A 71212-nucleotide genomic window follows, 5' to 3' on the forward strand; every position below is an offset into this window, starting at 1 on the left:
TTGAATGGCAGGGAAGGAGATAATGTGCGTTGCTTCCTTAGACAACACAGGCGTAACGTTAACCAGGATGCGGAGGGCAGCAAGGGGCCTGGAACTCCGCGTGCCTCAGCTCAGTGTTTACCTTATAATAATGTCAAATCAGCATCACTCATATTAGACACCATGCGACTGCACACTCCTTTCTCCAAGGCTGAAGGGCGTAAGCAAACTAACTTTCACATGAAAAATCTAAAAACCCAGCACTACCTGGCCTTTCAGAGAAATAAAGCAAGAAATTGGGCTCAATACATTTTCCCAAAGGAAGCTGACAAGATGATGCCTGGATAGTTTCCTGGCATCTTTTGCTCAGTGTTTGTTGTTTGAATGATGCTGTTACACTGACCAATGAAAGCTGGGTAATTTGTATAATGAGTATAAAAGAAACTTGTACAAGGAAGCTTGAGGGCTCCAGGAAGATCTGTCCTTCTCCTTCAATCGTTTATTCAATCTTTGAACCAACACTGGAGAAAACAGCTTTTTTGTGGATCCCCTGCAGGCTCCTGAAAACTTCCCAGAGCTGCCTCTGCCTGCCCCACGCGCCATCCCCACCTCCCGCTCCACGTGGCCTCAGACACACTTGACGACCCAGCAGCGCGCCTATGAGAAGAGAAATATTCTCAATGGCAAAAAAGACCAATTGCTGCCGGGGAGGGAAAGAAGTTTTGCATGTACAAAGGAAAGCCTTCAAAAGAACGCCAGCCAGAGCTCTGCAAGCCAACGCACCCGTGAGCTGCGTGACCTTCCCAAGGATGCTGCTGAAGTTCACCCCCCAAGAAGCTCACGACTGGGGAAGCTGTGCCCCTAAAACGTGCGCATGGACTGAGTCAGACCACAAGCAGCAACCGGGCACCCACCACACGGAAGGTGATGGGAAGTTCTTTGCAAAAAGTGAGGTGACTATCCTGAGTCCCCAGAAGGAACCCATAAGAGAAGCATTTCAGCACGACCCCAGAGGAGCTGTTGCGGGGAGGGCTTGCCTGGGAGTCCTGCAGGCACATCAGGGAGCAGGCGAGGGGCGGTTCTCTAGAGAAGGGGAGACCACGACACAGGAAGAGAGGCAGCAAGAAAGAACAGAAGCCCCCACCGACGCAGTACAAGGTGATTTTCTAGAATATTCTGCCCCCTCCCAAAACACTCTCCCATGAGTGTCACACTTGAGCCCAGTGACCTTCCGGGCAAGGAGAAAGGGGGACATCCCTGTTGCGCAAGGCACAGGCAGAAGGGAGGACAGGTGCATAATATCCTTTTCCCCAATCTGAGAATGGCGGATCCCTAGGGTGCGGGGTCCTGGGAGAGGGAAGGCAGGGGGCATGCACCCGGGTCATGTGGTTTCCAGGACGATGTCTTGCAGACACGGACACCCGAATCCATCAGCCACAGGGAGCAGAGGGGCCCCGGCACGGGCCCGGGGACGGGGGCAAAAGAGCAGTCTTCCAGCAGCGGTCGGCGAGTTCCAGCTCATTGCGAACTCCTGCGTACTGCTGAGTCCTCGCCGCTCTGTCCAAAGCTCTGACTTACTCTTGAGAAGATAAAAGGCATCAAAAGCCAGGGACTTAAAACATATTTGAAGAGTCACCTTTACCATGTGGCCTTGGGGGTGTTTTGAAACCCTCAGTCGGCTCACTGGTTTCAGAGAAGAGGCCCGGCACCGATACTGAGCTTCCCTTGTTAAGTGGAGCCAGGGCCCGAGGACCCGAGCCACGTGCGTCCTCACCCACGACTCGGGAAGGAGAGGGAACGCTGTGGGCTCAAGTAAAGAGGCGGTCTATCAGCTAGGACAGGGCCCTCCTGGGGACGCCCGTGGCTTCATCCCACGCAGCATGTTCTAATCTCAGGGGTGCAGCACCGACCAGGATGCAGCCACAATTAAGAAGGCTGCCGTTATGAAAGTATCACACATGTGTCATTTTCCCCAAAGTCAATCCAATGCAACTCTTTTTCTTTAATTAAAAAAATTTTTATTGAAGTCTAGTCAGTTTACAGTGTTGTGTCAATTTCTGGTGCACAGTCATACACATACACACATATATTTGTTTTCATGTTCTTTTTCATTATAGGGTTACTACAAGATATTGAATATAGTCCCCTGTGCTGTACAGAAGAAACTTTCTATTTATTTTATATATAGTAGTTAATATTCGCATTTCTTATAAAAGGGGTTTTCTTGGTGCAACTCAGGAAGCTGATTCTGGTGAAGAACTAGGAGAGGAGGCATTGCGGGGTGACTTGCGTTTCCCTCAGAATTCACACGCTGGAGCGCAGCCCCTTGGCCTCCGGACTGTGGCCCTACTGGGAGACAGGGTCTTTGCAGGGCTGGCTAAGTTAGACTGAAGTCATCAGGGTGGCCCTAATCCAGCAGGTCTGGTGTCCTTATAAGAGGAGGAAATTTGGGCACAGACATGAACAGAGAGCAGAGGGTGAGAAGAGACCGGGGGAAGGTGTCCGTCCACAGGCCGCGGAGAGATGCCTGGAACGGACCCTCCCGATACGGCCCTGCGAGGAAGCCAGCCCGGCCGACCACTGGACCTCAGGCTTCCACCCTCCAAAACTGTGAGACAATGCATTTCTGCTGCTTAAGCCGCCACACACTGTGGTCTTTTACACTGGCAGCCCAAAACGTCTAATACAGGGGCTCTTGTCCAACAGCTATGAAAGTGTATTATAAAGCTGTGTGATGTAAACAGTCTCATATCAGGACAAAGACAGGCACACAGACCAGCGCAGCAGAACAGAACATCCAATTCACGAGCAAAGCGAAGACTGAAATCTCACACCACCAGTGCCGACAAGCAGCTCTTCCGGCGGTTTGGGGGCATCTTGGCAAAACGGGCAAAACTGAAGATGTGCTTACCTACGACCCCAAATTCACCTTTAGGGGCAAAGTCTAGAAAATTATCACGTGGATAAAAAGTAACGTGCGTGCTCATGCCAGCCTTGCACGACATGCGAAGAAAAGAAAGTCCCCGAGCTGTCCAACGGTAGAGAAATGGATGCGCAAATTATAATATATTCACTTGATGGAACCGCTGCTGTGTTCTGAAAAAGCCCTTATTTCACCTTCATTTTTGAAACATGTTTCCAGTGGGTAATGAATACAGGGTTGGTCATTTTCTTTCCAAACATTAAGGACGTTGCTCCAGCGTCTTCCCACTTGCGTTGTTTCCCATGAGAAATGTACCACCATCCACATCTCTCCTCTTTATTTCGTCTGGTTGTCCTCTTGTCGCTTTTGTCTGGCTGCTTTTTAAACGTGTCTTTATCACTGGTTCTGATACCTTGACTATTGTGTATCTTGGCGTATTTTTCCTCATGTTTCTTGGTGTGGTTGATTTCCTACCTCACAGCATCACTGTTCTTCATTGCCTGAAGTCCAGTGCGCTGAAATTCATCATTCCATGTATTTTGTCTGCTTTTTGATTGTTTCAGATGGGCAGCAGGGAAGGTAACTTGGAAATGAGTCACACTGTCTGCCCCACCTGAGCGCATGGTGAACCTCCTAGTTGTGAAACAGTGGAAGCACCCTAATTCCTGGGCATGCCCCCACCACTACTATCCGAAGTCTAGGAGTAAAGATGGCCTCAGACACACTTAAAACACTTACTGAGGGTGGCTTCTTGGGGGCAGCAACTAGGACTAGACTGTGATGAGAAAACCATCCATCAATAGTCTGCTGCCTCGTGAAGGGGATACTGCTTAACATTTCATCCAAGTGGTCTCCAGTCACACAAATGAAGAAGATCTTTGTCGAAGGCTCGGACATGGCGAACCACCCAAGAGGGTAGTCTGGTCTGGCAGAAAGCTTTCTGGCCCGTCCCAATTTTTGCATGAACATTGAGATTGTGCAAGAACTTTAACGACCAGGCAGCAATGTCAGGTTTATGTGGCTTACCCACAGGAGCATCCTGGCCTCAGAATCAAAGGCTAAAAATGACTTCTGCCCTCAGCGGTCTTCCTCGAACTGAAGTGGGATAGGTCTTCAATAAAGTAAGTTATAGGTTAGAAGGAATTCTAGGTAGAAGAGACACATGCTGAGAATGGGGTAGGGTCTGTGCAGCTTGAGGTAGCAGTTCTGAGACAAAGAGCATAAGGAATTGGGCCTCCCAGTTTTTGATAGTTTTCCTAACTCCAACCTCTCTCAGCAAAGTGATCCCTTGGGCCAGCATTTCTATACAGCTTCCTCTTGAGGCTCCCTATTTGCACTTATCATATGCACATGCTACTGCTCTCATTATGCAATCTTAAGGCACAAAATGCCCATATACTCTAAATTCACATGTCCGACAAGGTAGCTACCAGCTATCTATAATACATTGTTGAGTACTGGAAATGTGGCTAATTGTTAAATTACATTTTACTTTAATTACTTTTAAATTAAAACTGATATTTCATTCAGTTATTGGAAAACTGAAGTATCTTTGGAACCACTTGGGTAGGTGACTACCTCTTCAATTCTCAATTTTGTGAAATTTAAATGTAGATCAAGTCTTGCACGTGAAAATTTAGCATCTGCCCTGAGATGTACTGTAAGGATAAAACACATATGAGATTTCAAAGACTTCATATAAAAAAATATAAAAGTTCTCATGAATAACTTTAGATCGATTACATGGTAAATGACAACATTTTAGATATACCAAGTTAAATAAGATACAGTGTTTAAATTACTTTCCTTTGTTTCATATTTTCTCACTTGTTTAATATGGCTACTAGAAAATGTGAAATTCCACGTGTGGCGGGCACTGTATCTCTACCGGACAGCAGTGCTCTAAGTTTCTATCTCTCCACGTCTTCTGTATTGCTCTACACTTAAATGCACACACCTGAGCCCTCTTTCCCTGTGCTTAACTAGAGCGGTCAGGTGCACGTGGGCAGAGGGACAGGCTGCACGGCAGGATGGCATGCAATCTCAGTGGGAATACTGAGTGGGACAATTTCACTTTTTTCCCCACACACTCTTTCGTTTCTTTCACTCCCAAGATCTTCAGTAACACAGAACAAAGAGGTAGAGACTTTGGGAGCATAATGAAAATTATAATTAGGAAAGAAGGCCACTGTCCTTGGTGAAGATCCTGTTTGACTTCTACATCCCTTAGCTTGAAGATTCCCAGAAGCCAATCACCCCTCCTTTGTGCTCTGAGAAAAGCATGCTGGAGCCTGGGGGTGACCAGTGGGTGGAAAACTCAGAAGGGAACATGGGGACAAGAGAGCAGAGGAAGGAGAGCAGGACAGAGGGACACCCAGATGGTGCTGTGGTCCAGGCTGTACCTGAATGGGCAACACACCTCAGGGCTGTGATTCATCCTCCAGACCCTGTGTGTTTGAGAGCCTGGGTGTCTGTGAATTAAATTATTTTCTTTCTGGTAATGGGTAGAGTAAATACAGATGAGAGATTTTCCTAATAATCTATAACTCTGGCCCCTAAAATAGAAGTTCAATTGAAGTTTAACCCCAATCTTAGCCAGAAGACAGCTGCCCAACAGTATTAAGTAATGTTTAAGAGTAAATCCGGCTGGCTCGATTCCCATAGTTGTTTGTGCAGGTGATCTAATCACCAATCCTGACTTCCACTTTTTCAGAAATAATGATAGCGGCTGGAATATGTAAACTTCATGGACTGTGTAGAGTTCAAAAGATTGTCTAAATGAGGCCAGGCTCGACGTAAGCCATACTATGTACATCTCATTGAGCAGCAAAATCATAAGGGGAGAATCGGATTTTTATTATGTGAGCCTGCCGCATGACGCTGGCTGCAGAGGCATGGGATGAAATGAAGGTGACCTGCTAAGGCTTGCTTCTTGCCAAGTCTTTCCCTCTATGGTCTGAAAAGACAGGAGCCCCCAACCTTAGAGATGAAATAATCACTTTTCTAACAATGCAGATAACTGGCAAGGAGATCATATTATAACCCCAAAGAGTAGTTAATGGATCAGGGTCTTTGTTTATAGAATCTCACCATGTCACGTGACAGAAGAGGAACTTAGTCACCAGAGTTGCATGCCAGTGGGTCTGCTTCATGTCTGGGTGTTGCGGGTCCATGGACACTGCTTAATTAACCACACCGGAGGGGAGGCTGAACGCATCTGTGTTGAACAAGAGACTGGAACCAGGGAGAACCCGTGAGCCTTCTGGACTGGGTATATAATTAGGGAAGAACAAATCTGACTCCATGTTAGATCTGCTCCTTTAGCTCTAACCCCGTGCTCTGTTCCCTGGGCTCAGTCCTGCTGGTTCTGCACCTTTTCTCAAAGAATGTTGCCTAGAGCCTGAAATACACGGGAGAGTCCATTCTCAAGGCTCTGACCTGTAACACTTTCCCATTCATAGAGAGAGAAAAAGTTGCAGAATAGAAGATAACACTTGTCTTGTTGGAGGTTTACAGGGACACCATGACCCCCGTGGACAGCTGCAAGAACAAAGGATTCCAACACCAAGAAGTTTGCAACAACCAACCACACCCCCTCCCCTTACAGCATAAAAGGAGCCTGAATTCTGACTTGGGGAAGATGGTTCTCCAGGACATTAGTCTGCCATCTTCTCAGTGTGCTGTCTTTCCAAAAGAAGTCGTTATTCCTTCCCCAACACCTCATCTTCCGATTTACCAGCCTTTCACGTGGCAAGAAGAATGAGTTTGGACTCAGTAACAGGTAACCTGCGGAAGGAGACTGGGCAAACAGACGGGGACACCACTGGCCGTGGCCGGAGGTACCTCCCAGTAGACTCTGAGGGGAGGTCACGGGAAGCCCCGGCCAGCCCGTGCCGTGCCGAGAGGAGCCTGGGGCGGGCGGGCGGCTCAGGTGAGCGGGCCCGCCTCCGGGTTCTCACCGGTTTCACTTCCACCTCTGGAATATGTCAAATCTGCGAGCGCTCACAGCTCTACCCGAGCCAGTGGCCTAGGAGGGGGCAGACCACAGTCCCCGGTCAGGGTGGGAGGGGTTGGACGGAGCACCCTCGTCAACCTGGTCCCAGGGGAGGCTGCAGCAGGAAGGAGGGAGCACAGAGCCACTGCTGCCCGGGTATGGCTCACTCTGCTGCGTCACTGATGAGAAGCGAGCATCTTGACAGTTATGAGGGTCTTATTCTTCAGCTGGTATTTTTTTAAAATATTTTTAAAGTAGCAAATAAAACATGTTAAAAAATAAATAAAAACTAAAAATCATCTGTAATCCCATTGAGCAGAGACAACCACTAGCAGTACTTCCATAAAGCACGTTGCTAGAGCTTGAATTTAGTTTTCAGCCTGCTGTTTTCACTGCAGAACATTAGTCCGTGCCACTGAGTCTAACAGGCGCACAATGCTCGTTTTCTGAGGCGTACAAATTCATCTCTCCATCGTTTGGGGATGAAGTCGACCTCACTTTAAATTACAGAGATATATTCCCATCAAGATACATATATCTTGATTTCAGCAGATTTCACTGCTAGGGGCATCCCTTTTCCAGAAGTTCCCATGTTTCTCCTCTCAGCGTCGCAGGTGACCTTCACGGCAGTTGCATAATCGTGTGATTCTTTAGCCTTGTTTATTGTCCACAAATGTTGGCATCGGTGGCCCTAGCCAGTGACCGCGAGGTGGGCCTGTCCTGGGAAGATGGTCAGTGCTGAGTCCTCCAACTGACCACACGTTCTGGTTGCGATCGTGGTATCCAGATTGGACAGTCAGGGGAACAAAGCTCGCAGAAGGCACGCTGGGCCCTACAAATGACGCCACCAAGAGCATTCCCCTTGGCTGAGACAGGCAGAATTCAGTGGGGGTATTTTAGACAACACTTGAAATTCGTATTTTATTTACACACACACACACACGCACACACACACACACATATACTACACACCGAGAGACTAATAAGAGGAAAAAATGTTGCAACAATTGGCTTTTCTGGGGGCTTTCCACAAGGATACTAAACACATTTGTTTCCAAAGTTCCAAAGGTCCAAGTTCCCTCCACAGAGCGTCTGGTCTGTGAGGGTCCTGCCACTCCCTGGCCCCACCTCCCATCCCGTGCACAGCACCCAGCTCCGGAGGCTGGAGGAGGCTGCCGGGTCCCCCAAGATAGTGAGAGTGAATGGCATCTCACGTGCATGGGGAACGTGAGAAGCAAAGGAGAATGGAGTGGTGTGGAAAAGCAAAAATACATTAAGTGTGTAGAAACAGAATAATTTTTGCATAAAACCGAACTCCTCCTTAGCCCTGAAATTTCTGGGTTAGGACAAAATCCTAAGTTCACATCCCGGAGGCCGCCCTGCCCGGCTCTGTCAGTGCTCCGGGGGAGTGTTCACCCGGGGCGTCCCTGCGGCTGCATCAGTGTGCTCGGGCCCCTTTGAAGGTGGCGCTTTCCTTTCCCAGCCAAGTTCAGGAGTGGGCTCCCCTGCTCTGAACTAGACCTTGGGACAACGCAGGATTAGGTTGTCCAAATCAAGCTGGAAATACTGGAAAAAAAAGAAAAGAAGGAAAGAATGCCCAGGAAAGCCTCAAATTTCTTTCGGTGGCATCGCTGTGCTTGTCAATTGAGAGTTAATGAAAGATCACGTTTGGGGGCGAAGCTGCGCCTGCACTAGACCCCTTTGTGGCGAGCGCCACCTTGTGGTCTGTCTCGAATCTTCTCGGGAACACAGGCGGGGGACCCAGGCTTGGGGACCAGGGCCCTGCCTCCCACACCAGGACAAGGATGGAGGCTCAGGCCCACCCCAGACCCACCCCAGCAGGCTCATCCCACCCTCTGGAATTAAGACTGTACATCAAATTTTTGGCCCAGGACCTGGACCCAGGTGTCCTGTCACGACCACTGTGCCCCCAGGTCACTCTGCTTCCTCAGGTCCCACCACACCTGAGGTCACTGCCTGACCCCGGGACCACCCATCCTGCCCCACCTCATGCCTCTTTTGACTCAAACCCACCACCCGTGAGGATGTGCCCAGTCCTTCCCTCCACATTCAGACCCACCCTGGGGCCGTAGAGGGGTGCTCAGCAAAGGTGACTTGGCAAAGGTGACCTGTGACGGGGGTCCAGGAGGCTGGCTGGGCTCCGCATCAGACACGTGGCTCCTTGTGTGACTCAGCCCCACAGCAGCTCTTTGGCATAGCGATTATTTCCCCCATTTTACAGATGAGGAAATGGAGGCTCAGGAGGTTAGGAATGTACTTACTTGAATTTCCTGAGACACTGTCAACCTGTTGAGTGAGTTCACTTTGTCACAGATTCTCAGATCCTGCTGGCTTGTGACGCCCCTCCATGGAGTCATCCCTTAGCATCCCCTCCAGGACCCTCAGTGACAAGCCCAGCGGCCCTGGTCTCTGTATAGACAACATAGCAGATAAAAGGCTTCGTTTCATTTCCCAGCCCCCTCTGGCTTGTTCGAATGGAGAAGTCCCGATGCTAAGCTTCCAGGGACAGTTTCCGGCACTGAACTTGAGCTGGATATGCTATCACCTCCTGTGCTGTGTGTTCACATGTGTGAATCATCTCCACCCCATTCATCTTGAGCTGCCCTCCTGCCTCCACATGGGAGCAGCCGCTCGTGACCCTCTCCACTCAGAGCAATACGATCGCAGGCCTGGGGCTCCCAGGCCGGGGCTGGGCCGCAGAACAGAGAAAGACGTGATAAATAACGTTGAAGCACTGCAGGGTTTGGTTTTCATGTCTCATATCTGCCTCTGGAGATTCTGCTAAATGTCTTTTATTCCTCTGACCATAAATTCTTATGATAACAGCTTTATTTGGGAATTAATCCAGATTCCCATTACTCATGGAACTGCACATTCTGGGTGTGTAAGTCCTTCCTTGTTGTAGGTGACAAAGCTTTGGAAGCTGCACTCTTTCTGGCTGCTAGAGTGATAGGGAGGCATTGCTAATTCTTATGTGTTTCAAAATTATATCTTAAAAGCACTAATGTAGTCTTAAAGGGCTTCCAAAAATTAAAACCAGGGTGAAACTTGGCTCCTAAGAGAATCTGATTTATACTATTATGGGATGTTTAAATATGGTACCACCTACCATACTGCCACGGCCTCTCGGCCCCCATGTAAGGAGCAAGCATCCGTCTTGAACCCTCTACGAGCACGCAAGCTCTAGAGAGGGACTTCCAGGGCCCCAGGGTTCAAATCTCAGCTCCATCTCTCACTAGCTGTGTGACCTCAGCCACGCCGCACAACCTCTCTGAGGCTTGGCGTCCTTGCTTTTAAAATGGAGAAAATAAGACCCACTTCCTGAGTCTGTTGCAAGGATTAAACGATAGGGTGCAAGTTAGGAGCTAAGAATGGCGCTTGGCAAACAGCAATACTAGCAAACACCTCCCAAGAACATGCCGTGTGCCAGGCAAGCCCGTCTTCCTAAGCGCCTCTCATGAATTGACTCACTGAGCCACTAAACCTCGGTGCAGTCAGCCACTTCATTTTCCATTGTTTCTGACACCTGGCATCCGCTCATCCTGCCGCTGGTGGCTCTTCCAGATTCGGGCTGGGAAACCACCCTCACCGGGCCTCGAGGCCCACGTCTCTGGGCGAGGTTGATCCCGTGGCCCGGGCCGGAGCCGGTCAGGGCCCCGCAGCACCTCCTGCGTGGCCTGCAGGGCGGCCCTGGTGGGACCGTCTCCTGCTGCCGCTGAACCTGAGGACGCGCGGCGGGCGGAGTCGCTGAGCTCAGGGCAGGGCAGTGCCTCCGGCCTCTCTCTCCCTATAATGAAGTGGATTAGCGGTTGCTGGGGGCGGGGAGAGGGCGTGGGGAGTTACTGTTTAACGGGTATAGAGTTTCTATTTGGGGTGACGGAAAAGGTGTGGAAATAGATGGTGATTCTGGTTACACAGCATTGTGAATATGCTCAAGGCCACTGATTTATACGCTTTAGCAAGTGGTATATTATTTATAGAAAATTTTATTTTGTATGTTTTACCATCATAAAAGAAACACAATAAAACAGCCGCTCTGCTGGGGACAGGCTGTGTGACTCTGGAAGTCTTATGACCCATCTGGGCCCCAACAGCCCTGGGCCGCCCGGCCCGCCCTCCTCGCCAGCGCGGACTCGCGAGGTCACCGGGAGCCGCCGCGAGGCCGCCCCCCCCCCCCCCCCGCCCCGGAGCAAGGCCCCTGCGCCCAGCGCGGGCCCCTCCCCGCCCGCGGCCCCGCCGCGCGCTCCGCCGCTCAAAGGGAGAGTCGGGGCCGGCCCGGTTCTCAGCGGGCCAGCGGCAGGTTCGCGCCGCACACGGCGGGCGCCCGTGGGGCCACCTTGGGAGCCTGCGCCCCGCCGCTCGGCGGGGCAGGCGCCGCCCCTTTCTGGAGCCGTGTCCCTCGGGCAAGCGCCCCACGGAGAGAGCGCGCCGGCCCCCCGCAGCCGGCCCCCCGCGCCCGCGCCCCGGGGCTGCTGTCAGCTGCAGGCGGCGCTCCCAGGGGAGGCGCGGTGCTCCCCGCCTGGGGACACACAGCTCGTGCCGGCGCCCGTGCGGCCTGGCACCGCGGCGTCTGAGGTTCCGCAGGGCGCTGCCCTGCGCTCCCACCGTCCCGGGGCCCAGCGCTGCCCCGGGGGCTGCGGTGGCGGCAGGGCCGCGCCCGCGAGGGGGTCTCTGGGCGAAAGCCCTTCACTCCCTCTTCCAGCCTCTGGTGCTGCTGCCAACCCCTGCAGGCCCATCACTCCGGTCTCCGCCTTGTCCTCACGGGAACTTCTTCCTCTGTCTGTGTCTCTGCTTCTAAGGACACCAGTCACATTGGGTTCAAGACCCGTCCTACTCCGGTATGACCTGGTCTTAGCTTGATTCCATCTGCAAAGACCCTGTTTCCGAACGAGGCCACCTTCACAGGTTCGGTGGGGCGTGAATTTGGAGGGATGCTCGCCAACCCAGCGCTGTACGTGTGCACGCAGCTTGGTCACATCGTCCCCTCCGTGGGGGGTGCCTTGCTGCTCTCTGCCCAGCAGTATCTGTGACCACCAGTCCCTCCACAACCAGAAACAGGGTGTGAGGTCAAGCCTTTGAAATTCTGCCAGCCTCACGTGTGGAGGACAGTGTCTCGGTGTTCTAGTTTCCATTATGAATAAAGTGAGCATTTTTCTTGTGTTGATTGTACATTTTTTTGGACAGTTTATATCTTTGCTGATTTTTCTAAGGCGCTTTGGTCTTTGCCCTCAATTTTTCCTATACAACTTGCCCAGGATTTTCCCTTATTTCCCGTTATCCATTTCTGTGTGATGCCGTTTTCACGACCGGTTGGAAGGACTCATGGCTCACACCAGCCCCTCCCGGCCACGGAGCTCTCTCTGCTGGGACTCTTAAGAAGTGTTTCTGAAATATGACAGCTTGGCTTCTGAAATTTCCTGGCTATGTGTCCCTTCTTCAGTTGTATGTGGACCTTCTCTGTCCTCTTTTTCAGTTGTCCCTTTCCTGAAAAATGTTAATTCCACTCCCAGTAGGTGCTCCGGGGCGGAAGAGGTCCCGGAAGAAAGCGCTGGTGGGTCATTTTGAGAGTCGGCAGGGTCCAGGCAGCTCCGCCCAATCCAGGCTCCCCAGGGCCACGGAAATCATCCGCGGTGAGGCTGGCGATGCCCCCACTCTGCGCCCAGACCATGTTCTGTGCTTCACCACGAAAACCTGTAATTACTCTGGGCTTTCCTCGTCCTGGGTCCGTCTGGTGCCCTGTTATGCCCGCTGCTTTTTCTCCCTCAGACAGGAACACACACAAGTCTTCGCGCGGATAACGGTCTGCTCTCATCAGAATGTATTTTGAAGTTCTTAAGACTATCTTGCGACCCAGTTTTATTATAAACGTTATTCGTGTCTTTCTGCTCTCTGTCTAGTTGCTCTGGCTATTCTTACTGGGAATTTAGATGAAATGAAAAATTAGACTCCTGCCAACATGGCCACCCTCACCTGTCTTTGCTCAATCTTTAATAATTCTTTATATGTTACTGAAATTGGCCCTGCGTCTCTGGTGTATACAGTAGATATACTCTAGCAGATTCTGCGTGTGTTTTATTAGCAACACATGTGGCGCATTTGGGCATGCGCGGGTCTTGTGTAATTTGTGTGTGTTCGATCGCGTTCACCCTGTCTTTCATGACATCTGAATTTTCATTCACAAAGGAAAAGCTCTTCCCTGTAGAGAATTCGCTCACATTGCCTCCTAGAATGTGTACGATTTCATTTTTTGCATTTATATTTCTAATTTATTTGGAGTTCAGTGTTGTGTACAGGGTGAGGTTGGGTTATTTAATTTTCTCTGCATCATTTATTAAAAAGCCAATCACTTTTCAGCATTTGAAGTGTCCTCTTTATCATGTACTAAATTTCCCTACTTACGTGGGTTGTTTCCAGACTTCTGTTGAGTTAATCTACCTTTTTATTCATGCACCAACACTATGAGTTTTCTTTTTTAAAAAAAAATTATTTTTACAGCATTTATTATGAAATAGTGAAGGTACACCAAAAGGTTTAAAGAGTGATCCAGTCATGACCGATGCAACTCTCAACCAAATTAAGAAAGAAATAATCACATAACAGCTAAACCACTCTGTGTGGGTCCTTCCCCCACCGTACCAGCAGAAAAGCTGCTGGCTTGGGCTGAAGGGACAGAGATGACACTAAAGAAAGAGGCCATTAGACCAGCAGGAAATAGACTGAGGAAACCATTTAGTTGCAAACACTTTTTACCTTTCATGGTTAAAGAGAGGAGGACTCGGATTCAGGAGCCCAGAGGACGAAGCCAAGAGACGTGGACAACGATTCCAGCAGGGGTCGCCATTTACCTGGCAGGATTCCAGAAGTGCTGTGGACCAGGGCCTCCTTTATGCCCCAATGTTCTCCCTTTCTTGAGCAGAAATGTCTACAGTGGTTGTCCTATGCCCACCTACAGTGCACAGGGAACAGGAAATGTGTCTCTTCAGTTTTACAGCTCTGCAGATCGAGGGGAGCTGTACCTGAACCGCGTGAGGGCGCGTGGAAGGGCTTCTTCCCCAGGGACTTGGTGATGAGCCCACGGCCTCGGTCAGCACCTTAACGATAGCCTGTGAGAGACCCCGAGAGGGAATCCAGCTGAGCTGCACCAAGAGCCCGAACCACAAAAAGTGTGAGATGACAAAAGTCTACCTTATAGTCTCCTATACGTTCTGGAGTCATTTATTCCATATGTAAGTAATACAGAAATGGAGCAGAGAATTCTGGAAATTCTAGAAAGCACAGACCCAAGAGAACTAGAGAAATGCGTCACAGGAACACTGGGGGCTTGAGGACAGAGACGGATCTGTTTTCCACCGTATCCCAGCATCCAGAGCAGTGCCTGGCACAGGTGGGTGCTCAGTAAAGAATGGCTCCAGGAAGAGCTGACCCGGGAGGGTGTGAGTAGGCCTTGGAAGGGTGGCAGGCAGAGTGGAATTGAACGGGCCAGGGAGGACACGGATTCATAATGTGGCCTCAAAAACTCAGCTGGGACCTGGACATAAAGTTGTTTCCAGGTTGCCTCTGGCACCAGTCCCCAGGAGTCACAGAGGAGTTTGAACACAGCTGGAGAGAGTTCCCAGTGGTATTGTGGGGACCCCCCCCCATCACAATCTCTGTGCAATGCTGCTGAGAATGGGAGCTTTGGAATGAGATATACCTCTCACACAAGCTGTGTGATCTTGGGACAGTTACCTAACCTCTCTGAGCCTTGGTTCTTCATTTGGGCTTTGTGAAGATTGCAGATGATGCATATAAGATAGCTTTTAAAAATCATCCTCAGCTCTGTCGAACTCTGTCGTCGACCTCCCAGGCATGCAACAGTGACGTTTCCATAGCCTCCTGCTGGCCCACACTGGCCCTCTTTAAGCCCGTCAGCCTCCCCAGTTGGGAACCACCCCCTTCCCAGCACGGTGGGCTTCCCCTCGACTCTCCCAGAGCGAGCCTTCATCCAGGTTGCACCCGATGCCCCAGGCCGGTAGTGACGTGGACCCTGAGCCCCGCACACACGCCCTGTCCGCTCTCCTGGACCATCAGTGAAGCCAAAAGGGGACCACAGGTCTAAGCAAGATGGGACAATTTAGAGAATGGACCTCCTCAAAGCACAGAGCCCCAGGATTACACTTGAAACAGTCGTTTGGAGGAGGAGGAATAAATTGCTCTGAAGTGAAAAACAGGTAAGACGCAGGGTCTAACCGCTCAACGGGCCTGAATGCGTTCCTCCCGGCAGGAGGGAAGTTCAAGATCCTCGCGGTGCGGCAGCGCCCCCTGGTGGAGAAGGCTGAGGTGACACCCAGAGGGTCCGCGGGGTGCTCCTGTCTCTCCGCCTGCCTTCTTCCCTCTACCTTGGAGGAGAGAACACTGGAAATTACTTCCCCGAGGCCGTGTTCCCTCCAGAAAACTAAGTATAATGTTTTCTTTCCACTATCAAAGGTTCAAAAGGCTGTGTCTTAAAACCCTGTGTGCATTAGGTTACAGAACATCTGGCTGCTGCCAAACACCTGACAATCATCACCACATGTTAGCTCGGGCACTGCACTGAGGCCGGCCTCGTTCAGCCCTCAGGACAGCCCTGCAGGGCAGCCCAGGTGTTACCCGGGTTTCACAGGGAAGAAGCAGACTCGGAGAGGGGCCAGGGGCTCGCCCAAGGTCCGGGCGAGGACTCTAGGCTGGGCTCCCAAACACTCTGCTGTAGTTGTGTGGGAAACGTGGCAGTTGTGGCTGGGGTCCCCCAAACCCACGGGGAGTTCTGTTCAGTTTCCAAAATGCCTCCATTTCTTTCCCCACTGAAGGCTGACTTTCTGTTAATCAACTCCAGGTCCCAGTCTGTTTCTAGGAAGGTACAAGCCATCCCTCTGGAGGGTTTATTGATCACAGGCAATTTGCAGGGGAGCTGGGCTGGGCGCTGTGGGAAAGTGAGCTGGTGGGAGGTCCGTGTCCTGGGCCGGCAGTTGGCACAGTCTGGTGGGCACAGGATGCCTTGAGGTGACGCTGGTGACTCTGACTCAAGGCCACACTGAGACACTCTGAGCTTAGAAATCACATGAAGCTCAGGGTTCATTTCCAAGCGATGCTGCATCTGTGAAGCCTGGGTTGGGCTTGGGGGTCCCCGTGACTCACACAGGCACAAAGTCTGCTGGGACGTGGGGAGCCCTGAGGAAGCAGAAGGTGGGAGAGAAGGAGGAACAGCGGGAGAAGCGCCTAGGGAAGAACACTGGCTTGATTCCACCTCCAGAAACCCCTGATCAAGTCCCTGTGCTGGAGTGAAGGCGCCGCCAACCTCTGTGCTCTGATTTCCCAGAGCTGCTCACCGGCTCTGAGCCTCGGGCAGGAGCTGACCGAAGTTCTGTGCTGCGGGGGCTTCTGAACCTGTGTCCAGGCCCCGCTGGGAGGAAGGCTGGGACTGATAAGTAAAGTGCACAGCAGGCTCCACGCGGGAATTTGCCTTTTCTGGTTCCCAGAGAGCTGTCTGTACTCAGGCTGGAAACGGAGGAGGTGACCACGGGGAGGAGCGTGGAGTACAGATCCCAACCCAGTGGGAATGGACCGGGTCCTGGGAGGTCCCACAGCCCAGGAAGAGTGAGGAGGGCAGAAGTAATCGGCACAAACCACGAGGAAGTGTTGCAGGACAGAAGTCAGATGTCCAGGCAGGGGTGCTGGGTCCTCCTGGAGACACAGGTGAGGAGGGCAGAGGGGAGTCCTGGGAGGTGACCAGCAGGGTAGATGTCCTGTCCTAGGCTCTCTGAAGACCAGCGAAGTTCCAGCCACCTCCCTTGTACTGAGGTCTAGGAGCACGCAGCGGGCCAAATTCCCATGGCGGGGAGGGGAGAGCAGCACCCAGTCACCCTTTTGTCTCAAGAAAGGTCTTCTCTGTCAAATTGCCACCGGGGCGGAACCCCCTGCTTGCAAGGAGACGTAGACGCAGAGGAAAGGAAGCAAGGACTGATGGACAGAGAGGAAGAGCCAGCCGGCAGTTCTCAGGGAATAAATGAAGGAAAAGCAAAAACATTCATTCAACATTTACTGAGCACCTACTCTGTTATGTGCTCACAATACGAGAGTATGACACTGCCCCACAGAGCTGACAGAATTCACATAAAACCAGCAATGAAAAGCATAATGCACCGGTCGATACTCCCTCATGTCGTTAACCGAAGCACATCTTTACCGAGGAACACATACTGGGTGTGAGGAGGGGCTCCCGATGACGTCACCTCCTTGTAAGCCCACGCCGTTCCCTGCCCATCACGGCTCTCCCTGGCCTCATACACCTGCTCGCCTTCCCTGCTTTATTCATAACGCCTTTGCTTCCACCGCTGCCATCATTTTTTTTTTTTTTTACCATTTTTCTTTGTTCCTCCAACTTTCCCTAACATTCATCTGCCCTTAGCTCCAGGGCCTTTCAGAAGTTTTACAAAAATGTTCTCTTTTAGTATTCACCAGTGAACATAAGTGTGAGTCAAGAGGGGGAGAAAATGAAAGAGATGTGTCCTATTTTTTAAATTTGGGTTGTTAAAGTTAAGACTTGGGACAAAAAAAAAAAGTCATCATGAAAATAATTTTACAATATTTTTTTAAGTCTTAAGGTACTTTTTTTCACCCATAATTTATCCCCCTAATCTTACAATAGTTTTCAATTCTATGTTCCCTTCCAACGTGTATCCGTAAATCTAGTCTGGAACATACTAATAGCCAAGAGGTATATAGCATATTATTTTCATGTTTTTCTTAACATTTTCTCAGAAAGGCTACTTTTACCAAGACTTTATGTCTGTGAATTTCATAGCAGCAAAACATCCCCCCGGGATGACTGACTACGACCTGCTTAACCATTCACCTGTTAGACGTTTAGGTCACGTGAGGGGCTTCAGCTATTGCATTTTATGTTGCTGTGCTATTCTTAGCTACATTTACTTCCTCTTTGGCAATGACCATCTCAGGGGCGCTTCCTGGGCAGAACTCTACCTGAAGGCTAAGCCTGCCGAGTGGCTCTCCCTGCGTCCTGCTACTTCGCTTTCCAAAATGGCAGCATCTACTGGCAACTGTCCACAGGGGATATTTTCGCCAAGAGCTCCATTTGAGACTTTATGACTCAGAGACGCAAACGTCCCTCTAAGTCAATGGTACATCAGAACCTACCTTCCTGTTTTTGGCCACATCAGCAACTCCCAAATCCCGATTCCTCCAGCAGACCACCCATCGAAATTAATACGCTCCTCTACTCTGCTGAGAGTTCTCCAGGGCTCAGGAGTTTAAAATGCATCCCTTCCCCCCGCCGCCGGTTCTCACCCCGATGACAGAGGCAGCTGCCCGCGCTCTGAGTTTATTTCCCACCCTGAGTGTGAAGCCCCGGTCCTCGACACTGAGCAGGGCTGGTTCAAGACTGGCCCATTTCTGCAGCTGCTTCCCTGCCACTCTGAAGCAGACCTATGCTGTCAACAAAGTCCACCCATGGCTCTGGTCCTCTGTGGCCCATCCTCTTGCCCCAGGTCCTGCTGCCTCCTGCCAATCACTTTCTGTCTCTATGGATTTGCCTGTTCTGAATATTTCACATAAGTGGAATCATGCAATATTTGGTCATTTGCAATTGGCTTATTTCACTTAACACAATATTTCTGAGATTCATCCAGGTTGTAGCACATGTCAGCACTTCAATTGTTGTTATTGCTCAATAACATTCCACTGTGTAGATGTATCACATTTTATCCTCTATTCATCAATTGATAGACATTCGGATTATTTCTACTTTTTGGCTATTATGAGTAATGTTGCCATAAATAACTACGTTGAAGTTTTTGTGTGGACATATTTTCATTTCTCTTGCACATATACCTAGGAATAGGATTTCTGGGTCATATAATATGTCTATGTTTAAACGTTTGAGTAAGTGCCAGACTGTTTTCCAAAGAAATTACACCACATTGCAGTCCCACCAGCAGTGTATAAGTGTTTCAATTTCTCCATATCCTCACCAACACTTATTTTCTGTCTTTTTTATTATAACCACCCTAGTGGGTGGGAAGTAGGACTTCATTTGGGGTTTGATTTGCATTTTCATAATGAGGAATGATGTTGAGCATGTTTTCATGTGCTTACTGGCCATCTGTATATCTTCTTTGAAGAAATGACTAAGTAAATCCTTTGCCCATTTTAAAATTTGATTATTGGCCATTCTATTTTTGAGTTATTCTAAATCCAAGCCTCTTGTCCAGCATATGATTTGCAAAATTTTCTTCCATTCTGTGGTTGTCTTTTCAGTTTCTTGATGTGTCCTGTGAAACACGAAAGGTTTTAATTTTGGTAACGTCGAATTTATCTATTTTTCTTTTGATGCCTATGTTTTGGTGTCATAGCTGAGAAACCAGTACGTAATCCCAGGTCATGAAGACTTACCCATGTTTTCTTCTAGTAGTTTTATAGTTTTAGCTCTTACATTGAGGCCCTTGATCTAGTTTGAGTTTGTTATTATATCTCATATGAGATAGGAGTCCAACTTTATCCTTTTACTTGTGGATATTGAGTTGTTTCAGCACCATTTGTTGAGAAGACTATCCTTTCCCCCACAAAAATGGTGTTGGCAGTTTATTGACTGTAATTGCAAGGGTTTCCTTCTGGACTCTGAATCTATCCCACTGATCTATGTATCTACACTTATTATCCATTGGTCTACCCTGTATCGATTACTGTAGCTTTGTAGTTATGTTTTTACATTAGAAAGTGTAAGTATTACTGTTCTCAATTTTCAAGATTGTTTTATCTATTCCTCACCCCTTGAATATGAACAGGAATTTCATAATCCTTTTGTCAATAGCTGCAAAGAAGCCAGCTGTGATTCTGATAAGGATCGCACTGAATCTGATTGTAAGTAGCATAGCTATTGAAATATAAAGTCTTCCATTCCATCAACAAAGGACGCATTTCCATTTACTTAGGCCTTCTTTAATTTCTTTGAACAATGCTTTATAGTTTTCAGAGTGTAAATTTTGCATTTCTTGTGTTAACTTTATTCCTAAATATCTTATTCTTTTGATGCTGTTGTAAATGAAGATGTTTTCCTAATTTCGGTTTGTTCACGGTTACTATACAGAAATACAACTGATTTTGTATGTTGATCTCTTTTCCTGCACTCTTGTTGAACCCATTTATTAATTCTAGTATTTTTCAATGAATTCCTTAGAATAAAATATGCCTGCATGTATGAGCTATGAAATACAGATTGTGTGATTTCTGTCACTCCCTGTATGAGTTAAATGCATTTATATTTGTGTTTAAAACCGGTTTTGCACGATATAAAGATGGATGGTAAAATTCATGCTAATAATTTAAACTTTTGTCTTTCCTTAAATATTAAATAGCAAATTTAAAAGTGCCATGAAAAGTCGAGAGAGACACTGCGAATAAAGGGAAAGCTTTATATGATACAGCCTTTAATGGCACTTTCCCTTGTTTTTTGAACAAGGGACCAGCGTTTTCAATTTGCTCTGGGCCCACAACCCCGCAGCAGGGGACAAATGGAAGCCACTTCCAGGTGGTGGAGCTAAGGACAGCGGAACAAACATGTAAATAAATAATGCACAATATAATTTCGCTAGCGATAAGTACTGTGCACAAAACTAAGACCGAGAGACCAGAGCAAGACGGAGGGGATCTGAGAATTACATCTTGAAGCCCCGCAAGCGATGCCAAAGGCTGGATTTAGGGATTTGAGCAGAAGAGTGACAAGATCTGATTTATGTTTCCAGAAGCATCATTTTGGCCGCAGCGGCCGCGTAGGGAGCAGCCCGCAGCGGGTAGCCGTGGAAGCAGGAGGGCACGGACGTCGGGGCAGGGTCGGCGGGGCAGGGGCGCAGCCTCCGCGGAGGTGGGGTCTGCAGGAGGGGTCCCCGCGGGAAGGAGGGCGCCGCCTTCACTGATGGGGCTGGGGGCTGCTGAGGGGGCGAGGGGGAGCAAAAGCTAGCTTTGGAACGTTTACGTTTGCACGGCCTCAAAGTAAAGACGTCGAACAGCCCCCAAATTCGCACAAAACCCCTCCCTTCTCGGCTTTGGCGTCGCGCTCTGACAGCGGCTTCCCCGGAGACCCCGGCCAGTCCTCCAGGGCACCGAGAGCGTCGGCTAGACCGCCGTCCACCAACCCCCGCCTCAGCGACGACTGATGACGCGCCGGAACTGACGGCGCGCCTGCGCGTGGGCCCGCGGCGGCGGCGGCGGTGGCGGCGGCGGCTTTTACGTCATCGCGGGCGCGACGCCCCGAGGGACAGACAGGGGTCCGGCTCGAGGGGAAGGTACGGCGGCGGGACCGGCTGGGAAAATGCCAGTGGCAGTGATGGCGGAAAGTGCCTTTAGTTTCAAAAAGTTGCTGGATCAGTGCGAGAACCAGGAGCTCGAGGTAGCCTTTGGACTTGCGGGGTCGCGCGTGGCCTCGGGCGGCGCCGGTCTCCAGGGTAACGGGGCCGGGGGCCCGCGGGGCTCCGGGGCGGGCGCCTGGCTGGCGCGGGAGCGGAGAGTGCGGAGCCCGGGACGCCGGGGCCCTCTCTGAGGGCCAAGCATCCGGGCCCGGCCTCCCCGAACTGGCTGGGAGCTTTGTGGTGGTGTCTTCAGCGCGTGAGCCCGAAAGCGCTGTACAGCTTTGCTCCTGACACCCGCCAATGTGCTTCTCGTATTAAACTTAAACATCCTTCCTCCCCGTTTTGGGGAGTGGTGGGGGATTGTGGGTTTTATTAAAGACGTTTGTGCTGGCATACACACAGACCAAGAGGACGTGACCACTGTAACCTTTTATTAACTCAGAAGGCATTTCTTAGTCTCATGTTATCACGGAAGTTTACCGTTTTGTCTTTAGTAGGAGAGGTGAAAGTTGTATCTTGCAGCTGTTAAAGTAATTAAGGTTTTTTTTTTTTTTAAAGAAAAGTACTTAAAAGGATGTATCAGACTAATACAAAAAGTTAATTAACCAAAGGACACAGCTGCAAACAGCAGCAGCTCACTAATAGACCCTTAACAGACGTTTTCTGAATGAATTAAAGTTGAATGAGAAGAGAAAGAGATGTCTTTGTAACTCAGCCGTGATTTTTTTTTTTTTGTTACCCATTTGTTCACCATATTTAATATAATGCTTTAGGAATTTGTTGAGAAATACTTCGTATAATAGTAAGACCGTTTAAGTAAGAATTTGAGAACTAGGAAAGGGATCCCATGTAAATATTCTTGTGCACATGAAGACACAGGCCCAGAGGGAGGTAAATCACAGCCGATGACAGATCTAAACTTAGTAGTCTGGTTTTTAGTGTGATACTTCTGTAAGCTGTTTCTCCATCTGTAAATAGTAAGTACTATAAAATATGCTTACTTTTTAGATTAGTAAATAAAATACTTCTAAAGATGTAAAAGTAGAAGAATAAATTAGGTTTTTTGCTTTCTTTTTTGGCCTTACAGGCTCCAGGAGGAATTGCTACACCCCCAGTGTACGGCCAGCTTCTAGCTTTATATCTGCTCCATAATGACATGTAAGTACCTTCTACCTAAAGCCAAGAGAAGCGTCTTCCTCATGAAATTATTATGCGTTGAAGTAGCATCACTAAAACATAGGCACAAGGAGCTATTCCTTTTATTGTAATACTAAGTATATTAATATACTTAACTTTGTGGATTGAATTGTAATTTACAAAACTATGATTAAGCTGAGCTACTTTAAAATGCATTTATTTTACATATGCCTTCTCAAAAATATTCCAATTTATGAGAAACTACAATGTCAATAAGTTCCTTTAAATCTATTAACCTTTTCTTTTTTGTCTTCATAAAACTTTCTTATGACCTCTGTTTTCTTAACTTCACATGTAATCAATAGACCAAGAGAAACTGCAAGGGAAGATTGAGAAAGCCAAGAGGGACTTATTACCAACATGTATTAGATTTCTTGAATGGTTTTTGTTTTTCAATTATTCCTAATTCCTGTTCATTGGAGGAAAGTCAGAAAGTGTAACTGTGCACAAAGAGTCCCTGGCAGTTCCACAGCCCCCTGGTGATTGCTGTAAAGTTTTGTTTTAAATTCTTTTAAACCTTTTCATTTCATGCCTTTTAAACTAAAGTGAGTCTTTTATTATTCATATATCATATAAATCATTTGATGTTTTATAATCTTGACATCATATGTTTGTTGCCATTCAAGCTTCCAAACTCTTAAAAGAAAAAAAAAAACTGTCTTGACGTTTTGGTGGCTATACCCACTGGTAGGTGGAAGAGTCACGATCTGGAGAAAAGCATCGTGTACCGTGTGTGTTGTCAGGGAAAGCCAGAGCCTGGAAAGCAGATGAATGTGTTTATTTTTATAGATGAGTAAATTATTTAGGCAGTTCTGTCTGTCTTTGTACTGTTGCCTTAATTTAAGATCTGGATTATTAATAATTGACTCAAAATGGAAAAATGTTACTTTGGTAAAAATAATATTTCATGTCTTTTGATCTGGAAACCTTCTTACTTCCCCTGGACAGATCCATATAAAACTAAATTTCACTCTTTATTATATAGAGTATTTTAAAGTAACTGCTGTGTGTTTGCAGTGGAACCTAGAACTTTAATTATTTACTGAGGTGTTGTTTTTATTTTAATTGCTTTTTCTCTCTTGGGGGGAATGTAAATTAGGAATAACGCAAGATACCTTTGGAAAAGAATACCGCCTGCTGTGAAGTCTGTAAGTATTCCTGCAGCGCGCTGTGCTGCTTTACCACAGGAATGGCGTTTAAAAGGTGTTTAGTCTCTGAAAAGCTTCTGTTTTGTTTTCCGTGTGGTTCACAGAAATAGTTATTAAAGCTGGTACTAAAGTTTAAGAATAGCTCTACAAGTTCCTCTAATCAGAAATTTTAATTTCCCTTGGATGGTATAGAAATCTGCTCAACTCCTGCCGATCAGATTTCTTGAGACACTTCTTACAAGGGTCTCTTTACCCAGTGAACAGCTGAGGCAGTTTGGATAAAAGTTTGGTTTTTGTTTTGTTAGTTTTTTGTTTTTTATTTGTTTTTTAACTGAGTTGTGTGGTTTGCTACAATGGTATTTATTTTGCTACTAGTATTTACAAGAACACGTTAAAAATAATCATTCAGAGCATTACATTATTTTTGCTAATTAGGATTTTAGATTCCTTATTTTTCATAGGAGAGTAAGTGAACTCACATATAAGTTTCTTCTAAAACAGAACGAAGTAAATTTTTAATTTCAGGTGATTCACTGTGTCTGCCGTAAACGTGAAGTGAATTTTTTGTACGTTCTCAAAATGTTAACAAGAATTCACCTAAATTATTTTGTTCGTTACTGATATTCATTCAGCAGCAGGTCAGATGTTTATACTCTTTCTTTCCTCCACATTCTAGTAAGATTGGAAGTTTAAAATAAAGCTTCACTGGTTTAAAATAAAGATATAAATGATTCGCAGTTTTCTGTGCTGGCAGTGGTGAGAACTCTGTCCTCAGGCTGCAGTGTGCCACATCTTAGGTTGGGAGTCTATCATTTTTTAGCCATTTTGCTATTACTTTTGCCCTCAGGATAGGTTTATATATCTTATGTACATATTTTGTGATAATATGTGAATGTTACATGTTCTGTGTATTATATGTTTATATGAAATGTATATAAAACATCTTTAAAAAAGCAATGTTAATACAACTAATTTCAAAATTATTTCTGAAACATTTTTGGACTGCTTTCTCATGCCTTAATTTTCTATTATAATAAAAATTCACATAAAATATACAAATAAATTCTGCATTACTGTTCACAGAATTTAATTTTCCATTATAATGAAAATTCATATAAAGCATACAAATAAATTTTGCATTACTGTTCATAGCACTTTTTGATAGTGATTGGGTTGAAAAAGTAGTTATACTTTCTAAGACAAATGTTGAATTATGTTTTAAGATACAGTTGTTGGTATATCTGCAGAGTGAATAATCCTCAAAGGCAGTGATATTTATTGCAGGCTAATTCTGAACTTGGGGGAATTTGGTCAGTAGGACAGAGAATCTGGCAGAGGGATTTCCCCGGGATCTATACGACCATCAACGCGTACCAGTGGTCTGAGACGGTCCAGCCAATCATGGAGGCACTTAGAGGTAAGTGTTTCTTTGTGGTTAAGAATTAAGTTAGACCAGACCCACTCCTTAAATGTTGCAGTAAGCCAGTGATGTGTTTAAGAAATAGACATTTTCTGCTAAGTGAATGGGGGAGTTTTCAGAATTCTTTTTCGAATGTGCTACCCTCATGCTTTGCTTTCATGTTGTTTGACTTTATGTTGGCAGCTGAGGGCCTCACTGCGCTTATTTTAATTCTAGATTGAAATTTCTCTTCAGTAAGAGGGGTTTTTTTGCTACTTAAATGAAATTTTGTAACAGTCCAGTAAGTGCAGATATGAATTAGGTAGGATTCTAAACCCATGTTTTTGAAAGCCAAGGCTGTGCCTTGGCTCTGTGGCCCCGATCTTTGGTGGGGTTGTCTCCAGCTTCCGGGTCTATAACTAAATCAATTCATAGGTGCTCAAACTTTTTTAATCGGTTTGAAAGTTTACTTGAGCACCTCTGACATGTTACGTATATCTGTCTGGATCTGTAAGCACAGAAATCTTTAGGTTGATCTGGTCTTGCTTATACAGTTTGGACAAAGACAGTGATGTGATTTAATCGTCTGTTTCAAAAATGCCAGCTCCCTTGGCTCACTGTTTGCCACACCTCCGCCCCCACAATAGATGCAACCCGGAGACGCGCCTTCGCCCTGGTCTCGCAGGCCTACACCTCCATCGTCGCCGACGACTTCGCAGCCTTTGTCGGGCTTCCTGTGGAGGAGGCTGTGAAAGGTATTCCTGGCTTGCTTTTTACTTTCAAGGAAAATGGAGGTGTAAGTTACAGGCCCACAACCCCTTATGTGAACCCCTTAGGACAGGATACGTTTGGGAACTCGGGCAGTGTGTGTTCTCTAGAAACGCAATACGGACGCTGTATTGCGCAGCCCGGCCGGGCCCTGGGCTGCAGGCGCCCTGTGACCGAGCACAGGGTAGTCCTGCAGAGGGGAAAGGGATGCAGGGCGCCAAACGGTCGGTCCAAGGGGCGACTGTAAACAGACTTCCAGTGGGTCACGTTGAGTTTTGCCACCATGTAAGTTACAGAAAATTATTTGGTTTATAGAGCTTTTTGGACTTCTGAGCATGGATAAGAAATTTTGAATTTGTGTTTACAGCACTTTTTGCTGAAGATGGGCACCAATTAAAGATATCTTAGAATAGGAGCTTTGTAGAGAATACTTTGCCATTTTTAAGAAATTAAAATTTGCCTATTTCTCTGGGATGTGCCCTTGTTGAGTACGCTGCTGGTCCTTCCCTTCCTGGGGGCTCCTTAATGTTCCCGCAGCTATTTCCTGTCGCGGTTCCCGCGGTCTGACCCCTGAGTATTTTCTACTTTTATCCCTAAGACCTTTGATCAACACCTAAGCCTCCTAAATGGTGGTGAGCCCTCTAGGTTGATGCCCAGGAAGGAAAAATCAGAGCTTCTGTTGACTGGTAGTTTGGGGGTGGGGGTGGGGCTGGAGGTGGTGAGACAGTGAGTTACGGGAAGAAAAAGGCAGCGAATGGGGGGCAGAGTCGAGCACCTGTAACACCCCCACGCCTGAGCCCCACGTGGCATCATTGTTTTCACAAGTGGTGGGAAATGCAAGAAAATAAAGGATGTGCCCGTTATTTGCTTTTAAATGGGCCAGGTGGGTAACATTATATTCGTAATTCTGAGCTTGAACTGTGTCCCTCCTGTGAATCCCGGCATCCTTCCCAGTGCTGGCTATGTGACCTAAGACAAGTTACCAGAATTCTCTAAACATCCTTTTCCATAGCTGGTAAGTTATGGTAAGTCCCACTTCACAGAGCTGTTGTGCTTACACAGAAGGGCCCCTGTGCAGGCACCGAGCACGGTCCCTGCTGCTCGGCCGCCTGTATTGTGTGCGTGTCCTGTAGTCTTTATCTTCACCGTCGTCTTTGTTCTCACTGATGTAATGATCAGGTGAAGTACCGTTTAAGTCTTCTTATGTCTGCTTTTAATAACATTGATCAGGGTAACCTCGTGCTCTGGGCTTTATGGAAAACTGGTCATGTGTTAGTGATGAATGATATCAGCCCGGTAGAATAAAATGGGGCTTTGACAGATGTTTCAGAAATACTTCAAAAGTAAGTTCCCATGAGAATGCTCGCTCTAGTGTACCTTTCTGGTAAAAATACGCATTGCAGGTTACACTATGTCAGGTCTCCCGTACAAGGAATGTCACTGACGGAGTGTAGATCTTGTAAATGAAAGTTAGGGTTTTTTGGGTTTTTTAATTTCTTCATTTGTGTGTCAAATGCACATTTTTAGGTATACTAGAGCAAGGTTGGCAAGCTGACTCCACCACAAGGATGGTCATGCCCAAGAAGCCAGGTAGGTGGGGCCCTTCGCCCGTCGTGCAGCCCTGGACTCCTGCAGGACCGCCGCAGCTTTCCGGGCCCTGACTTTCACTAACCTGGTATAAGATCCTGCTGTACTAACACAACGGAAGTGAGTCGTGTTAAACCCAGGCACAGCGTGAGGGACACTGAGGGCAGCAAGGACCTTAAGGATTGCCTCGTTTCACCTTAATCTTTTTAAAGTTTTACGTGGGTGTTTTATAATCTTATCACAACTTAATTTTACTAAATGTTAATCTCCATCCTTTTATTTATGGGGCCATTTCTAACTGCTTATCCTTAATATCTAAACTATTCCTTTTACAAAAATAATTTTAAATGGTCAGATGGCCCCCTTTCTCCTTATGCTGTAGGCGTGTGGACTCTTCTAAACAGGACTCTCGGTGGCTTTCACTTGCACAGAACTAAGTGCTCGGGCATTTTAAGGCCCTGAATGATGTGGCCTGTCCTTACCACCTGACTCTGAACCCCTAGTCCCTCAGACGTCCTCTCTGGAGTGAGCCGTGTTCCCTCCTGCTCACCAGGAATGCCCTTTTCCCCTGTATCTTCAGAGCTGGGCTCAGTCCCCACATCCTAAACCCTTCCGACCCGCTCCGTCCCGGAGCTCCTTCTGTCTGCTCTGAATTCCTCTTGTGTAGACAGTGTTGACCCCGCAGTAAAGCGCTGCCCAGAGCTCAGCGTGCTGAGCCCTGCGAGGGTGCGGGAGAGCGGCGGGACGTGGTCCAGCCAGTCTAGGTGGTGAGAGGAAGGCGCCCTGATAAAAAGCCCAGTGTTACAGAGTAGCGCGTAATCGCGGTCTCTGAGAAGTAAACGACCGGAAATGCCGTTGCGTTAAAAATGACGTGCTGTGTGAAGCTGCTTCACGACACCTTGTGTAAATCGGGCTGTCGCTTTCATTCAGTTGCAGGGGCCCTGGACGTCTCCTTGAACAGGTTTACTCCCCTGTCAGGTACGTGTTTTACGTGCTCGTCTAGAAAAACCCTTCGCTGTTCGTTCTTGTTGTATCTGCCCTTCTTAGCTCTGACCTGGTGAACAAAGAGACCAAATCCTGCACGTGGCATTTGTAATGACACCTCTGGTTGCAGGAGTCAACGTGGGGGCGCTCCCTGAGGCAGCGGCAACGGGGCCTGGCCCCCGAGCCTCCCTGGTGTCATGTAGTGTCCTGACTTCGCTTCTCAGCCGCCCTGGCTCAGGCGTGTCCCCAGGCTCGCGTGCGATAACCGAAACGTCAGAACTGAACTCCCTGGTGGGGGGTTCTTTGGGGTTTTCTGTCCATTGACAATTGACTGTCCTAGAGGAGTGCCTGGCACGTGGTAAGCACGAGGTCATCGTTGAATTAAATGTCACCTGGGAGGGGGTCTTTCCAAGAAGACCTGCGGTATCTTGAAAGAGACGTCTGTTAAAAGTGTTTTTAACCTCCACACAGGACACTTCAGTAACAACAAAGCCAGACATGCCTTCACTCCCCGTTTGGGAAAACTACTCATAAAAGTTGTGGCTTCTTGGCTTTTTTTTTCAATGTTCAAAATCAGGGCAAATCTAAGAAGACATTGGAGGATGTGGGTGGCTGGACCAAAGCTTTGTCACGCTCGTGTCTGACTTGACGTGTGTTTCTCTCCCTAACACCCAGAGCCTGCCCCGGTTCCACCCATCCCCAACGAGCAGCAGTTAGCCAGACTGACCGACTACGTGGCTTTCCTCGAAAACTGATGGGTCGCTCTGAGCTCAAGATCCACCTTCGAGATCTGACAGAGAATGTCAAATGTTTATTTTCAATTTTATTGGATGGATTAAGCACCTCAGCATTCCTTAGTGTGTGATAAAATATATAATATAAAGTATATTATATATATTTTGCCCTTAAACATGCTGAATGGTTGTTGAAACGATTCTCACTTTGTGATTTTCGACAGTTTGGGTGGAGCCCGTCAGTATTACGCAGTCAGTTTGCATTTCCTAGTGACTCACAGAACACAGCTCTCCTGCTTCGTGTAGAATGGTGGCCGGCAGCTGTCTCCCCCGCCCGCCGCGCCCGCGCCCGCGCCCGCGCCGCTGGGTGACGGCTGTGGTGGCGCGTCTGCCGTTTGAGGACGACCGTCCCCGGGGCAGCGCCTGAGCTGCCGGGGGTTCTGCCTCCCCTTCTTTGGAGATTGTGCTCTCTCGTCCTCTCCCCTCCTGAGCGTCACAAACGTAAAATGCTGAGGTGTAGCTGAGGCTCAGAGGCCCGTTTCCTCAGTAGGCCGGGGTGCTGCCTCCGGGTTCTCCCCCGAGGGCGTGAGCGCGTCCACTGCTGGCAGCGGAGGGCTTGCCGTGAAAGCGCGACTTGCGTAAGACACCCGGGAGGAGCGTTAAGTGGCGACGTCTCCCTCCGGAAGCGAGGTGTCCGCGCGGAACGCGTTGTGCCGGGAGAGCAGCCGTAAGACGCGCGGTGCGCTTCGCGCCGCCGGCCTGCAGCCTGTTCGTTCTTACGTTTAGCCCGCGTCGAGTTCTGACTTTTGGAGAAATGCTAAACAGGTTGTTCGTTTTCTGTGTGGCAGCCCTCTGAATATTTGAAGTTTATTGTATATTCAGGTTAAAACCACCCCCTAGTTCATTTATTCTGCATTTGTTCAATAAATATTTAATTGAATTCTTCAATTGTTTTATTGAAGGTAGTTTCTAGAAATGTCACTGTCCTGGTCTTTCTGTGGATGCGTTCTGGTCTGCCATTGTCGCTTCTAGAATATGAACTTGTTAATTAAATAGAAGTGTCCTTTGTGGTGGTAATTACATGATTTGTGTTTCCACTCGTTTTAAGTAATTTTACTGGCTGTTTCAGTTTTGTTAACATTTATGGAAATACCTTTTAAATTCACATTTTGTTCAGCCTTGAAAGGTGAGTCATGTTGTTAAAGCTTGTTTTACAACTGAGAATATGGAAATTCAAGAAATCAGAGAATCAATAGCGAGAAAGTAATGATGCCAGTTTTTGAACTTCCAGGTATTAAGTACAAATTGTATCCATGTGTCTTATTTTTAATTGATTGGAATAGACGCAAATGTTCAGTCCTAGGGGACTAGTTGAGTAAACAGTGTCGAGCATGGTGCCACACAGCTGCAGCACGCACGCGTGGGTGAGGGTCTCCACATACAGCAGGTGAGCTCCCCGAAAACACAGAGAACGAGGGGTGTATATTGTTACTCCAAGAGTGAGAAAGGGTGCATGGGTGCAAGTGTGCGTATGTACATATTTGCCTGTATTTCAAGCAGAAGCTATTGAAGGATAAACCAAAACATAATAAATGTGGTTCTCTTAAAATGGAAGAGGCGGACCGTACCAACAGAGAAGAATTATTTCAAGTGACTCCAACACAGTGTTTTGATTTTACATTGTCAGTGGGATATCTATATACTAAAGACAGAAAAATCTCGAAACTGCTGAGTGTCATTTCATGGTTAATTTTTAAAACTATCTTGATCATCATTATTTGATGGTAAATATTATTAAAAGTGTATTATAGGATAAAACCAATTAGAAATCACATAATTTAATGTTAGAAGCTAATCTTAAATTTGACTTAGCAACCTCATATGATTTATTTTTCTCTCTATAAACAGTAAATATTTCCTAGCTCTGTTCATCTGAAAAGGCCTAGAATAATTACACCCCAGTAAAATGAGAACCACTAATGCCCAGGTGTGGTCTCTGAATTCCATTTTCAACTAAACAAAAAAGAACTTACTGCAATATAGTTAATACTCTGGGGAAATTATTGTAGTTTGTTATCTGATAGAAGATGTTCCAGGTTCAAGTTTCAAAGGTTAATAAGGTTCTTTCAAAGAATTACAGAAGCCAGTTTGAAGGAACTCCTCCTGGCCAAACATGAGACAAATTGCTCATGAAAAACACGTATGTGTGTTTATTTGTAATGTCAACTTCATAATTACAATATTAGAAACACCTCGTCATGAACGAGACAGGCGGGATGAGCGCTTGCCTCCACCCCCCGTATTTAGTATCAGTTTTCAGAATAACGAGTTGGTGCCCTAGCAGTCTCCAGAGTAACACAGTTGAACCTGCGAAGCTCAAACCAGTGATGGAAAGTTCTTTATGGAAGAATTCCACCTAGTGAGCGCAGATAGGAAATTGCTGCTTTGCAGCCCCTAATGAAATAAGGGGTCAAGGGAGTCAGGGGCGGTGGCTGCTGAGACCCGGGGTGGGGAGGTGCGGCAGCCCGTCCCTGCGCTCTGTCTGCCCACCTTGCTTGAGATCTGTTGAGCGTCTGCCTGTTTTGCTTTGGGGTCACCTGGACACTGCCACAGGGGCTGCCTCCGCAAACCCAGGTGAGCAGTTGGGGACGCAACAACAGCAAATGGACACCCTTCCTTGTCTTGGGAAGACCGTTCCAGGGTGATTCCATACCTGGTTCCTGAAAAGCCCCCAGGAAGGCTGAGCTCCGGTCGCGCACTGGGAGCAGCCAGCAGCGTGGCCTTGGATTCCTTCCCTCACTTCACTCCCCAGCTCCCCGGCCCTGTCTCCTGGGGCCGGGCGCAGGCAGCGGTCTGCCCGTGATGCGGGCTCTGGAAGCACCCGCGCCCGCCTGCGCCCGGCCCCGCTGACAGTGGGACAGTGGCCTGACAAGCAGGCGTAGGAAACACGTAGCATCGCCCGTGGTGTTTCCTTGTCAGAACTGTCCCCCCAGATGGATGTGAACGTAATCAAGGTGTTAAATGTGACTGCCTGTTTACATGAAATGGAGTTAGTGAGCAAGTCCAGCACCCCACTAAGACGCAGTCAGCCAAATCTAGAAAGTGGGGAGCCTCACAGGACAAGTAAGTGGGTTTCCTTACAAAATGACATGCAAAAAGCAGCAGAGTGCTGGAGATGGCGATGAGGACACGAGGCTTTCTGCTCCTGGGGTGAAGTACCTTCAGGAAAACACAGTTGTGCCAAGAACTACAAAAAGGATGCATGCAAAAATAAATCTGTTCAGAGGCATCAGAGAGCTCCTGAGGAGCTGGGGTTTGAGAAGGCGTCAGAGAGAGGGTGCCCGCACAGCCTCCTCCGGGAGCATGTGCTGACTCTGGGCGGGTCCCACTGCTAGGGGACCTGGCGACCTGCAGGATCTGGGCATTGTCACAGGGCTGGAGCGGTAAAAAGGGGGACCTGGGAGGGCAACGCCGCATCGCCGTTTGCCCTTCAGGACCTGTGGTGACCACCCGGCCTGCTTGGCTAGGAAGTTGAAAGGCCAGGTCAGACCCCTTGAGAGCAGCTTAGTTCCTTCAGCCTTGCTGTGCGGGCTCCAGTAAACACGAAGTCTGGGGGCAGCGTGGTGCCCGTAAGCACGCACTGGGGTGAACCATTAGCAAAACTGCAACTGGAGGGTAACAGGAAACAAACTGAAGCGCAGAAAGAAAATGTGGCTCACTGGGAAGAGCGCTGCAGACAGCCGTGCACGGCAAGGAGAGCCACCGGGTGTGTAGCTGGACTCCAGGGCGGAGAGAGACAATAAAGCAGGGAAATAGTACTTGAAGTACTGGCCAGGGATTCTCCAAACCTGGTGGAAGAAGTCAAGCCACAGATTCAGAAAGCTCAGAAAACCCCACGCCAACACATCATGGTAAAACTACTGAAAGCCAAAAACAGAAAATACTAAAAGCATGTGGTGGGGGGAGGGGAGACTATCTTCAGAGCAACAGTAAAGCCAGAAGACAATGAAATGTCCTTTGTAAAGTGTTAAAAGAAATCTTAGCAGCTACTAGCGAGAGGCACACTTTTACCATTTGTCTTCCCACGTTAGAAGTTGAGAAAAGGTAGAGCCATGCAAATACTAACGGAAGAAAGCTGATGTAGCTTTGGTAATACTAGAAAAAGCAGACTTTACGGCAAGAAGCATTATTAGAGATAGAAGAGGGTTTTTTGTAGAAGAGTTTGCATCAGTTTCCTGTTGCTGCCGTAGCAAATTACCACGCACTTGATGGCTTTACACACGGGGGTGTATCAACTTACAATTCTGCAGTTCAGAAACTTGAGATGGGTCTTGCCAGGCTCACATCAGCTGTCAGCAGGGCGGCGTGCCTCGGAGGTTGGAGGGACAGCTTGCTACTTTGCCCCTTCCAGCTTCTAGAGGCACCTACATTCCTTGGCTCGTGGCCCTCTTCCTCCATCTTCAAAGCCAGCAACGCTGGGCTGAGTTCTCACCGCCCTCTCTCTGGTTTGCTGCCCCCCTTCCACTTTTAAGGATCCCTGTGGTTACACTGGTCCCACCCGGAAATCCAGGAGAACCCATTTTTAAAATAGGCTGATTGGCATCCTTAATTATATCTACCTTAATTTCTCTTTCCCAGGGAACCTAACGTGTTCACGGGACCCAGGGATTAGGGTATGGGCCTCTTCAGGGGACCATTCTCCCTACTACAGGGCTCGGGCCAACAGGAATATGTAATTCTGAATCTGTAATCTAAAGCTAAGATTAAGTATAACCGAAAGTTGACAGGATTGAAAGGAGGGTCCTCCACAGTCATGGGGAAGGGGGACCCTGTCCCCACCAGATACGGAAGCACAGTGCAGAGCCTCCGTTGTGAGGACAGCAAGCACCGAGCACGGGCAGCGGACAGCCCGGTGGAAGGGGAGCTGGAAACTCACCCAGTGAGCAGAGGCGGGGCTCTCTGTGAGAAGGGTGGCATCTCAGGTCACTGGGACAAAAGTCAACTTTTTCCTAAATGGCTCTGGGGAAACTGGTTAGCCATTGAAATGGAAGAAGGTTAGCTCCATTAGACTGAAGTTCAAATAGATCGGGGATCTTAATGTAAAAACTGAAACCACGCCAAGAAAAAAAATGGCTGAAGTCCTCTCTAACCCAGGCAAAGGGGAGGCTTCTATGGCTCAACATTCTGACTAAAGAATGATCAATCCGACTGCATAAAAATTAAAAATTTGCATGGCCAAAAAAAAAAAAAAATTCTGACAACTGAGAGACGGTACTGACAACACGAAGGGCCAGTAACATTCCTAACAGGTGAATCAAGGGGGTTGAGGAACCTGAAAAGAAAAAGAAATGACGACATGAGCACACAGTTCCCAAAAGAATTTAGAAAAGTGGCTCATAAACATGAATACATGTCCACCTTTATTTACAATAAGAGAAATGCAAAGTAGAGATGCTGAAGTAACTCATCCAGCTGGCAAAAACGAAGGCGTGTACAGTGCCTTGTGCTGCCAGACTGGGTTCTCGTGCTTTCCTGGTGGGAATTTGTGTTGGGACAGTTCTCGTAGAGGGGGTCTGAGTAGCTAAGGACCACAAATACACTTACTCTTATCTCAGCAATCTAATTTTTAGGAGTTTATTTGGAAGATTCAACTCCCACAGTATAAAAATATATATACACTAGGTTATTTATTGCAGCATTGTTTCTCACTGTAAAATCCTTAGAAACAACCAATTGCTTCTACAAGAATACATGCTGGTACGCCCATGTGAGGGAGCACTACGCGTCTGTAATAACGATGACAATCACTGATGCGGAGTGCTTTTCAGGATACACGTATTAAAGGGAAAATGCTTGGAGTAGGCTATTTTTTGTGTAAGAGAAGAGAAAATAAAATATACATGTATTTGCTCATTGGTGGGAAAAACACAGACACACACCCAGAAAAGAAACAGAACAATGGAATTGTTTGCCTTCAGGGTATGGGGAGGAATGAGGTGGAAAGAACAGGAAAAAATAAGGAATTAGGGTCACTTCTCTTTTTTGTACAGTCCTGACTTTGGGAATCATGTTACGTTTCACATACTCAAAGAAGAAATAATAATAACTGATGATAGGGTGGGGGAGTGAACCGGTCTGCATTTCAGATGAATGACATCACTGCCCTGAAGGTGAGGACACAACTCAAGAAGTTCTGAACGTGCTGTTTAGGTTATACGCCCAGACATTAAAGACAGAAAGAACTTTACACATAGAGCAATCCTAAAGCTACTCTGTGTGTATTCTAGGAGTAGACAAATAGGTAAGCATGCTGTAGGAGATGGGATGCAGAGGAGTTAAGATTACAGAAAGGAGGAAACGTTACAATGAATCCCGTAGGGTTGGAACTGGAGGTATAGCTAGAAACTCCCAGTGTTTGAGATGGATGGATGGACAGATGGATGGATGGGTGGGTGGAGGGAGACACATATATCTCCTAGTTCTGGCCTCTGAGAGAGCCTAATCTCTGTCCACTGAGACAGTAGAGCAATGGCTCCCACCTCAGGGCATTGCTTCCAGCAGCATTCCCCACGAAAAGGAACTAGGGACTCCCACTTTCGTGTGTCTTCTGATACAAAACAAAAAAACTGGAAAACCTGTTTCAGATCAAAGAAAACTAAAGAGGTGTGACACCTATGAACGCAGTGCTATCATAAATAAAAGTACGTTACAAAGCACGCGCTTGGAAAGCTGGCGAGATCTGAGTAGACTGTAGATTACATCAGGAGCTGGCAAACTACAGCCTGTGGCCAAAACCAGGCTACTGCCTGTAAATAAAGGTTGATTGGCTCACAGCCACGCCCATCTGTGTGTGCACCGTCTGGGGCTGCTTTCACACTACCGTGGCAAGATGAGTTGTTGTGACAGACACTGTATGTCCTGCAAAGGCTAAAATACTCACTGTCTGATCCTTTATAGAAACTTTCCCAGGGGTGGGGGGTGCAGCTCAGTGGCAGAGCAGGCACACAAGCACAAGGTCCTGGGGTCACTCCCCACTGCCTCTGCTAAAGGAGAAATAGACAAACAAACCAACAAACTTAAACTTTCCCAGCTCTTAGATTACATAATTTTGTTTCAACATTAATTTTCCTGATTTTGTTGGTTTCACTGTAGTTATAGAAGAGAGCATGTTTTCAGAAAATAAACTTAGAAAATAAAACATTTATAAACATTGTGTGTGTGTGTATATAATGTGTATATAGTGTGTGTATACACATGTATGTGTGTATATATATATATACACGCACATATCCATGGACATAGTATACATATATGTGCTTGTCAGTAACAAATATTAGAGCTGTTTTTATAAGACGATTTCAACAACGAGAGCATTGAATTCTCAAAACTGTATTGCCTTCATACTGGCAATATCTGTAATACATTTGTTACATAAGCTTTTCAAGCTTATTCATGAACTTGGTGTTCCTGAAGAGTGCTGGCCATTTTGTAAAATATCCTCCATCTGGGGTTTATCTGATGCTTCTTCATGATTAGATTTGGGATAAACACTTTTGACATGAACACCACGGAAGCGATGTTGTGTTCTCTTCAGTGTTTTGTATCAGAGGCACATGAGTGTGGACGTGCCTAGTTGCTTCCAGAGGAGAATGCTTCCGGAAGCAGTGATCTGAGGGCTAGGTGTGCCTTTTGCTGCTGGGTGTCATTGCTCTGCACACTCTCAGTGGACAGACAGAGCCCAGGCTGTCGCCGTGGGCAGAACTAGGAGATACATCCGTGCGTGTCATTAACGATCAATGCACTGATAATACTAGAAAAGCTCTCCTGAACATCTTGATACTCCCAGCCTCTACCTGCGAATTATTAAATTAAAGCCGTCTAAAAACAAAGTGCCTCCAAATTTACAAACCGTTATTACCCAGGACGAGAATCCTAAATCATTGATGTGTTCAGGAAGAAGGAAAGATACAGATTAATTTAGACTTTACATTAAAGATGCATGTTAAAAACTAGGGTTAACATCTGTTTCTGCCAGGATACTTAACTAAATGTCTGGAGACCTCATGCGTGCTAAGCATGCGCTCTGCCACTGAGCCCTACCCTCCCCCTTAGGAAATTTTCTTGGTTTAAGTGATTGATAATGTTCTCCTAGGTCACTTGAGACAGTGGAAAACCAGCTCTTCTGACATCTTTTCAAGAAACAAGTGAACTTCATTGATCACGTGTGTTCACCCACCTGACCAACGTGTGTGCACCCTGGATGCGACTCAGGATTTTCCTCCTGAGTGGAGCTGCAGGAAAGGGTTTCATTCTGAATAAAAGAGGCACCAGGCCATTTTCCACTTGTGAGTCACATGATGGGGGAATCGCCAAAAGCCAGCTTTGACTTAATAATGTTCTCCTAATAATTGCACGCCTGCACCCAGACTCTTAAGAAGAGCTCAGCACAGCCAGTAAAATGCCCCGCGGGTAATAATCCACAGGGCGCCAGAAGCCTAGCTGCAGGTATCCTGTGTAAATAACACGATTTAAAAACCAGAGTAGGCTGTTTGTGAGGCTGGGAGGTGAGTGATGTCAATGGAGAACGGTCCAAGAAACGTCAAGTCCATCTGGCGCCGTCGGTCTACTGGCTGTCTGCCCTTAAAGTCTAGATTTCCAGGGGGCTGCTGCACGGGCTGCCTGCGTCCCCGTGAAACGCCGAGGACGTGGATGGAAAGGCGTCCTCAGCTGCTTTCACCTGCCCAGGGCACTTTAATAAAGGCCGATTTCAAAAGATTGGGAGGCTCCAGGCGTCAGCGTTGCTTCCGTTATCAGCATCATCTCAGCTGAATGCAAATGTGTGTCTGACGCTGTGCCGATGTCCTTGCTGGGACCAGCGCTGCTGTCGCGGACGCGGGAACGCGTGCAGGTAGCGCTTCTCCACGCCCACCCACGCCCGCCTCGGGGCAGCTGAGGGCTCCGGCCAGGAAAGCCAAACGGGCAGGGTTGACACAGGGTTCGGAAACCCTCCAGAGGGTTTATTGGAAGCAAATGGTTTAACCAGAGACAGACACCGGTTTGATTCTTACCCTGTCACTTGGTTTTCTAGTTGTTTGAAAAATGCTGCTGTAATTCACGCGGTGGTTAGGGTCATTCCAGTGGCTTCATTCTTTGAGTATCAGGTCACTCTCACTCCCAGCTGAAAACACAGTCTCAGCAGAGAAAGAAATCTGTTCTAAAGGCTGGAGGAAGTGCCAGGAGATAGGAGCCGGTTTTGATAGAGGTTTTGTTTTCTTGGTTTTTAATTTCTTTGATTGACCCTTGAGATGTCAGTCCTTTTGTCATAAGAGTGGAATGGATGAGTTTACTAAGACTTGGCAAGCTAGAAAATTGATGGTGAATTCAGAGCTGGGTTCCTAGTAATTGGGGGAAAAAATGAAAAGACCCAGCCACGGTGTAGTTCTGGGCGGGGCGGGGCGGGGCGGGCGGGTTTCACATACTCGTGATTCATCAGTTCAGAAGACGAAACCCAAATACAAGCTAAGAAGCAAAATCAAGTAAAATAGACAAAACCTAACCAAACCATTCACCCCGCACCGCCGAGGGAGGAGCGCGGCCGGCCCGGCAGCATCCGGGCCGGCAGCGTCCGCCCTGCGCGGTCAAGCGTGCGGCCCTGCCTCCGACGGCGGCCCCGGACGTAAGGCGCCCTGCGCGCCTCAGAAAGCGAAGTCCAAGTGAGCGGCCAGCCAGGCCTTGTCAAATTCTCGGCTGTGAAAAATGACATTCGTGGGGTGGGAGGGGTCCCCAAAGCCCTGATCCTGAAAGCGCGCCCCCGGGGCCGCAAGGGGGCCTCCCCCGGGAGCCCCAGGCCAGGCGGGCGGTGCGGACGCCTGCCCGCAGCCGGCCCCCGCGCGGGCCGTTCCTGCGCAGGGCGGGCCGGGGAGGCCGCGCTGGGCGGGGCGGCCCCTGAGGACACACTCCGGGCAGCGGCCTGCGGACGCTCCCGGTGCGCTTCCTGTCGAGCTGCGGAGGCGTGGTGCCGGCACGCCACGCAGCAGTGGCTCCGCGAGACCCCCGACAGCTGGGAAATTCCTCCCGGCAACACAAAGCCATCAGCTCCACATCCGCCTCGGCCCCTGGGGGCGCGGAGCTGCCCGCCTGCGACCCCGGTTCTTCCTCCTAAACTTGCTCGTTCTCCGCCTCTTTCCTGCCCGTGCACCCCGACTGTTTTTATTTAATTTTCTTTTTTACTTAATTTCCTTTATCCTGAATTAATTCCTGTAAATACCCTCCATATTTTTTTTTCTAGAACAAGTTGGTAAATACATTTATTAGCAAATGAATTATTGTTATTAGTGAAAACTCATAGTCTTCTCTGTTGGTGATGTGTCCTCAACTGATAAAGGAAGCTCTTGGGATACTTTTCAAAGACCCATTTGCTGCATTTCTTTACCACGAGCTCTGCCCTCATGTCCACCGCGACAGCGGCTCCGGGCAGCCGGGGGTGAATGTGCAAAGTGACAGCGGGATGTGTGAGCTTCTGTCCTTTGGCCATCGGAAGCAACTGAGACCCCAGCGCTCAGAACGGATGCGGACTATTGCCTGTGTGTTTAGCGTCTGAGTAAAGTTCGTTACTTAGTTTAGCGCACTGCCGTGCCCTTCTTATCCATTATTTCATTCCCACAAAACCATGGGGCTGACGTCTGTGTCTCCATTTTGTACACAGTAAGAGCGTGGCTTCTGCGCGCCCGAGGTCACCCAGCGGTGATGGAACCGGTCATCTTAACGATCACACTGTCCTGACCCAGAGGGAAGCGATCAAAGGTTGGACCAGAGTCCTTCTGAGGACAGAGAGGATGATGACTGATTAGACAGGTTTCAGAGAAAAAAACTGAGATATCTTGAAGTCCTTAGTATCAACTGTTCAGATGAAGGCAGCAGATATAAACACCCCAAGAATCTCTTCTCCACGTGAGCCAATGACGTTTCTCCTCATTATCTTTTCTACAGAAGTCATCTGAGATGTGGCTAAAGATTCTGGGAACGGGAGTATTTATCACTACGTTACTCAGAAAATTCAAATGGGCCTTTACAAAGGGAGCAAATGTGTTTGGGAGAACGGTTTAAGCAAAACGTTCTCCTCTCACACTCGGGCTGCAGGCTGGCTGAACGGGGCCGACTCCTCCTCCTCTGCGGCTGGGACTTGGGGCGAGAAGAGCAGCAAGGACCGAGTTAATTAGTCGTCTCAGATTTCCGAAGGGCACCTCTGTGCTCAGTGCCTGGGGGTCGTGGTGGCAGACTTGCTCCTGGTGTGGAGGGACCCCCAGCCCCAGGGAGGGCAGCTGCCCCTGTGAGGAGCTGGCTTTCGGGCATAGAGACGTCGGGGCTCCCCGCTGCCCAACACGACCGTGGCAGCCCCGAAAGTCAGCGTTCTGCTTCCTTGTTGACATCGTGATGCAGAATGATGACAGTGTCTTCAGTCCTAGAAACATGCCTCTTGCAGCCGTGGCTGGTTTTCACTCCAACTTCCAAAACCAGCTTTGGGAACACAAGTCTTCATGGTTTTAGAGAAGCAGCCTCAAACGCCTGGGGAGTGATCGGTGCGCTTTTCTGCTCATCCCACCCCCACCCCCCCACCGCTCCGCCCTCCAGAACCCTGATCCGAGTTCCAGATGTCTGGAGAGCGATGTGCAGATGTGGGCTGTGCGCTTCTCTGACTGAGTTCACTCTCTGCTGTTCAGAATCCAGCTTGGAGTGGTAAGAAAGACGTTTATATAAAGAAACCTGTTGCTTTCAAAATTGTTGAAAGAATCACTTTTGCTTGAGGTGGTGCCCCCAACTCTTCCAGTTAACCTGCCTCAAAGCCCACCTGCCGTGACCGGGGGGTCCCCTGGCGGCGCCCACCGCACCCCTGCCGCCACGACATCATGCTCTGCTGGGAAGCTGTCCTCCCCGGCCGTGCTGCCACTGCCGTCTCCCTGGCCTCAGCAGGGGACCCTGGTCTACCCCATCTCCATCCCCCCTCATCCCTTATGGCATGGAAGAGACCAGTCTGCATATTTTAATACAATTTGCTACAAGTTCAAGGATAAGCGTAGAAAAATGCATTGAAGTGAGCGATCTTTGCTGGTGTCACACAGCAATCAAAATCGAGGCTGCCAAGAACAGAGAGCTTTATTTGGGGCCTTTAAGAATTGCAATTTGGAAAACACAGTTTCTGGTAAAACCAAAGGAGTGTTCTAGGGAAGAGAGAGAGTCAGGGGCTGACTAAGACAAAAGCCACAAGGTGGTTAAAGTTGCCTGGAGAGAACTGTGATTGACAATGACACAGCCAGGCAATACTTGTCCTTAAGGGATCACAAGTTACTTTAAGATAAGGGCCCCCAAAGTATCTGGAGCAGGACAAGGAGTGGCCCAAAGATCACACTGGTGACAGTGGGGGCCGAGAAGGGACACGTCCTTTCAGAGAGTCACCACGTGGTGAAGGGACAGGTGCACAGTCCCCCCCACCTCCTGGGCTGTGTGCCCATCACCCCGGGGACCTCGGCCTGGGCGCCCCTGTCCAGGCTGGAAACAGTGTTCCCTGTCTCACTTCACAGGAGAGAAGGGGGCGCCTGCTTGGCGTGGGAACTGGTTTTCCATCTCAGTCAGAGCCTTATGAGGCTGGATGTGTGTGTTTGTTTTGGGGACATTTGCAAAACAAAGCTGATGTGATGAATGGACTTTTGAGGGGGTCATGCATCCCTTTCCCTGCCTCCAGGGGTCCACTTTTTACAGAGCTTGGCTAAAACCCATCTGAACATTATCCACTCAAGTCACAGCAACCTGGCCCTGGTGCACCCCCTTTTCTCTCTCTCTGTGACCCACTAATCCTTCATCAGTTAGACCAACCAGAGCCCGATGACCGTGAGGACAGAAAATGCTCAGGGCCACCAGGCCTGGTCACGCCAAGGACTCGGCCTCCCTCTGTCTCTTTTCCATCAGGGGAAAGGTGCCTTCTTGGAGAGATTAAGAATTCCATTAACTTCAAAACACATTTGGAAAATTTGGCCTTTACAAGCCCATTCTGTAATTAAAAACACAAATAACTGCGGATTTTTCCATTGTTAAAAAGCATCGTTTCAGATGAACTGAATTGTTTTGTTGCCATTTTCTGTGTCTAGTTTGGTCTAGACAGAAACTGGGAGAGGCAATAAATGCTTAGTCTGTCTCTTAACATAATAGGATTGTGAATTTTAATGCACTAAATACCCTTCATGTCAACCCCTGAAAAGGAATTCACAGCACTTCAAAAAGTGAGAATTAAAAGTCCCAGGGCTAGAGCTCCTCGGCATTTCAAGAAAAAGGTAGAATCAGCATTTTTGTCTAAGTGACTAAATTTTCCCACCAGGAAGAGGACTTTGTTGCCTTCAAGTTTCAGCCACTCTGCATCATCCAGATGTAAAATGTGTTTATGCTCAAATATGTTATTCCATCGCTGCGCCTATGGGCGTGTGTGTGCACACGGAAGCACGAGGTCACCCACCAAAAGTTAAAGCGGAGCAGAAGTGATTCACCCAAACTCGCCTCGTTTGTCTTCTTCCTCCCCACACACCTCTTCCTTTCCCACGCATCCTCGCAGTCTGTCTGCCCCAAAGTGCAGCCCACAGGGCACCCTCTCTGGACAGAGGCCCTCTCTGGCGGTGGAGGTGCGGTGCAGGTCAGCTCTAGTGGAGGAAACGCTGATAGAGCCGGACCCCAAGGTCCCACCCAGACCAGCCTGGCTGCTTCCCTCCTTGGTCCAGACCCCCCCACCCTCAGCCTCACTTTAAGGTCTGATAAAGGGACTCATGTGGACCAGGGCTTTGAACCTGGGTCCACGTGTGGTTTGCCGGGTCTCTGAAGGTCATGAGGTTGTGGGCCACTGTGGAAACAGGGCACATGACACCCCTAACCCGCATCTTAAGGAGACACAGGTGTGGAGCACCTGGCCCCAGGCCAACCCGGCAGGGGGCTCAGCCCTCAGCCTGGTACCCCACCCAATCCTCTACTGGGGGGAGGCCTGAGACATCCAAGGCCCCTGGGCTGCCTGCACCCCGCCCACTCCTGGGTCAGGCCTGAATCTGTTCTTCAGACCCTCCCCAGAGGAAAGAGATTGGAGCCCAGGGTCCCCCAAAGGCCCGGCCTCCAGGCCGTGAGGCCACTTCCCCAGCGCCACCTCCAGGGTCACACCCTGTCCCTCCCGGCTCCATCCTGCACACCCCACTCCCCGACTTGTCCCTCTCTCCCTCTCTTTGAAGCTTAGTTCCCGTTTTCAACCCCATCGCCCCCTCCATCTCCTTTCTATTTCTCTGTTTCCTTTCTAACTGAAACCGCATATTGCAAAGTCCAATCTAAAAGGCACTTTCCTTGACACCACTGTCTCTAAGCCACTGATGAAAGAGAGGCCTGGACGTGAGGCCTTTCTCCGGCCTCCTCAGGTCACTGCCCCCGCGGACTGTGAGCCGTCCCAGATCAGGGCCCGGAGCCCTGCCTCTTCTGGGGGCGTCGTGTCCCAGACTGACCCCACCAGCCTCAGACTCACACTTTGAGCCAAGCCCTGTCCCGAGCAACTTGGGGTTTTGCTTTCCGTAGTTCCTGAAGGCAAACTGAGGCTGCGGCGTGGGTTACCACCTGCCCCTCCGAGGCCTCCACCCCGGCTGCTCCCCTTGAACCCGTGTCCGCGGCAGGGAGCCCCCCTGCAGGGACACTCACTGGTCTTAGCGGGGATGCTGGCCAAAGCCACCCAGCGTGCCTCAAAACGCAGGACGCCTGTCTGCTCAGAAGGCCGTTTTAGAGATGGTGGCACTTGGGCCGCTGTAAATCCCTGGATCTAAGCTCCTTCGGGAAGCAGTGAAGACAAGTTCCCACTTTCCCACGTTTCTGGCAGCTACAACATTCCACTTTCCCTTTTGCCGTAACAAAAAAATTAACCAATACCCCGAAGAAATAAAGCAAGCGTTGCTGTTGCTCAGCCGCGCCTGCTGACCCCTGTGACAGCTCAGATCGGGGCCAGAAGTCTCAGGACCGCAACTTCCTCTACTCAACGTCCTGTTTCCCGGGGTTTTTGAAGAGCCGCGTCAGCTCGGACCCAAACACGTCCAAAGCGGCTCCGATTCCGGGGTGGGGGTGGGCCCTTATTTTCCGGGGGGCCGGGGTGAGGCGGGAGACCCCCTCCCCGCTGGCTGCCTCTGCCGCGCCCGCTCCAGCTCCTGCGCGCAGCGGGCCCCGCTCCAGCCGCTGCTCCGCGGGCCGCGGGCCCCAGCGGAGGGGGGACAGGCCGGCTGCGGGGGCACCTCCTCCCGCCGTCGCCGGGCCGGGCTGGGCCTGTTTTCCTCTCCCAGCCTCTTCCCCGCACGTCCCTGCCGCCCAGGAAAGCACCTGGAGGGCAGCCAGCGCCTCCAAGCGGCTAAATAAACAAGAGGCCGGTGACTCAGCGGGGGCCGAGCCGCTGGAGGACGGCGAGAACGCGGTGCCAAGCCCATGATGGGAGCGCCTTCCTTCTGGGAACCCTGAGTCACGGCGGGCAGCGGAGCTGGGCACGCAGGGGCTGCGAGGGAGTGCGTGTGTGTGAGCGTCTGGGCACGTGTGTGCGCGCACGTGGGTGCGGTCAGGCCACTCTGGGCGGCTGCTCTCTTGCTCTCCGTGCACCCCCTGCTCGCAGGGACCAGCTGGCCGCCCCCCCCCCCCTCCAGATACTGACCTTCTAATCCTGAGGCCCAAAGGGCTCCACCTGCTGGTTCATCAAAGGGAGCCGGTGATGCTCGTTAACCTGAGGGGCTGGTTTCCCTGGTGACTGAGGGGCCACCTGACATCTACTCCCCCCGGATTAGCGGTGGCCTCGCCTCCCCGAGGAGAGGTTTCTGCCATGTCCGGTCCGCCCCGGGGGCCGCCCCGTCCACGGTGGCCTGTCGCTCCAGGCCCTTTGTTTCAGACGCACAAGGTCCCCTGTCCAACGAGCCACGGACGCCCCCGCGCCATCTCCAGCTCTTTCCTGGGTCACGAGGCTGGGCTGCCTCCAGGCCTGCAGGGCTGCGGGGTCCAGCCCGACAGCGCGAGAGTGTGTGCGGGCCCGTGAGCGTGTGTGAGGGGGTATGTGTGTGTATATGAGGCCATGGATGTGTGTGTGTGAGCATGAGCCAGCGTGTAAGAGTGCGTGTACGTGCGAATGAGCCGCTGTGAGTCTGTGTGAGCTTGTGTGGACACGTATGTGCATATGAGGATGTGTGTGTGTGACAGTTCGTGTGTATTCATGTGTACATCTGTGTTCGTGTTACATGCACACACACTTCTCTCTCTCTCCCTCACTCCCCTTTGCCTTCCCCAAAATTGCTTTCTCAGGAATAAGCCTTGAAACAAGTCTCTTTCAATTGGTACCTGACTTAATTCTACAAAATTTTTTGTCATCTTGGCCCCCATCCATCCCCCAATCCCGCTCCTCAGCCAACCGGGGCCGAGTGGACTGAGGCTTCACAAAGCCTCCTTCTCCAGCTCCGCCCCCTTCCCTCGGGGGCGCCCCGCGTTAACGCAGGAGGCTTATAAGGTCTCCCATGGTTCAGCTGCGTGCAGCTGTCGGTTCCGCCCCGCCCAGAAGCACAAGGACTTCACGCAGCCCCTCCAGAAGCTCAGCCGCGGCCCTGGCTGATGTGTCCCCACCTCGGTGAGGGGAGAGAGACCGCACGTAAAAGGAGGAGAGGGGCGACTAGGAACCCAGCCAGCCTCAGCAGGAAGGCGCCGTCAGGCGGGGCTTCACTGAACGCTTTCCGAGCGTGAGATCGTTCGCTCCTCCAAGAAGCTCAGGGTTAGGTACCATTTTACAGTCGGGGGAACTGCCCCCCACCCTGGGAGAGGCCTGACCCTGTGCTGCAGGAGCAGTGCCACCCGGATTCTGGACTCTCTCTGATTCCGGCTCATTTTCCTTCCTCCATACAAAGTGGAGGAAACAGAAGTCTTATCTTTTTCATATATCTCACAGGAAAAACCATCTTTGGAGCTGGGGAAGGGCCTGAGGGTGTCTGGGAAAGTAGCCTTGGGCAAGGAAAGCTGTCACGTGGATGCTGACCTGGAATCCTACCCTCACCTGCATTAGCTGCTCAGCAGGGGAGGAGCCCCTGATCATAAAGTGAGTCCAGTGAAATTGTGTGACTATCAGCGCTAAAGTACATTTATCCCCAAACCTGGGATGTCACCGCTGCTGAGGGTGATACCCTAAATCTGTGGTTCTCAATCAGGAGCATGTGTGGGCCCCCCATCCATTCACTTGGCAATGTTGGAGATATTTTGGGTTGTCACAATTGGTGGTGGAGGTCACAGAGGCCAGGGATGCTACTAAACTCCACACAGTGCACAGGAAAGACCCACCACAAAGGATGAGCTGGCTCAAAATGTCACTAGAGCAATTTCCTTTTTTGCCTTTTGGCCACTGCCATGAGGAGCCCAAAATGATGGTAGCCACAACACCAGTGCAACCATCACAGTGCCCCGAGTGAGAGCAGGACCTGTGATCTGGTGGAGCCTAAAATTGCAACTCCACGTCAGGGGGCTGTGCATTCGCTGGGAGGGGTGAGAAGCAGTGCTGAAGACATAGCACAGGGTGTCAGATGAAGGCTCAGCCCACACGTGGCAGCCTGGGAGACAGGACCCTCCTTAGCTCATGGACCCTTTATTAAACTCTTCCAGCTTCAGTGTGCCACCTGTTTCTTGCTGGGACCCCGACTGTCAGCATGCCCAATCTTCTTGCACAGCGTTCCGACACTCTTCTTATAAACAGCAGGAAGAGCCCAGATGTGGAATCCCAAGTTCTCACTCCAAGGGTTTCTGTTCAACATACAGAGTTTTCCAAAGTGGCTGTACCGGCTTGCACTCCCACGAGCAGCGTGTGTGAGGCACGGTTGTTCCACATCCTCGTCGACACTTGGTACTGCTTTTTTAGAAATGATTTTAGTCATTCTGATGGGCATACGATGTAACTGCAGTGCTTTTAGCTTGCTCTACTCTAGTGACCCATGAAACTGAGCGTCTTTCTACATATGTCATTGGATATAAGTTTTTGCCAAGTCTTTGCCTATTTTACTGTTGGATGGGTTTTACGTTTTCCTGTTTTCTAGAGGTGAGCCTTCAATGCACAGATATGTTCTGCCACTCTGTGGGCTACCTTTTGACTCCTTTGTCTTGATGTTCCTATCCTGAAGTTTCTTTTCATTGCACTTCTGATTTATTTCCATTGATCCCTGAATTTACTCCTTCTTTTTCCTTAGATCCCTCTTTTATTTTGCGGAATTTTATTCCAAAGCACATTTGGGGACATATAGAAGATAATATTCTGATTTCTTAAATGTTAACAGGGCTTTATTTTTGCCTTCTTCCTTTGTCGGTAGTTTGGGCTGGCACGTACTACTTTGAGAAAGCTCTTTTCCTCCAATTGCACCAGTGAAACAGGAGGGAAGGGAAAACATCTCCTCAGATCTCATTTATATCTATTTCTGATTTCTTAGCCTTGGCTTCTTTTTGTTCTTGTTGTTTGTTCTGTTTCTTGAAATCCCTCTGTTTCTTAGAGGTTCAGTTTCCCTAAATGGGCTGACTGGTCTCCATCTTTTCATTTGCAGAAACTGGTGAGTTTTCAATGCTTTTATCTTACCCTTACAGAAGGAAGTCCATTCCAGATAAAAGAATGGAAAATGTTAGAATTCTTGGCCTCTCTTTTTGGTAGATTTGATGTAATTTGATGTGCAAGGTAGGAACTTCAGTTAATGGACTGCAGCACAAACCTGGGAAGTCTTCTGCGGGAAGAGTCTCCTCTCCCAGCGGGCAGCAGCAGTCTTCAGCCAGCTGGGGGCACTGGTCCTCTAACTGCCATTTCCAGCTGACAAACAGCAGAAGCTAATGCAACAGAACTTCCTGCTCCACCTAGACTGCTGCCCTCTCTACCTCTCTCCAGGCAGGTATTGTAGGCTGTGGTTATCCCAGACCGGGGCTGCAGCAGGACTGAAACTTATTCCCTGTGAACTCAACCACCATCATCTGCAGCCCCCTCTGGCAGATGTAAATGGTGGGATGATTCACCTTTCCCTTATTTTTTTCTGGTACTATTTCTTCAAATCATCATGAATTTAGGAACTTGGATGGTGCCTTTCCCAGTTCCCGGTCATCATGGAGAATTTTCCGTATTATTCTGTGAGATCATCTTTGTGGGGATTTGGTAGAGTAAAGGACATAAAAACTACAAAGTGTTAGAATGTCATCGTAAATGAGAAGGTCCTAAATGGAGGCTTTGTGATGGAAATCATCTGTAGCTTTAAATACATGCCAAACAGTAAATTCAGAGATTTTACGGATTAAATGTGATTAAAATCCAGACTTTGGACTTCATCTTCTGGGGAAACCCACGGCCAACTGGAGGCTCTCCCTTATTAGCTCATCCTGAAATCGTCAGCAATTTACATCTTACTCAAGCGATCCAACAGCTCTCGCTTAAGTATCCACAAGACAGAAGCTGGCCTTCAGCTAGAAGAGCTAATTGACCTGTTTCTTAATTCAGCGGCAGGAAATCCAAGGTATATGTCTGGAAATGCCTTGATTACCTACATACTTCGGGGAGATGTTCAATTAATCTTTTCTAAGTGTTCCTATAAGTGCTAGCTTGAGTTCTTTTTAAATCATGACAGCATGTCAAGGATTTCTATAATTAGTTCAACTTGACCTCTTCATAGCCAATACGTTGATTTTTGGATGCCTGTTAGCACTCCTGCTCAGCACTCAAGTACAGTCCCCTTCCTGGCTAATTTTACTTTCAATTTTGTTGTTGTTGTTGAAGGATAGTTGGTTTACAACAAGCTTTTTAAGTAAACTCTTTCTTGTCAGTTTAAGAGGTGACCAAGTCACGTGACCTAATTATAGTATTGTTAAAATATCAATTTTTGCCAAAGTGGTTAATAAATGAAATTTCCAATCAAAAGTTTTGAAACCCTAGAAAAGTATGCCATCATTTTTTTTTGCATTTTTGTTTTAAAATAATTTCAGACTTAATACAATTGCAAGAATAGTACAGAAATTCTACTATACTTCTTCCAGCTTCTCCAAATGTTAACTTCTCATATAGCCAACAGTACAATTAACACCAGGGGATTAATGTTGCTATAACACTATTAATTGGTCTATAAACCTTCTTCGCATTTCAGCAATTGTCCCACCCACGTCCTTTTTCCCGTCAAGGATCTGACTTGGAACCCCGTGCTGCATTTAGCGGTCCCGTCTCCCTGGTCTCCTCCAATGTAAATGAAGAGTATCAGCCATTATTCCGCAGACTGTCTCTCAGTTTGTATTTGCCTGATGTTTTCCCAGATGAGACTGAGGTTATGCATTTTTGCCGGGGTTACGCCGGGAGCAATGCTGTGCCCATCGGTGCATCACAGCAGGGGGTCCATGAGGACTGTCCATCTCCTTACTACTAGTGGTCACTTCGATGATTTAGCCAAAGTGACCTCTGCCAGGTTTCTTTACTGTCACGCTGGTGTATTTGCCTTTGTAACCATATCTAGTGGGAGGTACTTCGAGGCTATGTAAGCGTCCCGTTTCTCATCATTCCTTCACCAGTTTCGCCACCCACTGGATGGCCTTTGCCTGCAAGTTATTAGCATGTGCTACCCAAGTAATGACGTCCTGTTTTCATCATTCTTTCTGTATGTTTTAACTAGAATTTTACTGGAAGAGCTATTTCTCTCTTACTTCATTTGTTCAATTATTTGTGTTACTGTGGACTCCGGATATTCAGTTTATTCTAGGAGTTATAATCCACGACTATCACTATATATTTTGGTGCTCAGCTTGTTCCAGGTCTAGTCATCAGAGGCCCTTTGAGCTGGCTCCTGTTCTGGCGCGACGCCGTCATTTCTGGACCACTGTCTTGCTTTCTGGCACCACAGAATGTTCCTGGCGAATCTGGTGCATTCCCTGGGCCAGGCCTGCTGCCATCTGTTTCTCCAAGGACCCCCGTTCCCTTCATTGTGTTATTTAGAAACCAAGATCTGGGTACCGGGTGTGTTCGTCACTACTGGGGTGTCATTGCTTCTCAGCCCTCTTATCTTTCACTTAGCTTCTTGCGTCACTATGTTCAGCTTTGCATTCCCCCAACGTTCTGTTTGTGGGAAAAAGTGAGATGGCCTCGATTTCTTCTACTGAAGATTTGTTTTACCTCCTCTCATTGGAGGCCAGGGCTCAGTATTTCTAACTACCTTCCTGCCTCTTTTCCCCCTTTCTAGCATTACCTGTTGAAAGGGTAGAATGCTTGACAGATCTGAAGTACTTCCCAAGGGCGCTGCATGGGAGCCTCCGTCCTGGAGCCGGGCTGGCAGGCAGGCTGGCTGGCGTCCCCAGGTGACCTCAGGTTCAGGGTCTGCGAGCCCTGTGGGCCGTCTGACCTGTGCTTGCAGTGCAGCTCTGTCTCTCAAACACACCTTTGAGGGAGGGAAGGGATTAGTCATGCAGAGGGAAAACTGTTTCCGTCAACAAAATTTAGGATCGTTCAAATACAAGCTCAACCTAGTTTTATTGGTTTTTGTTTTTCCCAGCTTTGCTTCAGTTCACCTCATTGAAATACTACAAGCCTCTGGCTTGGGAGGGAGATTTCCTGTTGAAATATGTGGATGGGTATTCTGACCCACAGTGGGCATCTTGCTGTGTGTGGAGTTGTTCTTAAAACAGCAATTTGTTGTTGGTTTTTTCCCCTGTGCTTAAGATCACCCCAAGCCAGAGAGGGTGTGTGGAAATAGGCACTTTAATGCACTGTTGGAGGGAAAATAAACCATGTCAGAATTTTTTTGAAATAAATTTTGCAACATATTTTGTGATTGAAAAATACTCATACACTTCTACTCATTAATTTTTTTCTCTGGGGACCAAACCAATTTTAAAAAATAAGCAGAGATTCATTTCAACATTTTTACAATAATAAACTTGAGGGGGGAAATTCTGAAATATCCAATCATAGGAAAAGTGAGAAATATTAAAAATGCACTTGATAGAATATTAAAGAGCCACTAAGCAGATTTCCCAATAAACTAGTTACATGGAAAAGATCGTACGTAGAACGTTAATAAAGGAAGACACTGGGTTAGTTGCGTATTTGCGCAGAGCACACTCGCGTTGTTATTTACGCATGTTTAAAAGACCAAGAGGAAATGTACCGAAGTGTAAATAGTAATTATGGCACTTCATGTATTTTTCTTTTTTCTTTTCTACTTCTTTGTATCTTGTAAGTCTTCCTGGATGAGCACAAATCACTTTGATAACAGTGGAGAAAATAGGTTTTTCATTACTAGTTTTTCAAAATTGGTTGGGCTCAGTTAGTAGAATTATAGTTGTCCTGAAGATGAGTTCTAATGTTAAAAAATAATTTTGAAACAATCGTTCTCAACCAAAATGACCGTCGGGTCAGGACACAGCCTCAGGTCCTAGGTCAGGGTACAGTGGACTGGCCAGTGCAGAGGTTGAGCCCGAGACCCTGGCCTTCTTTGCACGAGGACTTTGCAGAGCAGACCAAGGCTCCCCACAAGGTCATTCCAGTTCCCTAAAGACCTCCTTGCTGTTCCATAAATGCTGTATCATCTGTGGGTTTTCCTGACACATACGTTCCAGTGGATTCAGGTGGGGGTGAGAGTGGGCTGAGCAATCTTAACTGGAACCTCAGGGCCACAGCCCTTCCCAAGGCCAAGGTCACTGACTCATGTTCCCACATGCCATCTTCTCCTCGGTTTGAGGGAACCACTGTTGGCCAGGAGCCCTTAGCTGTGGGAGGGAAACTTACAACTTCAGGACAGAGAATGCTCTGTCCTCTTGGCTGTCTGCCTTTCTAACTACCATGAAAAGGTGGAAATCGTCTAGAGACATAGAGTTTCCAACCAAGGGCACCCACTGGGCCTTTTGCCTCCAGGTGAGCCAAGGTGCGAGGTCAGGAAAGCCTGGGAACCCGCTTCCATCAAACTTCTGTCAAACTCCATTGGCCAGGAGGTCACAAGTCCCCATCCAGATCCAAGTGGAGAAACGAGACACCACCCCTCAGTGGGAGGTGCCCCAGCCCCACTGTAAGAAGAGTATGTGGAGATGGAATACATCGGGATGAAAGTAAATATGTGTCTTTGGAACGTGTAGTCTGACACGTGACTGCTCTTATTGTTAGAAACTGAGAGGGCAGCTTCATAACCACCTTTTGTCAAATGCTGCTGGCAGTGAGAAGCCAGTCTTGTCTGTCCCATGTGTGAACAGAAATGGACCTTTCTTGCCAAGCTCCCAGTTTGATAAAGACTGTCTGGAAATGTTTATTTAAAAAAACTGGCTGGGTTATTGAGGCAGCATGAAAAACAGAACACCAAGAAACAAGTCAAGAATTCATCAAATTTATATCAGATTGCAAAATCTCTTGCACTTAATAAAAACCTGGCTGTGGGGATTCGTGACAGAGTTGCCCATGATATATGGCTTTGAGGAAGAGGAGGGTGGAAACACAGACTCCGGGAATGCACGGAGGGAACCTCCCTCTCTCAGATTTATGGCCTTCACGCTACTCAAACCTCTGACCCCGGGCAACCCCTCACTGTCAACACATCACCTTGCTTCCTTCTTCCTGGAGAAAGCAGAGGCCACGATGAGGAGCTCTCCAAGTTGGCACCACCATTCTGTCTTGTGCCTTCTTTTATCCATCCTCCTCCCCTCCTGGTACAATGGAGGAGCGGCCCCAGCCCTGAATGCAGCCAGCCCCTGGGAAGCCCATCCGACCTCTCCATTCTCAGGACCATTTCATGTGGATTTCCATTCTGTCCTGTGTCTTGGACACATTGCTTCCATTGTCTTCTTTTCATCATTTCATGCCACTCTCATCTTTAAAAGCGTATCCAAGATCACCATCATCACCATCAATCAAAGCCACCACCCGTTCCCACATCCCTTGATGCACACTTGTTTCAGTCTGGGTTCTCCCAGAAACAGAACCGACAAGATATATTGATATATAGATATATAGAAATGAGAAAATGGGGGCGGTAAGGGCAAGTTTGTCTGAAGCACACAGGAAGCCAGGACAGTGGCTGCAGGGGGGTGAGCGTGGGGAGTGCAGTGTTGTGATGGTTAATTTTATACATCAGTTTGAGCCTCAAGATACCCAGATACCTGGCTAAATATAATTGCTAGGTGTGTCTGTGGGAGGGTTTTTCTGGATGAGATTAACACACATAGCAAGGAACTGGCTCCGGTGGTTGTGCTCTTGGAGGTTGAGAAGTCCCCAAGTCTGCGGGTGGCAGTCTGGATACACAGGAGAGCTGACGGTGTAAGTTCCAGTCCGAGTTCAAGTCCCAGGGCAGGAAAAGACCAGCGTCCCAGCTTGAAGACAGTGGGGCAGAGCTGGGCAAGTTCTCTCTTACTCCGCCTTTTTGTTCTGTTCTGGCTTTCAACGAAGGAGAGGAGGCCACCCGCACTGGGAGGACCGCCTGCTTTCCTCAGGCTACCGATTCAAATGTTAATCTCATTCAGAAACACCCGCACCCAGAAGTGGTGCTTAACCAGAAATCCTTGCCTTCTGGGGCTCAGTCAGACTGACCATAAGGTTACCCACCCGCTGCCACGCTACACCCCCACTTCCACAGCCGGACTGCACGCTGGGACTGGGAAAGGCCCTTTCCCCGTTCCAGACCTGAACTCCACAAGCTTCCCCAGCACTGACCCTTGCGAAGCAGACAATTGTCACTGCAGATGAAGCCGGTGGGCCGTGGAGCTCAGCCACGATCTGGCCTGAGAATGGGGGTCTAGATGGAATGTTAACTCCAAAAGTGTTTTGCTGTTTTTAATGTTTTAATGTCTGAATATTGCCAGAGTCTGGAACTATTAGATAAAAGTTCCAGTCTTCGTAGTAAGAACAAAGCCCTAGGGACTGGGAGTTTTGTGGGAGAGGATACTGACCCTTCAGAAAAGCCCTCCACGTTTTCTCCTGTGTCTCACATGTCTGTCCATCCGTCCGTCTCCTTGCCTTATATGTCTGTTTGTCTTATATGTCTGTCTTATATATTTGTCTGTCCATCACTATACATCTCTTTCACTGATGCCTTGGCGTGACAGATTTCTTTGGCTGACCCACGACCTTGGTCTCCTCGTCTACCTCTACTCCCAGAACTGAAGACGCAAGTCAGGAAAGGACTGGGGTCTGGTCTTTCTGTTGTAGAAGATGTTCCTCTTGCCTTTAAAGGCCTGTTCATTTATTCTGCATAATCCCTTCTTGCAGTCCTACGGGTTTATCATGTGTCACTGACATTTCTTTTTTTCTTTTTTCATCAACTTTTGAAGTCGATTTGAGTTTTCTGTTTATATTCACAAATACTGAAAGGTAATGGATGGAGGGAGAATCACAATTCAATAGGATTTCCCCTAAGCCCCAGTCTGTTTCCTTTGAAATGTTTCGGTGTGGTGCACGAAGCCAGGGGAGGCTGAACACCAGTTGGGTTTACGTTAGTCTCAAACCAGATCATCAGGGAGCTGCTGGCTTTCTGACCTTTAGTTCCCATAAAATACACCTGAATCTTACTTTAAAAACAGATCCCCCAGCCTGGTATTTCTCCTGGGAAAACATCTTGTGCCCTGCTCACATTTTTCTCTCTTGTGGGAAAGCCCTGAAGACAAAGACATGTGCTTCTAATTTCTATGTAGAATACACTTATTGTTTCCGCACTCAATTTCCTTTCCTGCACCACAGATCCCTGCGACGTGGGGTGGGAGCGCTGGCGCTGCCCGGCGCGGCGTCTGTTGAGTCACAGTTTCTAGGGAAGAAAACACTCAAACTTCTCATTATTTTCATTGTTTTCCTTCACAAACTCTTATTTTATAAAAGCCTCTAAAAGCCTCTTGGACTTATAAGGTCATTTTGCAAGACCTAAGGAGACACACATGAGGGGAAAAAATGTATATATATGTATATTTATATCCTTTTTCTTGTATAAGTAAGCATAGACTCCAAAATGAGAGCAAGAAGTTTGGCAATTCCCCTGTGTGTTTTGCCAAACTCAAAACAGTTGAATGTTTTTGGTTTTAGAGGTTCTAGAAATGACAGACTTGCTCATCTCTTGCTTTAATAAGGAACACTGATTGTATCACACTGAGGACAAGGGGCAAAAGGAAGAGCCTGTTGAACCCAGGAATCTTAGGATGTGCTTTAAGTTTGCCAAAGATCTCCAAGGACCCTGGGGGAGTGTGGTCAGAGGCTTGCGGGGGCTGCAGACAGGGGAGCCATGACCTCTGAAGGACACGAAGGCAGAAAGGAGCCGCTCTGGGAGGGACCGACGCTGCAGTCCTCACTTCTGGAAGCTCCGGGTGCTGCAGAACTCATCAAGGAACCCCCCGGAAGGGCAAGAGAAAGCTGGGGACACTCAAGAGCCCTGGGCTCCTGGGTGGGAGGGTGAGGACTTCATTTTGGAGGCATCACCCTCTGCAGGCTCTGTGTTGCCAGCCTTTAACTGGAGCCGTTCTGTTGGGTTTGCAGCGGTGGCCTCCTGGGGTTTTAATGATCATTTCTTTGATGGCTGATGATGCTGATGATGCTGAGCCCCTTCTCAGGTGCTCACTGGCCATTCGTGGACCTTCTTTTGTAAAGTTCATATCTTCAGCCCATAGCCTACTGGGTTGTTAATCTTCTGAGTATTAAGTTGCAAGAGTTCTTTACATGTTCTGGAAATAAGTCCTGTTCAAATATACATTTTGAGACTATTTTCTCCCAGTCTCTGACCTGCCTTTTCATTTTCCTGAAAGTTTTTCAATGATCAAAAATTTTAATTTTGATGAGTTCAACTAACTGGTTTTTTTCCCTTTTATGGTTAATGCTTTTGGGGTGCTACATAGGACGTATTTGCCTACTTCATTATCATGAAACATTTCCCCTATTTTTACTTCTGAATGGTTTATAGTTTTAGTTTTCATAAATATATCTGCGACATATTTCACATCAAGTTTTGTATACACTCTGAGGGAAGAGTCAAGGTTAATTTTTCCCCAGAGGGATATCCAATTGTTCCAGGACCATTTGTTGAAAAGATTACGCTTTTCTCATTGAATTATCCAGCTTCTTTGTCAAAAATCATTTGGCCGTAGATGTACGGGCCTATTTCTGTAGTCCTTTTGTTCCAATGATTGATGTGGATACCCTTACGTGAATACCCTTATGTGAATACCACTCCGTCTTTATAACTGCAGCTGTGTAGTAGGTCTCAAAATTAAGTAGAGTAAATCTTCAACTTTCTTTTTTTTTTTTTCAAAATTGTTTTGGCATGTCTAGTATATTCCATTTTCATAATACTTTGAGAATAAACTGGTCAATTCCTACCAAAAATCCTGCTGAAACTTTGACTGAGATTATGTTGAACCTATAAATTTGACAAATCTGAGAGAACTGACATTTTAACGATGCTAAATCTGCTAATTCATGAGCATGTTTTTTACTTAGGTCTTCTTTAATTTTTCTCAGCAATGATTAGGGTTTTTGATGTACAAGTCTTGCATATATTTTGTTAAATTTATTTTTTGATATTTTAGGATTTTGCTTGATAATGTAAACGGTAATTTAATTTTCCTTTTTTGTTGTTATTAGTAGTATATAGAAATACAATTGATGTTCATATATTTACTTGTATCCTGAATCTTTGCTAAGTCCACTAGTTAGTTCTAGAGGCTTTTTTTTTTTTTTTTTTTTGGTAGAATTCTTAGAATTTTCCATGTATATAATCATGCCTTCTGTGGGGAAAAAAATACAATTTAAGCTCTTCCTTTCTCCATATATAAATCTCTCACTCTAATGCACTGGACAGAGCCTGCAGTACAGCATTGAACAGAAGTGGTTACAGTGAAAATTTTTATTTTGTTTCTGATCATACAAGGAATGTATGCAATTTTTCACTATTAGATGTGTTAGCTGTAAATTTTTTTCCATAGATGCTCTTTATTGGGTTGATAAGGTTGTCTTTTAGTTTTAGTTTGCTGAGAATTTTTATCAAGAATGGGTGATGAGCTGTGTTTTTGTGGTGATCATATGTTTTTATCTCTACTCTGTTCTACTAAAGTGGTGAGTCACACTGATTGGTATTTGAATATTAAACTAGCCTTGCATTCCTGACATAGACCCCTCTTCCTCATGATATATTATCCTCGTGTATATGTATTGCTATGTTTGGCTTAATAACATTCTATGAAGAATTTTTACTTCTACACTTCTGAGGGGTATTCTGTTTTTTTCTTTTCTTGTCATATCTTTGTATAGTATTTGTATTGCAGTCATCCTGGCCTTGTAAAAAGTTGAGACATGTTCCTTTGTCTTATTTTCTGAATTTATGTGGGGTTATTATTACTTCTTCCTTAAGTGTTTGACATGTGTAGCTTAGCATTAAATCTAAGACTCAAGGGGACTGCTATACACATTGCTGATGCTCCTTCTGTATACAGTTCCAGCACTCTGAACAGCACATTCTGGCCACTACATTATGCCCCAGTTCTGACCTCTGTCTTCTCAGCCCATCAAGGCCACCGTGATTAGGCACCCCTCTCGGCGCCATGGTCTGGAATGTGCTCAGAAACAGGAAGAAACCTAGGGCCATTGTAGGGCTGACCTTGTTTATATTTTAGAGATTCAAAGATTATAATCCTACCCTGCCTGTGATCTGATGTTTAAAAACTGTCATTCCCCATATCTTGATCAGACTTCTAGTTATTTACAGTGGGAGGTCAGTCTGATACCAGTGACTTCGGTAACTGGTTTGGCTCCACACCAGCAGAGTCGAGTCGTTTTGACTGAGACTGTCTGGGCTACTGGGCCTGAAATATTTACTGTCTGCCCTTTACAGACAGAGTTTGCAGACCCCCAGAACAGGCAGTGCAGAGGCTTCACAAGAGTGCTCATTCACATTGCTTTTAGGACAACTGCTTGCTGCCAGCCGTAGCTTTCGTCTTTTCTGAGGACTGGAGCCTGATTGTCGTCTCTGGTAGGAGATCAGCCGTTTCAGGTCACAGAGTTTACAGACACGTTCATAAGCCCGGCGAGTCTTCACACAAACCCCCCGACACAGGCCACGTGCCCAGGGTCGCTCAGTGAGGGACGCGGGGCTCCCTTACTCCCCGTGCCCCATCCTTCTTGATGGCCACGTTTAACCTCAGCAAAGGACAGCAAGAAGCGCGTGCTGAGTCCCCAGGGACAGGGTCTGGGGTTTCCACCTTGTTTCAAGGCACCACAGCGGCCTTCCTGGCACTGTTTGGGGCACTGGCATAGCTGGGTCACCGTATTGCATAACCAGGACTAACGCTTCCAGCACTGCGTGAGACCACTATGTGGATGTGATAAAATGGTGGTCAAGAGCAGTGGTATCTACAGGGAAAGTCTATATAAGGTATCAAAAGCAGCATGATTAGAAATTTGAGTTGTTTTAATGAATTTATTGGCCAGGGTTGCTTATTGAGAAACTTTACCAAATGCTAAATCACGATCATCAGTTCATGAGGAAATACGTATCTTCTCAATATAAGGGCTCGGTGGCAATTCTCAAGCTCCAGGTTCAAGTTCAGGCTCCGTGCTAAGCGTCCACGCAAACCGCCTTGTGCAGCCGTGACGACCAGACTTGGATGCAGGCACTCATGTCCCCAGTTTACAGAGGAGAAAATCAAGGCTCAGAGAGGCCCACAGGGCAGGGCAGAGCCCTGGGTGACCCCGACGCCTGTGTCCTTACCCCTCTGCCAGTGAATCCCAACATGTGTTTTCAGTCTTTTCATGGTTTTTTGTTCGTAACTGTGGGGAACACTGGCTTAAACGTAACCTCAAAGGTTGTTGACCACTACACTCGTCCCCGTTGAGGCCCTGGGAATCCTAGGGGCGGCTCTAGGGTCACTGTCGCTGACCCAGGCCAGGCCCTCCGGGGAGAGGGGCGGTGTAACTAGTGCTCCGTGCACTTGCAGCCCAGGAAGCGGCTCGCCACGTTGCTGCTGGATTATTCCTACCTGAGAGCCATGCGCCGATCCAAGAGGCAGCCGCCGCCATTACCCCCGCGACGAGGGCAGGGCAAGGCCCGGCCAGCTCCCAGCACCAGGGACACCAGCCAGGGCTCGCCCCGCGGGCGGGCCGGCACACCCCCGGCCTCGCGCCTCCCTCCCCGACGGCCCTGCTCAGGCTCCCCGCCCTGCGGACCCGCCTTCTTTCTCTCAGACGCTGCCTCCCCTGGGGTCCAGCCCCAGGAACCCTCGCTCTGGCAGGCCCACCGCGGGCCCGGAGGCGGGGCCCGGCCTCTGCAGACAAGCGAGGCCTCTGTGCACTGAGACTGTTCCCGCCAGCAGCGTCCGTGGGGAGGCGGTGACTGTGGGCCGGCACGGCCAGGCCCCAGGTGTGACCTCGGAGGTCTGCTGGGAGGTGCTGGGGGAGACGGCCTGGCTCCCCGGCGCCCCAGCTCTACCTCCGTTGATGAAACTCTGCATCGGGGAAGGGAAGCCCTGATCTTCCGGCCCTGAGGCCGGGGCTCCTCGGAGCTGGTGCATGTGCGAGCGGAGCCCGCGGTCCCCCATCACACGGCAGCCCTGGTGCTGCTCTCCCTGCACCCTGTCTCCTTCCTTGGGGTAGCAGCTCTGCACTCTCCTTTGGGGAGCTCCCCTCCTCCATGACACGTGTCCCCAGGGGACGGTCACTCCATGCCACCTGAACTTCAGGCCACATCCCCGCAAGCCCAGGGTCCAAGCAGACTCTCTCCTTCCCGAGGGCTTTTGATGCTTGAGCAAAGGGACAGGTCAGGGATGGAGCAGCCGCTGCAGAAGCAGCCCTTGGCTCCCACTGAAGCCACTGTTCACATTTCTATTATTATTACTTGTTAATCAGTTATGCAGAAAGGTTTTAAAATTCTAGCCAGCAACATAGGAGGTTCCAGAATGAACAAAAGTGAATTAAGTGAGTTCACTGACTCATGGGGGAGAGGGGCCCTGAGGCTTCCATCATTCTTGAACCCCTTCTCCATCCTCCACGCGGACCACCCGCTGGAAGTCTGTGGAGGCAGAAGAACCTTCTAGAACCATACAGGGAGACTCAAGCAGAAATTTGTGAGTTCATTAGTTATTCTCTAGAACTGCTAACTCTGGCTCCTTACTGGGCAAAAGACATTGAAAAGAATGTTCTTTAGTAGCTACATTGACTTCTGGACAAGACTGATTTAAACAGACAGACAGACAGACAGACAGACAGAGGTCAGGAGCAGGAAGCCAGTGGGTTCCCTGAACTTAAGTGGGTACGTTTAGCTCCTCTGGCTTTTCCTTGCTGTTGCAAGAACAAGTCCAGTTACAAGTGCATCAGAAAGTAAACATATTTGCTACCAAGTGTTTACTGAAGTGAACATGGAAATTCCTGAGCGGAGAGAGTGTGTGCGGTGGGGGTGAGGCTGCCAGGCGTCTGGGGACGGTGGGTGCAGAATATCTGAATCATAGACTGAGCTACAGTGTAAATCGTGGGGCGTCCACCTTGCTGGCAACCCTTGGCTGGGGGGTGTGTGTGCGGGGGCCATGCATGTGTGCACGTGTGAATGTGTGCGTGTGTGTGTGTGTGTGTGTGTGTGTGTGTGTGTGTGCGCCTGCACGCACATGCACCCTCACCTGGAGGCAGCTGGGACTGAGAACGAATCTCCCCAGGCAGCGCTCTCCTCCACCTGCTGGTGTAGCGGTGACCGCACAGGGGGCCCCCACGTGGGTTACAGACGTCTGCCCAGGAAGGTGTCTCCGTTTCGCTTTATTTGGCGTTGTTTCCCGAGCAGTTCCAAATTCCAGAGCACACGCTTTCTCCACCACCACACCACAGCACAGTCAGAGTGGCTCTCTGCTGGCGGAGCCCTGAGCCTCCAAAGGTGTAACTAGAAAGCATGTGAGGGATGGAAGCACCAGAGGCAGGCAGAAAGTCTTTCCCAGTGGAGTCAGTGGATTGGAGGAAAAAACCTTTCCCCTCCCTTGAGAGTCCTGTGAACTTCTGGGAGAAAGGGAAGTGGCATCTCCTGGGCCCCTTTTTACATGTCTCAGGGGTACAGTCCCCATGGACTCTGGACTCCCACTTAGCCCCTGCCAAGGGAACCTAGCAATGCTGAGCCCTTCCTGCTGGGGCTGGAGATCCCTGCCGAGCTCTCCCGGAGGCTGAGCCAGGGCAGCCGCCGGGACCAGGGCAGCCTGCCCAGCAACAGGCCAGTGGCCTGCACCCTGTCTGCCCTGTCCCGCCCCGGCTCCCGGAGAAGCTACTGCTTCTCCAGGGATGCAAATTGGGAAACTTGAGGGATGAGACTGGCCAGCAGGGGAGCCCCAATAAAGGGCTGCAGAGCACAAGCCTTCCAGGCACTACAATCCTCAAACAGACCAGCACTATGGGGTGCAGGAGCCATTTGAGAGGAAGAGGAGGATGGAGGAGAGGCGTGGGCAGAAGAGGCCATGACTGTGTGGCCCCAAGAACCGGCTGGACAGAAGGACGGCTGACTCCAGGCCCAACCTCTGCACATCAGCAGTCTTGAGTTCTATCTGTGGATGTCAGGGGATGCCCCAGCTTCCTAGTTAGACTGAGTGGTCCTCACAGTGAAAAGAACCTCTGTTGCAGTGTTTTATTTGATTCTCATGATCACCTGGTAGGCAGTGCTTATCGCCCCATTTTATTTTTTAATTTTTTAAAAATTTCTACTTTTTTGTGGGGGGAGTATTTAGTTAGTTAGTTAGTTAGTTAGTTAGTTAGTTAGTTAGTTAATGGAGTACCAGGGGTTGAACCCAGGACCTCGTGTATGCTAAGCACATGCTCTACCTCTGAGCTTCATCTTCCCCCACATCACCCCATTTTATAGGTGAGTAATCTGAGGCCCAGAGAGACGAAGGAACTTGCTGGAGGACACAGAGCAGGCACATGCAATGCCAGGAGATGACCCCACGGCTGTCCCACCCCATCCCGTCTCACCACCCCACCTTCCACGATCACCTCCTTTCCCTTGAAAAGCTCCTTTCTGGAGTAAAATTGACACTCTTGAGGTCTACAGGATTTGCCTTGCCCTTTTGTCAGCAGCTCCAACTCTGGACTCACAGCTGGGTGATTCCTGCTCTCCTTAATTAAAATCACAGGCAGCAACTTGTCCAGAGCTCTGGTTGCTGGGAGCTTCCCAGCACATGCTTTTGCTCTGGGGTAAGTAATAAACAAGTGTCAGACATCACAGCCGCCAGCGTCCACTGCAGAGACTCATGGGGATTGAAATCACATGAAAGCAGCAGCCAAGAGGATGACTGCTTATGTGAGCGCTCCAAGGTCCGTCTCCACTGCGGAGGGGCTAGGTGTGGGGGGAAAGGCTGGCTTTAGGCCAGGGAGGCGGCCAGGTGGGGACCCAGCATCTCTGTGGGGACACCTTCCTCACTCAAAGCCCGGAGGTCTGGCTGGACGCCCAGGGGATTCTCAAGAACTGAGAGGCCTCCAGAAGGCTCCCCAGGGCTGGGATAACTCAATATTTCATTTTTTCTTATTTTTTTCCTCCTGAATTTGACCCCTTTCAGGATCCTGCACAGTTTGTTTTCTGAGCACTGGTGCTGTTCTCATTCTCCGCCAGAAGCCTTGAGGCTCTAGGGTCAAGAGGATCCTCCCTCCCAAGAACCTTCTCGGCCAGGGTCACAGCTCCTGGCGGGCCTCAGCAGTCAGTGCGCGCAGCCCGCCTGCCCCTAGTTGCTATAATTCTCTCTCCCTTTGCTTGCTCTGCCTTATTGGCCCTGCCTTAAACACCTGCTTAATTTTGTCTACCTTTTCCTCACCCGTCATTTTTTCCAGTGAGATATGATACAGTACGTGTGAAAGCTCCTGGCTCTGGAGGCTGAGACCTCCCACCTCAACCCCTGCCCTTCCACCTTCCACAGACTCTGTGACCTTGGGCAAGTTGCCTGACCTTGGTGTGTCTCCATCCTCCCCTCCATAAGACTGTAGGACAGGACCTACCTCAGCCAGCTCTGATCTGAACCAAGTGCTTTTAGGGAAGTAAGACCCTCCTTTCAATGTTGGAACCGTTTCCAGGGAAGTGCCCTGCATACTGTGGGCATCGTAGTGACCATCCCCCCACACCATTGAGGCGTGACGTGAGCAAATGTGAGAATTCTGCACCTCCCACCCATCAAGAACTCGGTTCCTTCAAGCCAGTGCCCACACAGGGATTCCAACCAGCTGTTTGGTGCCTTGCTCTTGAATACAAACGGGAAGAATCAAGAAACACTTACAGCGATACAGGCCTTCCTCAAAAAAGAAGAACAATCTCAAATAAACAATCTAACCCACCAGCTAAAAGAATTAGAAAAAGAAGAGAAAAAAACAAAACAAAACAAAAACAAAAATAAAAAGCAAAAAGTCAGCAGAAGGAAGGAAATATAAACATCAGGGAGGAAATAATAAAATAGAGATTGAAAAACAGAAAAAATCAATCAAACCAAGAGCTGTTTTTTTGAAAGAGTAAATAAAATCAACAAACCTCTGGCCAAGCTCACAAAGAAGAGAAAAGAGAGAGCACAAATAAGCAAAATAAGAAAGGAAAATGGAGGAATTACAACCAATACCACAGAAATACAGAATATCATAAGAGAACATTATGAACAACTATATGGAAACAAACTGGATAACCTAGAGGAGATGGAGAAGTTTCTGGAAACATACAGTCCACCAAGACTGAACCAAGAAGAAACTGACCACTTAAACAAACTGATCACTAGTAATGAAATCGAATTAGCAATAAAAAAATCTCCCTACAAATAAAAGTCCAGGACCGGACGGCTTCACTGGGGAATTCTATCAAACATACAAAGAACTCATACCAGTTCTTCTCAAACTCTTCCAGAGGACTGAAAAGGAGGGAATCCTCCTAAACTCATTCTACGAAGCCACCATCACCCTGATACCAAAACCAGCCAAAGACACTACCAAAAAAGAGGATTACAGACCAATATCACTGATGAACATAGATGCAAAATTCCTCGCCAAAATATTAGCAAATAGAATCCAACAGCACATAAAAAAGGTTGCACGTCATGATCAAGTTGGGTTCATCCCAGGGACACAAGGATGGTTCAACATATGCAAATCAATCAATGTAATACATCACATCAACAAGGACAAAAACCACATGATCATCTCAGTAGATGCAGAAAAAGCATTTGATAAAATTCAACACCCATTTATGATAAAAACTCTCACCAAAGTGGGTTTAAAGGGAACATATCTTAACGTACTAAAAGCTATATATGACAAACCTACAGCCAGCATAGTACTCAATGGTGAAAAACTCAAAAGCTTCCCACTAAAATCTGGGACAAGACAAGGCTGCCCACTATCACCACTCCTATTCAGCATAGTCTTGGAAGTCCTGGCCACAGCAATCAGGCAAGGGAGAGAAATAAAAGGGATCCAAATTGAAAAAGAAGAGGTGAAAGTGTCTATATGCAGATGACATGATACTATATATAGAAAACCCTAAAAGGTCCACACAAAAACTGCTAGAGCTGATCGAAGAATTCAGCAAGGTAGCAGGTTACAAGATTAATGTACAAAAATCAGTTCTATTTCTTTACACTAATGATGAATCAATAGGAAAAGAAAGTAAAGAAACAATCCCTTTTAAAATAGCACCCAATGTAATAAAATACCTAGGGGAATAAATCTAACCAAGGAGGTGAAAGAATTATACACAGAAAACTATAAACCATCGATGAAGGAAATTAAAGAAGACTTTAATAAATGGAAAGATATCCCATGCTCCTGGATTGGAAGAATCAATATTGTTAAAATGGTCATGCTGCCCAAGGCAATCTACAGATTTAATGCAATCCCTATCAGATTACCCAGGACACATTTCACAGAACTAGAACAAATCATAATAAAATTTAGATGGAACCATCAAAGACCTAGAATTGCCAAAGCATTACTGAAGAGAAAGAAAGAGGCTGGAGGAATAACTCTCCCAGACTTCAGACAATACTATAGAGCCACAGTCATCAAGACAGCATGGTATTGGTACAAAAACAGACATATGGACCAATGGAACAGAACAGAGAGCCCAGAAATGAACCCACAAACTTTTTGTCAACTAATCTTCGACAAAGGAGGCAAGAATATACAATGGAATAAAGACAGTCTCTTCAGCAAATGGTGTTGGGAAAACTAGACAGCAGCATGTAAAACAATGAAGCTAGAACACTCCCTCACACCATACACAAAAATCAACTCAAAAGGGATCAAAGACTTAAACATAAGACAAGATACAATAAACTTCCTAGAAGAAAACATAGGCAAAACATTATCCGACATACATCTCAGCAATGTTCTCCTAGGGCAGTCTACCCAAGCAATAGAAATAAGAGCAAGAATAAATAAATGAGGCCTAATTAAACTTACAAGCTTCTGCATAGCAAAGGAAACCATAAACAAAACAAAACAACAACCTACAGAATGGGAGAAAATTTTTGCAAAAGATGAAACTGATAAAGGCTTGATCTCCAGAATCTATAAGCAGCTCCTATGACTTAATAAGAAAAAAACAAACAACCCAATCCAAAAATGGGCAGAAGACCTAAACAAGCAATTCTCCAAGGAAGACATACAAATGATCCATAGACACATGAAAAAATGCTCAATATCACTAATTATCAGAGAAATGCAAATCAAAACTATAATGAGGTATCACCTCACACCAGTCAGAATGGCCATCATTCAAAAGTCCACAAATGACAAATGCTGGAGAGGCTGTGGAGAAAAGGCAACCCTCCTACACTGCTGGTGGGAATGCAGTTTGGTGCAGCCACTGTGGAAAACAGTATGGAGATTCCTCAAAAGACTAGGAATAGACTTACTATATGACCCAGGAATCCCGCTCCTGGGCACATATCCAGAAGAACCCTACTTCAAAAAGACACCTGCACCCCAATTTTCATAGAAGCACCATTTACAATAGCCAAGACATGGAAACAGCCTAAATGTCCATAGACAGATGTCTGGATAAAGAAAAGGTGGTATATTTCTACAATGGAATACTATTCAGCCATTAAAAATGACAACATAACACCATTTGCAGCAACATGGATGTCCCTGGAGAATGTCATTCTAAGTGAAGTAAGCCAGAAAGAGAAAGAAAAATACCATATGAGATCGCTCATATGTGGAATCAAAAAAAAAAAAAAGTAAAAGTAAAAGAAAAGGACAAATGAACATAAATACACAACAGAAACAGACTCATAGACATAGAATACAAACTTGTGGTTGCCAGCGGGGAGGGGGGTGGGAAGGGACAGACTAGGAGTTTGAGATTTGTAGATACTGACAGGCAGATATAGAATAGATGAACAAGATTATGCTGTACAGCACAGGGAAATATACACAAGATCTTATGGTAGGTCACAGTGAAAAAGAATGCAACAATGAATATATGAATGTTCATGTATAAGTGAGAAATTGACACAACATTGTAAACTGACTATAATTCAATAAAACAATTTTTTTTAATTGACAAAAAAAAAGAAACACTTAAGGAAAATCATCTTTAAAACATGAGGGCAAAAACAAACATGCAGACACCACATCTGTAGGCCATATGCATCTTGGAACAGCCAGTGTGATGACACTTCTGATTATAATTCTTAGACATAATTCATATTCATTTGGGGGCTGTTGTAACACATGACCACAGACTTGGTGGCTTAAAACAACAAATATTTAATTTTCAACAAAGAGTTTTGGACCAGAAGTCCAAAATCTGTCTCTCTGGACCACAGTCCAAGTGCCAGCAGGACTGGCTCCTTCTGGAAGCTCTGAGGGGAGAATCTGTTTCCTTGCCTTTTTCAGATTCTAGAAACTGCCTGCTTTCCTTGGCTTGTGGCCCCTTCCTCCATCACTTCAATGTCTGCCTCTGTCCTCACATCTTCCCTGACGCTGACCCTACTGCCTCCCTCTTATAAGGACAGTTTTGATTCCATTGACCCCTCCCTGGGCAATGGGCAGTTCAGGATAACCTCCCCATTTCAAAAGCTTAACTTAATCACATCTGGAAGCTCCCTTTTGCCATATAAGTTACCATTCATAGATTCTGGAGATTAGGATCTGGACATTTGTGGGGGATTCCTTATTCAGCCTTTTAGCCTGTGGGTCTCGACCACTAATGGGTCCTGGGAACAATTTAATGGATCACCAGTAGCATTCTTAAAAATAAAATAAGATAGAACAATCAGAGGCACCACACTTGGGACAGGCAGCTGCTGTGGCATGAAACTTGTCTCAGAGATATTCACGCACGCACCTGTACACACGGGGCAGGTGTGTTCACAGGGCCCCAGGGTAAAGGTCGGGCAGAAGTCGGAAACCCACGGTGTAGAGCACCTGGTGATGGTCTTTAGTGAACGGAGGGGAGGACTTGGAGGGGAGGACTTGGAGGGAGAGGATTTGGCTCTGCCTTCCATTGGCTTTGTGACCTTCGGTGAGTCAATTAACCTCTCTGAATTTGTTTCCTAGACTATAAAAAGGGGATAATCATACTACTGCCCAGGGTTTTGTGAAGATCGAATGAAAAAAAGTGAGAGTCCTCTGGAGGTGCCTAGCACTCTATAACTGAAAGCTGATGCCGCTTGTGTTGGGGTGTTACTGAATTGCCTTGGAGGTAAGAGGTCCTGTAAGGGAACGTGTTGTCTGCTGCTACCTCCTCCTTCCACAAGGTGGCAGCCTTGAACCGCAGGGAAGGGCTCCTGAGGCCGCTGGAATCAGGGACACTGACTCAAACTTTAGGGCCAGGGTCTTCTTAGAAGGGTGGTCTTCTGAAAACACAGTATTGTCCTGACTTACTTTTCCTACCAGCAGCGAATCCCTTCTGAACTGTCAGCTGTTTGCTGAGCCAAAGGGGCGCTGCCCTGTCCTCGGAGAACTTGCAGGGCACTGAGAACAGCCCCTAAGTAAAGGATCCTTTGTCGGGGCTCCCGGTCGGGGGCTTCCCGGCCTCATCCCCGTGTCGGGGAGCAGGGACGGAGAAAGCCATGCCCCGTGCCCCGTGCCTCCCAGGGGGGTGAGCAAGAGCTGTGGGAGGGAGAAGGGAGGGCAGAGGCTCAGCATCGCGAGAACAGGCGCTTTTCCCTGAAGAAAAGGCCTTTGACACGGTGGGAGGGCAGGTTGATGTCTCCAGGCTGCTCGGCTCCCGCTGGGCCAGTCCGCCCCTGCTCACCTGGTGGTCCACACACACAGGCTTCCAAAACGCTTGTCTCCCATCACCAAAGGCGACCAAACAGCAAACCCTCGTCCCTGCACGTGAGGTGACTTTTTCCTTCCTTTGTCCACCGCCAGCTTTCTAGAAAAGAAGGGACACCCCCTCCCCCACCTCAACTTCTGTCCTGTGTGGACTCTGACTTTCAACCCACAGCCACACAGACTGCAGCTCCATTTCCTGTGGCCACTAGGTTGCAAATTCCACAACTTCATTCCCTGCAGGTGCAGCATCCTCCTCGGTCCCCAGGTGTCCCCAGCTTTCAGCGAGTCCCTCCTCACCCCCATCCTGGCTTGGTCTGCCCCACACTCTCCCACCTGCCCCCTCTCCTCCTCAGCCTTCTCCAGGGCACTGCCAATCCTCTGCTGCCCCCAAAGGTCTGTGCCCCAGGCTCTGTTCCCCTCACAGCTGCCTGGAGGAGGGGATGGCTTGCAGACCCCCCTCTCCACTCCAGCCTCTTGTCTGTCCAACAGGGTCCTCATCTGCCCTTTGAGAGGCAGGGACCAGCTCCCACCACGGCATCTCCACTTACGCAGGCCTGAGACCTTAGCAAGAGGGACTTCTGCTCAAGGTCATGACCAAGGTGGCAAACAAAAGAGATGAGGAACCTTCCTGGGAAAGAGTCAGCTGAAGAGAGACATACAGAGTCCCCAAAGGGAGATGTGAGGGTTTCTATCCTCAGAGTTAAACAGAGGCTGGAGTGAGAGTCCAGGCTGTGTGCGGCAGCGCTGCGAATGATGGGAGATTTATTAAAGCGATGTGAATTTCAGGCCCTGACATTGAAACCGAAATCTCACTGTGCAACTGGTGGAGGGGGTTCGGGGAGGATGTAAGCGCCCTGCAGGGGGAGCAGACGGGGGAGTCACCCCGGACACAGCAGCTGAGTTTGTGGCGAGTTTTCTCTGGCATTTAATTCGGGCTGGGCTCTGGGCTACGTGCTTTCCGAGAATTACTTCATGTGGCTTCACAGCACCCTCAGGAAGAATCATCATTGTGTCCATTTTACAGTGAAGGAAACTGAGGCTCAGAGGAGTGAGTGCGCCCAGGTCCTGCAGCCAGCCTGGGGGTCAGCACCTCCCTGTCTGCCCCCTGCCCAGGGCTCACAGGCTGACGGCTGGAGTCCCAGAAAAGTACCTTTGACCCAGCATGGGTTGTGCTGGGCACCTCCTTAGACCACAGACTTCTTTTTTTTCCCCCTTTTTTTCACACACCCATGAATGCTGCTTAATTTAACTGGAAAGTTCTTTATACAGCTACATACACAGAAGAAGGAAAACGTTAGCAAGCAGCTCAAGTCCCGGAGAGCAATTTTCCAAAGATAAAGTGACAGTTAACTTTACAAGGGCAGTTCTGTGACATCTCCCTGGCTTCCTCCTTTCCTTAAATTCAAACACTATAATTAGAGAAAAATTCTAACTGTCCTTCCCTGTGAAATGGCCTGTTGAGGGGAACCCTGGCCAGTAATGAAGACCCCGTGACAGTTACCAAACCGCACTTGGGTCCCCTGCCCGAGCCCCGTAAAGCCAAGCTACCGACACCGCGTCGCGGGGAAGGAAAGTGCCGCGTTGACTGTAAAGGCACCAACACAAGAACAGGTGGCTCATGCTCTGAAAGCCCTGAACTTCCTGAGGGGCTTCAGCAGAACGTCTGTTAGGCCGGGCGAGGGGGCCACCCCAGGGTGTGATCAGCTCGGGCACAATTCTCTGACTGGTTGATGGTGAGGTCACAGGGTTAACACCATCAATCCTCAGGCTCCTGGAGGCCTGGGGGCTGGGTGCTCACGGCCACCAAGGAGTTAACTTCTGCATCGGGGGTGGGGGGGATTTTCCCATCTGGAAATGTGCCTCAGATACCGTTATCCGTTATCCGGGTACTTCAGAGAGGAGCCACAGCAGAGGACATGGAGGAGGGCCCTGCTCGGTTACAGGTTACGTGATGTTCTGCGGTTCCTGTGAAAAGAACTGCCCAGGCGAACAGAAAATAACAAAAACCAGAGACCTGCAAATGCCGCCTGCTGCCTGATGGATGGGGCGTCCTGACGTGACCGGGTCCCCTTTGCAGAAACGCCCTGGTCAGAGTCAGCTGGTCTTGGGTTTGAGGCCACCCCATCCCTTCCCACCAGCATGGTTTGAAGCAGCAGCTCGGGGAGGGGGCCGTGGAAGCGGGGGCAGGCTTACAGATTCCCGGCTCATAAGGGAATCGTGGCCGAGGGCCGGCGTTCCAGACAGTTCTCACCCCCTGACAGCCACGGAAAGCATGAGTCGGCAGCTGCTGGCGGGGCCGCGGTGCGGGGGCGCGGGGGCGCGGGGCCGGTGAGTCAGAGGCCTGGCTCTGCGGGAGCTGCCTGTCTCTGCGAGTCAGGGCCGGGGGCTGACGGGTTTTTCGCTGGACGGTCCACTCCGGTCTTCTGCGCTCCCGGATGTCACCCAGGTGTGCGCCCCCAGGGTCGGAGGGCTGCGCTGGTGAGCGCTGCCGGGGCACTCTGTCGGTGACAAGCCCACGTGTCGCCTGTGGTGTGGGTTAACCCTGGGAGTCCTCGGCACAGCCCCAGGAGGAGGGTGCCTCTCTACCCGATTCACAGACAAGGAAAGCAAGGCTGAGGCTCACTGGCTGCACCAGAAATTAACACAACTTGGTAAACTGACTATACTTCAATCAAAAGTAAATAAATAAAGTGAAGCACTTCTGACATGGCCCTGGGCCTCCTGTGGTGCTGGCCATAGGGACGTGGGTGGGGGTCACCCCGGGTGCACAGAGGAGCTGACTGCCCACGCAGCCTGGGGCTGTGGACACAAAGTTCTCCAGCCTCACACAGGTTTCTCAGCTTCTCGGAGCTCAGC

At 48.5% G+C, this 71212-nt stretch overlaps 1 protein-coding gene across 3 annotated transcripts; it reads left to right on the forward strand.

Annotated features, from left to right (window-relative positions):
• Nucleotides 1–21115: 21115 nt before the first annotated feature.
• On the forward strand, nt 21116–30189 carry COPS8 (COP9 signalosome subunit 8). 3 transcript variants are annotated; one of them, XM_032480567.1, is made up of 8 exons: nt 21116–21232; nt 22383–22453; nt 23592–23640; nt 24925–25057; nt 25687–25794; nt 27335–27397; nt 28325–28372; nt 29054–30189. In XM_032480567.1, coding segments are annotated over exons 2-8 (483 nt in total). In that variant the 5' UTR covers nt 21116–21232; nt 22383–22451; the 3' UTR covers nt 29134–30189. The 3 variants fall into 3 exon arrangements, with proteins under 3 accessions (XP_032336458.1, XP_032336457.1, XP_032336456.1); XM_032480565.1 differs by having other exon boundaries at nt 21177–21336; XM_032480566.1 differs by lacking the exons at nt 27335–27397; nt 28325–28372 and having other exon boundaries at nt 21175–21336.
• Nucleotides 30190–71212: the final 41023 nt, after the last annotated feature.

This window comes from Camelus ferus, chromosome 5 (assembly GCF_009834535.1).
Source record: "Camelus ferus isolate YT-003-E chromosome 5, BCGSAC_Cfer_1.0, whole genome shotgun sequence".
NCBI classification, from domain to species: domain Eukaryota; kingdom Metazoa; phylum Chordata; class Mammalia; order Artiodactyla; family Camelidae; genus Camelus; species Camelus ferus.

What these genes read in the sequence shown, in the direction of transcription:
- COPS8 (XM_032480565.1), top strand. Translation starts at nt 21,259, where the DNA reads ATGCCAGTGGCAGTGATGGCGGAAAGTGCCTTTAGTTTCAAAAAGTTG. An exon ending in AATCATGGAGGCACTTAGAG is followed by an intron (nt 25,058 to 25,686) that starts GTAAGTGTTTCT and finishes CCCCCACAATAG; the next exon opens with ATGCAACCCGGAGACGCGCC. An exon ending in TGTGGAGGAGGCTGTGAAAG is followed by an intron (nt 25,795 to 27,334) that starts GTATTCCTGGCT and finishes GCACATTTTTAG; the next exon opens with GTATACTAGAGCAAGGTTGG.